Raw genomic sequence first — 72,089 nt, forward strand, 5'->3', positions numbered from 1 at the left:
AATTGGTCTATGGTTTAAAATATGCTGTTTCTACTCTTTTGGAAAATAGGAAAATATATTCCCTTTAGTTCTAGGGCACCTTCCATAACTTTTCTAATTTCATCTAAAGCAGTTTCAACATTCATTTCAGCAGGGTCTTTAATAGTCTTGGGATGTATTTCACCTGTGACTGGTAACATGAATTCATCAAAGGCAGTTAGAAGCCTTATTACTTCTTCTCTACTTACCTAGGCTATGAAATAATGATAAACTACATTTGTTCTATCCTTTTCAGTTCAGCTCATTCTCCTAAAAGAGAAAAAACAAAAACAAAAACAAAAAAAAAAAAAAAAGGAGTTGAAGGGCTTAACCTTTTCCTTCAGGTGAATCATCACTATCATGGAGGCAATAATTACGATGAGTATGCTCTGCCTCCTCCTCAGATCAAAATATAAGTTAGAACTGTTTAACAAAGTACATCAAAATGGAATATAGAAAAGATGATGTTAATTTGGGATTTTATGAGTCAAAATGTGACCTGCAGGGTTCTTTATGTAGGTAGAGTTTAGCAACCAATTTTTTTTTTCTATTTGAATTTGATCCCACTTATCTAAGTTAAAGCATCTTAAATTGTGGTTCAAACTGAAGGGATGCCCATCAGTTGGAGAATGGCTGAATAAATTGTGGTATATGAATGTTATGGAATATTACTGTTCTGTAAGAAATGACCAACAGGATGATTTCAGAAAGGCCTGGAGAGACTTACACGAACTGATGCTGAGTGAAATGAGCAGGACCAGGAGATCATTATATACTTCAACAACAATACTATATGATTGTTCTGATGGACCTGGCCGTCCTCAGCAATGAGATCAACCAAATCAATTCCAATGGAGCAGTAATGAACTGAACCAGCTACGCCCAGAAAAAGAACTCTGGGAGATGACTAAAAACCATTACATTGAATTCCCAATCCCTATATTTATGCCCACCTGCATTTTTGATTTCCTTCACAAGCTAATTGTACAATATTTCAGAGTCTGATTCTTTTTGTACAGCAAAATAACGTTTTGGTCATGTAGACTTATTGTGTATCTAATTTATATTTTAATATATTTAACATCTACTGGTCATCCTGCCATCTGGGGGAGGGGGTGGGGGTGGGGTTTAAGAGGTGAAAAATTGGAACAAGAGGTTTGGCAATTGTTAATGCTGTAAGTTACCCACGCATATAACCTGTAAATAAAAAGCTATTAAATTAAAAAAAAAATTGTGGTTCAAGACCCCATAAAGATCACATAACTGAATGTGGGGGTCACAAAAAAACGTGACAACAATAAAAGATATCAAATATTCCACCAAGATCTAATTCTTTATGTAAAACAAACCCTAACCCTGACGCTGACGCTTCTATAAAGAAAGTCAGATCTCTCTTAATTGCAGTGCCTTTCCTTTGCTGATTCTTTCCTAGTATATAGCTTTTTGATACCTAATTGGTGGCATGTTGCCTCCGCCACTACACTCTAAGCTCCTTGGAAAGAGACCCGTATTTTGTTATTAATGATTCTAAAAGGCCTTAGCACAATGTCTAGCACACTGTCATTGTTCAGTAGGTCTAACTCTTCCTGATGCCATTTCCTTCTGTAAATGGATTAAGGCCGACAAGGGAACTCGGGCCAAATAGTCTGTGCCTTAAGCACATAGTAGCCATGTTTTAAATGTTTTTTAATTGACCGATTGATTGATGTTTGTACAAACAACAGCAAAAGAGCCACTGCCATAAAATTGCAGACTGAAAAAAGCCACACGGACGTTTGTATTTGCTCCTGGAGTAAGTAAGTAAGTAAGTAAGAAGGAGTGACGTGACGGAAGCTGGACTCGGGAAAATCATTCTGGGGGCTGAAGGGGAAATAGGGAAGAGCCGGGGCCGGCAGACCCAGCCGCAGGCTATCGCAGTAGTGCAGATAGGAAGCGGTGGGGGCCCGCCTTAGGGCGGTGGCGGTGTCAGAGAGGAGGCGCACCCTGGAGACACACAGGACATTAAGTTAGTATAGGCCCGAGCTCAATCTCCAGCACTGCGAGCTGTGTGACTTTGGAAACGTCCCTCAGTCTCCTCTGTAAGGTACTGAAGTATTGCTCACGGTTCTCCCTAAGGACGGTGGGGGAAAGTACAAGATTCAAAGGCCCCACGGTGTCTAGCGCCTCCACGCAGAGTCTGGAGGAAAGAGTATTTATTTTCTTTCTTGAGACCGACTACGGGAGCCCGCGAGATCCAGAATCTACTCGCGCGGAAGACCAGACGGGATACAAGATACGCGATTGGAGCGATCTGAGGAACGTCACTTCCGGAAGTACTAATGGGGCCGCAAACATGGATCCGTCAGTCCGCAAGGATCCGGGTCGAGTGCGGCGGCGGCCCGGGGTTGGGGTCGGGGTGGTGATCACGAGCTCCAGGCACCCACAGTGCGTTCTGCTGGGGAAAAGGAAAGGGTCCCTTGGAGCCGGCACTTTTCAGCTTCCCGGGGGTCATTTGGAATTCGGGTGAGTTGCTTCCGGTGAGCCACTTCCGCTACGCAATTTCCTGTGCGCGTGTCCCCTTGCTCTGACGTCACCTCGCGCTCCTCGGAGTAGGGGCTGGACGGGGATTGGCTGACAACTCAGGAGATTTAAGTTCTGAGAGTTTGAGTGGTTTCGGTTCTCTAACCAACCACCGCTAAATCCCAGTTAAAGAGGGATTTCCCCCATTATCGGAATAATGCAGGTTCCCATTGGGGACGAGTCGTTTCGTATTTCGTTGTTCGGTCGTTTCTGCCGTGACCCTATTGGAGGTTTTCCTGGCAGAAATACTCGCGGAGTTTTCCATTCCCTTCTCCGCCTCACTTTATCCTTGTGACTTACCTAGGGCCTCGTAGTTCGTATGGAAGGACTGATTTGAACTCGGGCCGATTCTGTACTGCGCCCCCTAGCCGCCCCGCGCGTGTGGTGCAAGCTATTTAAACGTTAGAGATTGTCATTATTAACTGTAAAGGGTTCGCACGTTCCTGGCACACGATAAGCACTATTCCGGAGGGTACCAAGCGGTGATTGGCCAGCGTGCCTGCTGGCCTACATGCCTGCCGACGCTTTCTGCCTTTGCTCCCCACCTGTCCCTTAAACGTCCTTTGGATGTCTTCGGATGAGGAAGGACCATTACAGAGTGTTATTTTTCATTGAAACACAAGGAGCACGGGGCTTAGCACACATTAGGTGCTGTATAACTGTTACTAATGATTTAAATGCTGGCGTCTAGTTAGGCCGACTTTCCCCCGTGCCGTTTCCATCTCCAGGGGATTAAGGCAAACAGATGACATGATTTAGCGCAGGTCTCACAGCTAAATCTGGTAATTCAGGTTTCCCCAACTCCAGTCCCACTGTTCTGTCCGCTGAGCCATCTACTTACTGCTAGGGGTGGTACTCTATTCATTTGAATATTACTTATTTAACTGCTTCCCAAGGTTGAAGAAACGGATGGAATAAAGCATTTAAGCCTTAAAACTCACACTTTTAATTGAAAGAGGTAACATGAAAGAAAGGACAGTTGCAGGGTAGATAAACAGGCCTGGAAGTCTCAAGAGCCAAAAGCTCCAAGGTCCTGAGGATTCACGTGGTTAGCTAGCTTTTGCTTGAAAATTTCCAGAGGCAGGCAGGAACCCACCTCCTCCTGAGGCAGCCCATCTCACTCTGGGACAACTGTCATTATTGAGAAGCTTTTCCTTTAGTTAAGCTTACTGTTTCTCGATAGCCTCTGGTAATTGCTTTAATTCTGCTCTCTGAATCCAAACTAGAAGGTTTAAATCACTTCATAATCTGGTCCCCTCCTACCTTTCCATTCTTCTTACACCTTCCTCCCCCACATAATCTTTGATCCAATGATACTGGCCTTCTGACTGTTTCACAAATCAGATATTCTTATTTCTTAGCTCCAGCTGTTCCACATGCCTAGCATGGTCTCCCTCTTGCATTCTAATTACTGACCTGACTGGCATCCTTTAAGTCCCACTTAAAATCCCATTTTCTACAAGAAGCCTTACTCAACAGCTCTCAGGATCTTTCCACCTATCTTGTATATGGCTTGCTTTGCATCTATTTGTATTTATTTGTTTGTATGTTGGCTTCCCCATTAGACTGTTAGTTCCTTAAAGGCCAGGACTGTGATTTGCCTCTTTTTGTATCCCCAGCATTTAGCACAGGACTGGGCATATTATAGGTTCTTATTAAATGTTGATGGAGTGATTACTGAATTTTGGGTTATAGTTTTTTATCAGTAAAATGGAAGGTTTTAATTGGATGTCTTTCAATTTTTTTTCCAATTCTAATGTTCATCTCTGACTAATGAACTAAAATGATTTAATCACACTTAAAAAGAATTACGCCTAATTCAGTATAGGCAATTGAGAATCACTAAATTTAGCTGTCTGGTGGGCAGTTGTAACATTAGAAAGATGAAAAGTGACTTGCTGAATAAATTGTTTCTGAATGTGGACTTCAATGAACATCATAAGATAGATGAGTTAAAAATTTCTTAATTGGACTATTTAAACCAGTTTTAATATGGAAAGCTGTAATAATTTATCATTTCTTCCCCAGAGATTGCTCTAGAAAGTAGAGGAGCTTTAAAGATCTATAACATTAATAGTGAAGATATACCAATATAGACTTTTTTCCCAGAAGCAATATCTTCTTTAATTGTTAGAGACTAGAAAAAAAGATGAATTGTCCTCAAAATTCAAGACATATATATACATATATATGCATGCATTTATGTGTATACACATATATGTATATATACGTATGTACATATGTGTATTGTGGATTTATTCTTGCATATACCAATGTTTAGATACAAACACTTGTATCTAAACATTTACATATAAATATATACATGTACATATGCATACCCACACACATGCTAACATAATGGCCTTTAATCATTTAATGGTCTTTTGAAATTACTACTTGCCTCATCAGATTAATAATGTTTTTGTTTTACCTCATAGTAAAGTCCATTTTAAAAATAGTTATAGGAACAAAAATAAATATAACAGTGTGCCTGTAGATCAAAAAGTGAAGTGAAAAAGATCCTTCCCTAAAAGAGTATATGATCTAGTTAGTTGAGACAATATGTGTGGGTATAGGGATACGTTAAAAAAAAGATAATTTCCAGTAAGAGCTGGTAGGGGCAGGGAGATTAGCAAAGGCTTCATGTGGAAAGGCCTTTTGAGTATCATTTTAAAGGGATGAGAGAATACATTCCAGGCATGGGTGAGAGCTACTGGAGGGTCATTTGTCTGACAAAGGAATAAGCCCAATTTGCCTGGATTGTAGTGTGTGTTAAAGGAAGAAATTTTATTTTAATCCTAGAGGTAATTTGGTAGTCACTGGGGTTTACCGAGTAGAGGTACAACTTTATGAAAGTCACTTTTGGCAGATGGAATGGGAATGGAGAGAGACTTGAGGCAGGGACATCAATTGAATGGAGCAAATGGATGAAAAGTCAATTATTAAGCACTTATATTATATTACTTATTATATACTTATACTTATATTACTTATTATATTATATTATATATAGCTAAGCATTATAGTAAGTGCTAGGTGTACAGAGGGGGGAGAAATGAGATCATTCCTGCTTTCAAAGATTTCACATTAATTGGATGAGACATCAAATTGAAAAAAATTCAGCTACAGGATGAATGGTAATGCCTAAATAGCCCAAGTAGGTGGAGATGATATAGATGGTAGGGCATTAGTTTACAGATAGGAAATTGAAACTCAGAGAAGGATAATAATTGCCCAAGAGAAATACAATTAGTGTCAGGGCTAGCTTTTGAAGCCTGATTTCTGCTTTGTTTGTTTGTTTGTTTTATTACACTTTAGAAAGCTTCTTAAACTGGGGGTCAGGACTCCATATTGGGGTCATGGAATGACTGTAGTGGGTCCTCAAAAATTTATCAACAGTAAAAAGTACTAAATATTGTGCCAAGATTTAATTCTTTATGTAAAAATAAACAAACATCCATCTTATTAGTATGCAAATTTGCTTTTGTTTTTAATAAATGGTAAAATTACATACATACCAAAGAATCATTTTAAAACAAATTTGTCATTTATTATCAGTAAATGTTTGATTTGTATACCTATTTTACATAGCTATATAGCTAGGGTTGTGTAAAAAGTTCTTGGGTGAAAAGGGGCGTGAGTGGAAAAAGTTTAGCAAGCCCTGTTCTAGAATGGCAGGGGAGTGGTAAGTTTCCTGGTGAATGTAACGTTTTAAGACTTTTTTTAACCAATTATAATGATTCTCACTATGCTTTCAAGTTTCTGTTAAAAATTGCTAGTAAAGTATTCTTTAAATTAAAGTGAACACCCTAATGTATTTCCATTGTCTTTCCAGTGAAAGTTGGGAAGAATGTGCTGAGAGGGAAACCTTGGAAGAAACTGCTCTTCACCTGACCAATGTTCGCTTTGCTTCTGTTGTCAATTCTGTCAGTGAGAAAGACGATTACCATTATGTCACTATATTGATGAAAGGAGAGGTAGATATAACTTATGATTCAGAACCAAAGAATGTAGAACCTGAAAAAAATGAAGGTAAGTTGGAATTGTAGTGATCTTTATTCTTTGGGAAAGAATGTGAATCTGTGGGCAGAGTATGGTCCTACTCATTGGATATATTGGGTTATTTTGCTAGATGTTGCCACTGTTTTAGACACTTTGTATAAGCCAGTTATTTAAATCCTGTCTCAGTTACTCCCCTATAAAATAAAAATAATAGTAGCTTCCTCTTGACAGCCGGTTTTGACTAAAATAAGGAGAGCCTCTGCTTATTTGGCACTTTATTGTTCACACAAAGCTGTAATCAGGGCAATAGGTCAGGAATTATGTATCCTCTTCCTCCTCCTAAATAGAACATTGGCCATGTTCTGAACTCTTTTCCACCTTCCTCCTCCTTTTTTAGGAGACAATTGAAGTTAAATGGCTTGCTCAGGAGCACAGCTAATATGTGTAAAGTGTCTGAGATCAAATTTGAACTCGGATCCTCCTAACTTCAGGACTAGTGTTCTATCCACTGTACCATCTAGTTGCTCGCCTGAACTCTTTAAGGAAGACCCTTATGTATAGGTGTTTAACAGACAAGCATCAGCTCCAGCACTGGCTTAGGCAGAATTGTGATTTATTTAAAGTACGAAAGTATACTTTCTAATGCTGCTAAACCATAGTTTAATAATTTTAATTCAAGTATATTTAAATATATTTTTCAATAAAGTTGTATACTTTATTTCAATTCCTTTATTAATCTTAAAGTCAAAGGGGCAGAGAGAATAAAGTTCTAGAGTCCCTCCAATTCTAAGAATGCAAATCCCATTCTTAGAATTAGCAGGATAGTAAACTCTTTATTTCTAATATCTGTGGGAGTAAATGGAAGCTATCAAATAGACCTTTACTCCTAGCCAGTCTCAATTATTGTCATAGCCTTTTAACTAGTCCCGAAGCCTCTAGTCCCTTCCCACTCCCATTCATTCTCCACTCAACTGCCAGGATACTTTTTCTAAATTGAGAATCTAACCATGTTACCCAACACACACACACACTCTTCATGAATTTCCAGTAGTTCTCTATTACTGTCAGGAGAAAATATAAGGTACTCCGTCTCTCATTTAAAGTCCATCACAGCTTGGCCCCTTGCTACCTTCCCAGCCTTTTTTCACTTAAATCTCTTCCACATACTGTACAGTCTGATTTCAGTGTCTCAAGCATTTGCCTTCCCTGTGCCTTTGTCTCATGTCTTAGAATACTCTGCCCCCTCACTGATGCCTCTTAGTCTTCCTGGCTTCTTTAGGGCTCAGCTCAAAACTCACCTTCTACAGGAGGCTTTTCCTAATCTTTATCTGCTATAAATCTTGATATTTACAAGTTATCTCCCCCATTTGAATGTATTCATCTTGAGAGGACAGGGATGGGATTTTTTTTTTTTTTGTATTTCTTTGAATTTCAGTATTTAGCACAGTTTTGGCACATATTAAGAGATTAATAAATTCTTGTTGACTACCTATCAGATGACCAGAGGATACCTTGAATCTTCTCTTTTGTAAAAATGACAGTGCCATCTGGAGGAAGAAAAGCTGTTAGCTCTTGAATTTGACAATTATACTGTAGTGCTTATTCTTACCATATAGGAATGAAAATAAGTTGATGTGATAGTTTTATATAAAAACCTTCCTGTTGCGTGTTTTAAAAAAAGTAATTTGTTAAGCATGAAAGCCATTTTTATATTATTAAACATATATAGTATCTTAAATATTCATATTATTCACAAAATAATCTTCAAAACATAAGTTTTTTCTAATTTTGGAAGAAAGGAACAAAAAGTCTTCAGAAACAGAGCTTCTCTATCCTCTGGAACAACAAAGTCCTTATAGGTAAGCTAACAAGAACTCTAGATCATCCAGAAGTTTAAGTTATATCTTCTAGCAATCAGGTTAGAGGTTGCCAGTAGGTATAAAGTGAGATATTAAATCATTATTCTGGACATCATTACCTTGCCTTTTAACCTCTTTCTCCTAATCTTCTGCCTCCAAAAAAAGAAAAGAAAAAAGTCAAGACGGGAACAATGAAAAAGATTGTATTTGCTAGCCCTGAATTTAAGAATCAACTAAAAATGAGGTTAGTTTTAAGCAGTCACTTCCCTTCATTTAATAGAATTTATAGAACTAAAAGGGAATTCGGTCATTTGCAAAGTTCATAGGATAACCAAAAATCTTTTCTACAATATCTTTCAATAGTAAAAATTTTGAGTAAGGAAGAACTCATAGTTTCCTAAGGTAGTCCCAAAATAAGACAAATACCCTTTACCATTTGACAACCCTTCAGATATTTGAGCAGCTATGATTGTCTCTTTTAAACTTCTCCACTTTAAATATCTCCAGGTCTTCAGCTGGGCACATTCTTCAGTTTTCTTACCAGCCCAATTGCCTTTTCCTAGAAACCCTTCAGATTTTTTGAAAATGTGAAACCTAGACCTGAACATAGTTTTCCAAGTGTAGTTTAATCAGGTCAGAGAGAGTAAAACTATCTTCCCCTTCATTTGGAGACTATGTCCCTTTTAATAAGGCTTAGTGTAGCATTATACATTTTGGCTGCCATTTCAGGTTATTGAAGCATCTTGAGATTTATAGGCTACTACTCCACCTCCCTCAATTCTGCTCCTCCAAATCTTCTCATAGGAATTGTAGTATGGCAACATCTTCCTTATCCTTTATTTGTGAAGTTGATGTTTAGACTCTCAGTACATAACTTTGTCCTATGGCATTCATTTAATTCAATTCACTGCATTGTATAGTCTGTTAACATCCTGGATCCTGTCTTTATCATTTATATTTGACATCCTTGCAAGTTTGTCTCATCTCCATTTTGGCTAATGTGGCATAGGTTTTAATCCAAATCATTGATTTAAAAAAAGTTGAATATTTTGAAACCAACGACAGATCCACTGGATCACTCCACAAAAGTGATTGACCCTATTAATGACTATTCTCAAGTCTGGTCAATTTACTAGTTCTAAATGCTATCTAAATGTACCATCTATGTTCTGTATATTAAAAATGTATGGACATGTATACATATATTGTATTTAACTTATACTTAACATATTTAACATGTATTGGTCAACCTGGCATCTGGGGGGAGGGGGAGGGGAAAAATTGGAACAAAAGGTTTTGTAATTGTCAATGCTGAAAAATTACCCATGCATATATCTTGTAAATAAAAAGCTATAATAAATAAATAAAAATGAAACAGCAGTTCCTACCCTGAAAAAAAAAATGTACCATCATTTAGCTTTCATCCTCCCATCTTGAATATAAGCATAGCTTGAAAGATCATTACATGTTTTCTTGTAACTATGTATACTATTGCCTATGGTTTCCCCCTAATGTACTTGGATTCTATCTCACTAATTGATAGTTTTCATATTTCACCATCTTTTTGAAAATTGAGACAATTTTTAGTCCTTTCTTTAGCCCTTTGGAACCTCTTTCATTCTCTAAGATCTTCTAGAGATTGTCGACAGTCACTCTGCAGATGCCAATTCTCTCAGTATTTTGGTGTGTAATTTGTCTAGATCTGGTGACTTGAAATCGAGATCAGTTGTCATCATGTCATTTACCCTAAGCAGAAGTCCTCCCACTTCTTTGATTTTTACCTTGCCTAGAGCACAGCGTGGAGGGTTGCAGACACAGAAAGCTTTGTTGATGCTTAGCATTCATTGCCAGTGTAAGCCATTTTCACAGTAGAATTCTTAGTAATTTATGCTATCTTTTTGTATTCATTCTCATTAATTTATTCTTAGATACATCTTCTGTTCTTCTCTTTCTAAAAAAATCTGACATTGGCCTCTTTAGACAGCTCTTTTTTTCTTCCTCCTTATCATAATGTCTTCTTGGGTTTCCACAACCTCAATCTTAAAAATGTTCCACCAATCTTGGACTGATTTCTACCTGTACAATAATGAGCTATTAAGCTTTACCTTTCTATGAACCCTTTTATATCTACTCTCTCAAAATATAGATTATACTTGGATTTCCAATTTACTTTTCTCAGAAACTCTGGGAAGTCATTTGTAACTAGGATCCTACTGTTTGTACTCTGGCAGACCAGTTCCAAATTGGACAGAATCAGAGCAGTACAAAAGTTCCCCTTAACACTTCTTCCACCTTTGAAAGAATAAAATGTTAAGACAAGTTACAAATGTTTTAACTGAACTGCTTTTGGCAGAGCTCTAGAAAAAGGGGAGTTTCACCTATTGAAATATCACTTACAGGACACCTCCGTGCTAAGTTTGTGATGGTTTTCTAAACTTGTCATCTCATTTCTTCTATCCTGGTGATCTGTATTATCATTGTAACTCTACTACCATATTACTGTCTCTCCTCTTGATTTTCAACTACCATTTTCCTCCATTTGCTTAAATTTCCTCACAGGAGTACATATATTGTTAGTACACAATATCACTCTATCTCTTCCTTTTTAAAATTATTTTCTGCTTTATTAGTATATGCCATTTAGAGTCAAATTCTAATCATGATTCCCATTCGACCAAATCTTGCCTGAACTAAGTTTTAAAAATGTTTTCTTATATACAAAATGATGTTGTACTATTCGTACTATTCATTTGTGATGGATCATTTAGTTGTTTTCAAGAAATCATTTCAGCTCAATAGGGAAATGAATCATCAGATTATATTGAGAACAATAGATTAAAACCACAAAAATAATAAAAATTGTTTTCTATAATTATAGAATTTTAGATCTGGAAAGAACTTTTAAGATCATTCACTTCAATTCCCTAAATTAATTTATGAGGAAAGAAATTGAGGCTTTAATGAAAGTGAAGATCTAGATCCTAAAAATAAAAACCAAAACTTTCTGAATTTTGCATGGTCATTATCTGAATATTGTAAAATATTAAGTAATCGCATTCTACTTTTTATAATAAGATGGCCCCAGTAAACTAAAAGAAATCACATTGTTCCAACCAATTTGTTTTTAAAATTATTTAAGATATTCATGTAAATCAGACATTTTCTTTGTTCCTTGAAATTAAATTATGATTGTTACCATTTCATTTTATTTAGGCATTTTTGAGTTTTCCTTCTAAAAATATATAAACTTACTCCTAAAAACATATTTTTTCTCCCAACTAATTTTATTTTTTTTTTTTGTTTTCCAGGTTGGGAATGGGTTCCATGGGATGATTTCCCTCCACTAGACCAGCTTTTCTGGGCTTTGCGCTGTTTAAAGGAACAAGGCTACAATCCTTTTAAGGAAGAATTGAATCATCTAGTAGGCTACAGAGGAAAGCATCAATAGAATGCTTGCACATCAATTAAGTTGTTGTAGGTTGTACAAAAAACTTCCCATGTTCTAGAAAACAGTAGAGCTTCCACAATAAAAGTTAAGGTTATTTATTCTGGTAGCAAAGTAAGCAAGGGAGGCTATATGAAAGTAAACTTGGCCTCAGAGCAGGGAAGACTTGGGCTCAACCATTTTCAAGGTAGTAGCTATTTGCTACTTTGTGAGTATAAACCTTACTTTAGAAATAGAGAATCAAACTCCTATGAGGGAGCTATTCCACATCCTTTTCCCACAGCTATGCAGTCAGGATCTTCTCTGTTACTGTAGTTTTAGAGAACTGCCTAAAGCTATGAGAAATCAGGAACTATTTGTTAGAAATTGTACTTGAATCCAGGTCTCAATCTGTAAAATGAGAGGATTCAATTAAATAAACGTATCATCCATTCCTGCTTTGGGTCTATGGTTCTGTGATCTTATTCTTGGAAAACAGCTACTCCACTAAGTAGTATACAGAGAACTCCTTTCTGTGGATATTGCTTCTGCAGTTTTAAAACAGCAACAGGGTTTTGTGATTGTGAGAATAGCAGTTCCTACATGAGACAGGTTATGAACCATAGATAAAAATGGACCTTGTTTTCCAAATGAGCTTTGAGTCTTTAACTAGAGATGAACCAGCAAAAAACCAATGATCTTGGATTTTTCTGTTCTTTTTAGTTTATGAAAAAATAGCATTTTAAAAAATGATTGCACATGAAACTGAAAACCTGTTTTATGCAATTTGCCATTCCTTTTAAATATGTAATATAAAATTACTATGTAAATTTCTTTTCCTTCCCAACCTAGAGTATATAAAATCATTCCACACAAACTTCTTATCAGTTCTTTGGATGCAAATAGCATCTTCCTTTATATGTCCTCTGCAGGATTATAAAGAAGGGAAAGGGACCTGTATGTGCACGAATGTTTGTGGCAGCCCTTTTTGTAGTGGCTAGAAACTGGAAACTGAATGGATGCCCATCAGTTGGAGAATGGCTGAATAAATTGTGGTATATGAATATTATGGAATATTACTGTTCTATAAGAAATGACCAACAGGATGATTTCAGAAAGGCCTGGAGAGACTTACACGAACTGATGCTGAGTGAAATGAGCAGGACCAGGAGATCATTATATACTTCAACAACAATACTATATGATGACCAGTTCTGATGGACCTGGCCATCCTCAGCAACGAGATCAACCAAATCATTTCCAATGGAGCAGTAATGAACTGAACCAGCTATGCCCAGAGAAAGAACTCTGGGAGATGACTAAAAACCATTACATTGAATTCCCAATCCCTCTATTTATGCCCACCTGCATTTTGGATTTCCTTCACAAGCTAATTGTACAATATTTCAAAGTCTGATTCTTTTTGTACAGCAAAATAACGTTTTGGTCATGTATACTTATTATCTAATTTATATTTTAATGTATTTAGCATCTACTAGTCATCCTGCCATCTAAGGGAGGGGGTGGGAGGGTAAGAGGTGAAAAATTGGAACAAGAGGTTTAGCAATTGTTAATGCTGTAAAGTTACCCATGCATATAACCTGTAAATAAAAGGCTATTAAATAAAAATACATATATATGTCCTCTGCAGTTGAGGTATTTATAATAGTCAAAATTACTTAAACTTCTTAAAACAATATTACTATACAGTGTTCTCTTAGTCCTGCTCACTTCTCTTCATTACTTCATTTAAGTATCTATATTTTTCTATCATTAAGCTCATTGCTTCTTATAGCATAGTAGTATTTAATTATGATTATATGCCATAGTTTATTCATCCATTTCCCAACTGACAGGCATCCCTGAAATTTCCAGTTCTTTGCTATCACAAAGAGAGCTACTGTAAATACTTTGGGATAGGCTCTTTTCCTTTAATTCTAATAAACTTTGGAAATCGACTCAGTAGTTATATTGCTGGGTCAAAGGATATATGCAGTTTAATAACACACTGAGCATAATTCCAGGTAGCTTGCTTTCTAAAGTGGTTGGGTCAGTTAACAGTTCCACCATCAATGAATTAGTGTTCCAATTTTTCCACATTCCCTTCAATATTTTCTGCTTTCCCCTTGATCATGTGTTTTTTAAATTATGTTACATGAAACCTTGGGGTTTTGTAAAGAAGTCCAGAGTTCCACCAGGACAAACAAAATATGATCAACAAATAGGCCCAGCCAATCCATCTACTTTATTGTGTCAATTACTCAAAAAATGTGCATTTAGTCATTGTGTGCAATTTGGTTGAAATAAATTCTGGTATTAAACTATTAGTTTATTGGAATAGAACCAATCCTTGAGTCTTAAAAGTACATGAAAAATTGTTGATGCCTGGAAAAGTATTAAACTTGAAGTCAGAAGAAATTACTTCAGTGGCCCTAGCCTTGTCATATCATCATCTCTGGGTCTAAGGTTCTTGAACCTTGTAAACATCGTAAACAAGAAATGGTTTGGATAGAGTACTAGGCCTGGAATAAGGAAGATTCATCTTGCTGAGTTCAAATCTGGCCTCAGACACTTACTGTGTGACCCTGGGCAAGTCACTTAGCCCTGCTGCCAAAGTTTCTTCATCTGTAAAATGAACAGGAGAAGGAAATGGCAAACTGCCCCAGTATCTTTCCCAAGAAAACCCCATATGGAGTCATGAAGAGTCAGACACAACTAAATCAATACACCAAGTGATGCTTAGACTCATTTAATTAATATTTTTGACTGATGTGTGCCAAACAATGAGTTGTTTTATTTTTTTACATATAAGTGCTTCCCCTAGAGTCTTATACATCAAAGAGTTCCAACAAAGTTTATATGGCACAATTCCAGATTGTCCCTCCCCCCCACCTAAGTACCAAAGGGGAAAAAAAATCACAAGCAATTCACTTAGTAGTTTTTAGACAATCCCAAAATTCAAATCATAGTAGTAAATAAACCTAACTACTGAAGCCAGTGGGCTAGGAGATCACTATTACTCACGTACAAAAACTGAAAATTATACAAATGAGTTTACAACATTCACTGGGATATCATTCTTAAAGGTACTGGGCACATTCACATCTGTCTAATTGCTAAATATCCACAAAATGATCAAGTCTCCTGGTGAGTCAATTAGGGTTACCTCACAGTGTGCAGCACTGCCAGTATCCTGGAAGCTGCCTGAGGAATCACACTTCCACTACAAGCTCATCCAATCCAACCCTATGACTCCAGCAACTATTTGTTTTGAAAGTTTCACAAATAGGTAAACTGAGGCAGTTTTCCAAGCAAGCTATCAATAGGGCCTGATAATAAAGAAGTCCATGGCCTGCCTCCATCTTTGCCAGATGTGAAGGCCAACAGGCCTTCTGACTGACCTGGCAGTCCATCATTGTGATGTCCCCAGCAAAGGCCAGACTGGCACACCTTGTAAAGAGTTAACTGAGTTCTCAATTCCTCCCTATCACTTCATTGGAGGGCAGGACTAATCTTGGGTTGACAGGATCAATCTGCTGATAGGGAAAGTGGGCTAGCCTTCAGGTGAGGCTCTTTGTGCCCCTCTCAGACACTTAAGGAGTGCTAGTTGTTTCCAGACCCCAGTTGGCTCCAGAAATCTTGGCCAGAAAAACAAAAACCATCTCTATCAGGTTCATTCCCTGGTTTGTTCTCACTCATGTAGACCACACTACCTCTAACTTCGATTAGAAAGCAAGGACAAGCGACTTGACCTCTGGAGAGCTCAAGCTGGTTTCTCCAGAGTAAACTGAAGAAAGGATACCTTGTCCAGCCCAGGCTGGGTAACAAGCCTTGGGGGCTGGGAGTGAGCACATTACTCATTCACTGACTGCTTTCAGAAGTGGGGAGTGACAAAATGAGAAAAAGGATGGATTAGAGTAATATTAAATAAGCATAATATTCGTTTTTCTCATAGGACAAGACAAGCTAATTTATTGGTTCAGGTTTGGGATTGGGACAAAATGAGGCATTCTAGATTCTCCAAAGGAAGTTTAGTTAGCCACAGCATGGTTAGGAAATTCAATAAGGATATGGCATTAACTCAGTTGAGTGCGGACTCCCCATTCTGGATTGGTCATGGTGGCCCACAAGTCAGAAACCTGAGAAAAATGCTTCTGGCTCCCCATATGCTAACTTTTGTATTTATACTACACTAGGTATCTTGTCTATGTGTTGACATTTCAAGTGGGGCTTCAATACTTAAGGAAAATCAGCCTTATTTGCATGAATCAGAGCTCTAGGAGACATTGCTCCTACATTTGATCTCCAGTTTCTATAGTTTTGCAGAAGTTATTTATTCCTCCTCCTAACCTGTCCTTGTCTAGAGTGCACCAATACTCCCTTCTTGGTACAAAATTATGATCAATAATCAGAATAAGATATATTCCACAGAAATAATTTCACATCTTCCATTAAAAGTACTGTTTATACTTTTAAATGTACACTGGTGAGTTTATTTACAAAAACAATTTACGGTGATTACACATGAAACTCACTTCATTACTGTACCCTTGAGATAGTAATGAAATACAACTTTCAAGCAAAAGACAGTAAGTAAACTTTGCTTTCAAATGAGAAGTTTGGTTATATCTTTAAAACACATAACACATTCACAGATCTATGGGATAGTAGAGCTGTTAGCAAAACACTGTCATTCATTTTTCTATAACCTCCCATCCAGTTACATTTAGTCCAATATAACTGGAATAGGCCTGGAAAAGACAGCTCTTTAAATTATATCCTCGAGAAAAGTTATATCCTCGAGAAAATGGAAACATTTACTATAATAATAAAAGTCACACCAACCACTTTAATAATTTATTAAATTCAGTTCTGGTGGGCTGGATCTGAAGTCATGATTTTGATTATGAAAACAAAGTCCACGGAGGTACTGAACAGGCTGAACATTTACACAATAGACAACTGTTACAGGTTTTTGGTTCTGCATGCTTGTTTCAGTATTTCTATGATCAGATGTAATACATTTTCCTCTGGCATGGCTCTTAATCAGAGTCACTGCTACTACTTGAGGAGTCTGTTGACATAACTTCCACATCATCTTCATTCTCCTTATTATGCCCAGGTGGCTCCAACATAAAGTCATTGCTGTGATTTGGTGGTAACATGTTAACTGACATATCACTTGACTGCCATGGGTATTGTGGAGCTAGAACATCTGGGGGGAAAAAAAGGATCATTTTAATTCAATTTGTCTATTTTCTTTGTATTTGTAATTAAAAAACAAAAAACCCAAACAGAAAAACCTGAAAATAATAAAAAAAAATCTAAAGTTTATAAGACAACAAAGTTCTATTTTATCAGTCAAGGAGTACGTTGCTCAAAAAGCTAGGTGGTACAATGAATAGAGTGCTAAGACCTGAAGTCAGAAAGACTCATCTTCATAAGTTCAAGTCCAGACTCAGATACCTACTTGCTGTGTAACCTTCTCTCTCAGTTTTCTGCTATGTGATTTATTTATTTTTTAAATAGCTTTTTATTTTTTCCAAATACAAGCAAAGATAATTTTCAACACTTACCTTTGCAAAACTTTGTGTTCCAAATTTTTTCTCCCTTCATCCCCCACCCTTCCCCTAGACAGCAAGCAATCCAATATAAGTTAAACATGTGCAATTCTTCTAAATATATTTCCATATTAAAATCAGAATATTCATATTCAATCAGAAAATTCATATTCAAAAGGGAAGATAGGAAAATAAATGTCTACTACTTGAAAAATAAATTGAATTAAAAGAATTTTTAAAAGAGTATTTGATGTAGAGTAAAGTATAAGTAAGATGTAAGAAGACTGGAAAGATAGGGGGAGGCTGGCTTATTATGAAGGGTTTTGTGTGCCAAGCAAAACATTTTGTATTTGATCCAGAAGCCAAGAGGGAACCACTGGAGTTATGTTGTGCAAAAGATGGAAGGTATGAGGAGTGGGGAAGTTACATGAATAGGCATAGAATTTAGGATCAAATTTTATAAGGGAAAAAAACCTTATCAAAAATCAGATCAAAAGAGAAAAAACCATGAGGAAAAAAAACAAGCAAATAAACAACAAAAAAAGGTAAAATACTATGTTTTGATTCACAGTCAGTCTCCATAGTTCTCTCTTTGGATATAGATAGCTCTTTCCATCACAAGTCTATTGGAACTGCTTTGAATCACCTCATTGCTGAAAAGAGCGACATCACAGTAGATCATACAATTCCGACTGTTAACTTACTCAATGAGGCACAAAAGGAAGAGATGCAAGAAATCAAATGCAGTTGAGTTGGAGAGCTATAGGCTCTCCAAACAGATTAAAAACAGGAAGTGTTGAGATGACTTGAAAATAACTGAGGTTTAATAGACTGAGGTGAAATAATGGTGTCAGGAAGATTAGAGCCCTGAAAGAACAAAGAAATATCCTCCAAAACAAAAATAAATCCAAACTATTAAAGACAAAACAATTTTTAAGACTGTTCACATTCCATTCATAGTATGTGACTGATAAATGTAGAATCACCCATCATCCAAAAAGGAAAATGAGTCTTTTAAACTGAAAAGAGAAGTAAAAAAAAACAAAAACAAAAAAAAAAACCTGCTCTTAATGAAGGACAAATCTTAAAAGCCATATTGTGGTGTTCTTTTCTTCTTTAAAATAAAATATAATGATGGTTCTCTCTGGGAGCAGGTTTCTTGGGGAGGTTTTCTGGAGGCAGCCTTAGTTTCAGTTACAAGTAAAATGCAGTCAGCTGATAAAATGCAAACATTTATTTTCTCCTTCCAAGTCTTGTCTCTTTCCTTGGGCCCGGTTAGCTCAGAGGCCTATCTCTCTGCTTGGTTCCAAGACCTCTTGCAGATTGTCCCTTGCTTCTACCTCTGCTCTCTCTCCTTGGTTCCAAGAGCTCTTGCAGCTTTGTCCTTTGCCTCTGCTTTCTTCAACCTCCAGATGGAATAAATTTCTCTTGCCTCTGAGAGAGGGCTTCTGGCTCTCAATCTCCCAGAGTGCTGAATCTGGTTGTGCCTCCGAGAGAGTGCTTCTCCTCAACTGAACTGACACTCCTTTTTCCAATCTAATTAAGCTGAAGTCTTCTCTCAGTGTTTTCAGCTCAACTCCCCGAGAGAGCCTCTGTCTGTTTCTTAAATAAGATCTCTTCTGAGAGGGAGGGATTATGGGTTTCTCCCAGAGTGCTCTCTGACCCTGAGAGTTTCAAGGGAGGTGTGAATTCGGATATCTCATACTAAACTCTGAAATCTCCCAAATTCCCTTATATCTTATATCTAAAATGTTCCCTTATATCTAAAATGTTTGGGACAATACTGGGACATGAACTCCAGTGAGTACAGGTGTGAACACAAGCATTGTTTCTCAGTTCCACTTAGTACCTTGTTTCAAGTTGAGTTAACACTAGGATTCCAACACCATATAAAGTACAACCGAAGTTGCTGAAGACATGCAGAAGACACTAATCTTTAATTCCCTTTTGATAGACTTACTAGATGGGTATATCTTCCAATCATATCTTCTGCACTTAAGTTTACATATTATATGAGAAATTTAGTTTAGAGAAGTAAAGTCTAAGGTAAGAGATTACAGCTAACTTCAAATACTACTCAAGACTGTCCAAAAGAAATCTTAAACTAACCACATCCAAAACAGAACTTTTTCTCTTTCCGCCTAACCCCTCCCACCTTCCTACTTTTCAGTTAGGACAGAGAATAGCACCATCTTCCTAGTACCTCAGGTTCACAACCCAGGAGTCATTTGGGATTCTCACTAACTTTTACCCATCACATTCAAGCCACTGTCAAGGCCTGCAGAATTCACTTTAGCAAAATCTCATGAATCTGCCCTCTCTGATTTAACAGTGTGCAAGCCCTCATCACTTCACACCTGGATTACTACAATAGCTTGTAAGTGAAACTGCTGTTTTTCTCCAATCCCTCCCCAATCCAAACCACCCTTCATTCAGCCACTAATATTTTCCTAAATTGTAGGTCCAATCATGTCACTTCCCCCATCATCCCTTCCATCTCTTGCCCAACATAACTCCAATGGTTCCCTCTTAGCTCCTGGATCAAATACAAAATGTTTTGCTTGGCACTCAAAGCCCTTCATAACCTCGCCTTCCCCTACCTTTCCAATCTTCTTACATCTTACTTACACTTTACTTCTCCATCAAATACTCTTTTAAAAATTCTTTTAATTCAACTTATTTTTCAATTAGTAGACATTTATTTTTCTATCTATCTCAATCTTTACTCTTTGACTAAAAACAAAAACAAAAACAAAACATCAAATACTCTGAGTCAATGATTCTGCCTCTTTGCTATTCCTAGAACAAAATATTCTGTATCTTGAATTCTGGGTATTTTCTCCTGCTGTCCCCTCTCATGCTCTCAAATCTTCCTGATTTCCTGGAATGCCAACTAAAATCTCACCTTTAACGGGAAGGCTTTTCTATTCCATCTTAATTCCAATGCCTTGCTCCTGTTAATTATTTCCCATTTAACTTGTATCTAGTTTGTACAAATAGTTTGCACGTTGTTCACATTAGACTGTGAACTCCTTGAGGACAGGGACTGTATTTTTTCCTCTTTTTGTATCCTCACAGTGCTTAGGCTCAGTGCTTGGCACACAGTCAGCACTGTGTTAACAATAAAATGTTACACAATAAAAATGTTTATTGATTGACATGATCCTGGGCAAGTTATCTACATTCTCTAAGCTTCAGTTCCCTTATATCTAAAATGAAGAGATTGGACCCAGTTAGCCTCTGAAGTACCTAAAACCAATGAGTACAACTGACAGAAAGAATTGGGTAACTAGGCTTGTCTAATAATTAATCAAGCTACCTCAAAAAATAGATTTTTCCATCACCAGAAATGTTTAAGTAGAAGATAAAATTCAATGCCATAAGAAAGATTTGCATAATTGAAATTTGGATTAGATGGCTTCAGAGGTCTGTTAAGATTCTATGATTTTTGATGATTGCTATTCTCTCCCCAGCATATACAATAATTTCATGCTACTAATGAATCACTAATAATAACTGAAATAAGATATACTTCAAAAGTACTATGAGACATCTGAAAGGAATAAAATCTTTGCAGAGGCTATGATGGTACAGATAAAGAATACTACAGGATTAACTAAAAACCTACTTGAAAAAATTAACAATTTTAGCAAAGTTTCAAGATGTAAATCCACATAAATCATCAACATTTCTATATATTACCCACAAAGTTCTGCAGCAAGAGATAAATAAAAAAGAGACATTCCATTTAAAATAATTGTAAACAATATAAAATACTTTATAGTATATACACCAAGAAAAACCCAGGAATTAGAAGAACATTTCACATAAATAAGTCAGATCTAAACAATTAGAAAAATATTAATTGTTCACACATAGACTAAGCCAATATGAAATGATGACAATTCTATGTAAATTAATCTATTTATTCAGTGCCATACCAATCAAATTATCAAAAATTAAGTTATAGAGCTAGGAAACATAAGATTCATGTGGAAGAACAAAAAACTCAAGGATATCAATGAAATTAATGAAAAAAATGCAAAAGAATGTGGTCTAGCCATGCCAGATCTTAAACTGTATCATAAAGCTATAATTATCAAAACACTCTGGTACTGGCTAAGAAATAAAGTGGTTGATCAGTAGAATAGATTAGATACAAATATTACAGTACACGGACCATAGCAATCTAGTATATATTAAACACAAAGATCCAAGCCTTTAGAACAAAAACTGTAGAGAAAACTAGAAGTGTGGTAGAAATTAGGCATAAACCAACATCTTACACCATATACCAAAATAAGGACAAAATGGGTCCATGATTTATACATAAAGGGTGATATCACAAACAAATTAAGAAAGCATGGAATAGTTTTTCTATCAGATTTATGGATAAGGGAAGAATTTAGGACCAAAGAAGCTACAAAAAGCACTATAGAGTGTAAAAGAGATTGATTATATACAATTAAAAAGATTTTACACAAACAAAATCTATGCAACCAAAATTATAAAGAAAGTAGAATGGGGAGTGAGGGGGTGAGGAAATTTTCCAACAAGTATCTCTGATAAAATTCTTATTTCTTAAATGTATACAGAGCTGAATCAAGTTTACAAAAATACAAATCATTCCTCAACTGATAATTGGTAAAAGGATAAGAATAGGAAATTTTCAGCCAAAGAAATCAAAACTATCTATGGTCATATGAAAAAATTCTCTGTTATCAGTATTGACCAGAGACACGCAAATTAAAACAACCCTGAAGAACTACCTCATACTTATCAGAGTGGCTAATGTGACAAAAAAGGAAAATGTTGGATATTGGAGGGGATGTGAGAAAACTGGGACAATAATGTACTGTTGATGGGAGTTGTGAACTGATCTCCAACCATTTTGGAGAGCAATTTGGAATTATCAGGGCTATCAACCTGTGCGTGCCCTTTAATCCAAAATACCACTGCTGGTCTATATCCCAAAGACATTTTTAAAAAAATGAGAAAGGACCTATTTGTAAAAAAAATATTTAAAGCATCTCTTTTAGTGGTGGCTAAGAATTGGAAATCAAAATGATTCCCATTAATTGGGCAATAGCTAAAGATACTGTGGAACAAGATTTTAACAGAATATTATTGTGTTATAAGAAATGACAAGCATGATGATTTCAGCAAAACCTGTAAAGATTAGTAAATGAACAGAACCAGGATAACATTGTACACAATAAATGCAATATTTGATGAAAAATTGTGAATGATTTAGCTATTCTTAGCAAAACAACGATCCAAGACTACCCCAAAGAAGCAATAAGGAAGCATCAACAGAGAAAAAACTAATATTGATTGAAAATAAACTTGAAGCAATGCTATTCTTCACTTCCTTTTGTTTTTTTCTTTTATTCATCTTCTTGTACAAAATGATTAATATGGAAATGTTATATATAATTGCACATGCATAATTACTGTCTTGGGGTGAGATGGGAGAGGAGGGAGAGAAGGATAGAATTTGAAACTCAAAACTTTTAAAAAATTAGGAGAAAAAATATCAGCAATGAATATTACCTGGCAATCTGCCTGCTGCAAGTGCATCCCCTGGTAAATGGCCATTCACACCGTTAGTGGATGGATTATTCATCTGACCCAACAATCCACTTCTCATTTCTAAATCAGTTGGGTAGGGTCTCCGCGGGTCCCCTTAAAATGAAAGATAGTTTTTAATCTTAATAATATTAGCATTCATGCTACCTTGAATTCTGTGATATGAAATTCATCTTGTTCAATGGCATACAAATATCATTATTTTGAGATTATTTAATAAATTAAATCTAACTCTAAGCAGTCATTTTCATGCTTCCTATATCTATTTTTTCTCTAAAGAAGTCTGGCATGTAGCATTAGATAGTCACTCCCCCCTCCCCCCCAAAAAATAAAGCCCATTATTTTAGGAGATAACTCCTAAGGGAAATTTATAAACAATGGAGGGAAACAGGTCCCTCCACAAAAAATAAAGCCCATTATTTTAGGAGATACTCCTAAGAGGAATTTATAAACAATGGAGGGAAATAATTTTTGAACTTATATTGCCTAATATGAGGCTGGAAAATGATATAATTTTATTCAATTAAAAACAGAATGCAGAAATTTTGAAAGTGCCATATAAATCCTCCTGGTTTAGTCTTGCTTTTCAAAGGATATTACCATGTAAATACGTCATTACTATCCTTTTAATTTAATCCCAAGAGCCAGCAATGATTCTGTTCTTAATCATTGCCCTCCCAGGTCAGGAATAATGGGAAATATGCTCATAATGAATTATATTCAACCAAATTGTAGTCTTAGCACTGTCACCAATTCTAAATCACTCAAGTAATCCCCAACAGGTTCTTTTAAAATAGAGAATGCTTCCATAATGACATATTAAAGGAACATGAATATATCTACAGGCCCACAATTAAACAAATAGAGGAAAAAAGGCCAGTTAAACCATTTTGAAAAGAACCTGGATGTAGAACATGAGCTTAATTTTTATTTTAGAGTCTGGCAAACATAATCAAAATTGATTTAAAAATTTATTTTCAGCAACTTGCTTGAAATAGTATTTACTTATTAAAAGACATCACACACACACACCCAGAGAGAGGTTTAAACTACCTAGACTCTTCGAGAATAAATAACTTCGAATTGCTTGTGTTTTTCAGAGGCCTAAAGCTTTAAATTCCAGAACTTTTGTATTTTACAATATTATCCAAGGCCAAAGAGATACTAAGCCCAGGAGTGGCACTGACACTTTCTCTCTTGAAAGATAATAGCTTGCTTTTTGATAACTTCCCTACTTTTCCTTAAGATAGAGCAAAGTATATATAGCTTATATGATCACTTAAGAGGCATAACATTATTTCTCTACAAAATTTGATTTACTGAATCAAAATCTAAGGCAATTTTCTCCTAAATTGCTTTCTTGCCCTGCAGAAAACTGTTATCTCATTACAACTGCCATTATTCTTTGTCTGGAAAGAGCCACTAAACACTGATGACTGCTGCATTGCTAACCTAGTAGATCATAATCATAATCTTCCAAAAGTGTATTCAGGCTTCTATTTCTCTCCCTTGCATTACAGATATAGTTGAGAGGGCAAGGAAAGATAAAATTTGCTCCAAATCTCAGAATTTACTTCATACAAGGTGATAATACTTCTATATCCATAATACTAGGGCAAATTTTAGCAAACTATCTTTAATGCAAAACTTTAAACAGTATTAAAAAGCAACACTACTTTCCCCCCACTCTCCCACAAAATTTAAATATTGGAGAACATGTAGCAGTAAAAAAAGAAACTTTAAAGTTATGTGATCTAAAGTTTTATAAAATGTTTTTATGATGGATCAACTTTCTCATAAAATCTCCTTTGTAGTAACACTTCATTATTTAAATCACCCAATTTCACTGGTTGAATCAAAAAGATGACATTTGTGCCTAGGAAAATGATATTCAGAAAAATAGATCCCAACCTTGCTTCTTTATCTAGGAACAATTACTAATGAATGAATAGCTATCCTTGGCAGATTATGATCAACAATCCCTTAAGCTTTTGGCCATTAATTCTCACGTTTGCTGCTCACACTCTGGAGCCCTACTGCTAGATGTCTGCCTCGCTCTTTATTGGCATTTTTCTGTACTGGATTCCTTAGTGAGTGATATAAAGAAGTTCTCTTTCCTAGAAAAGGGGGTGGTTTTCCTATTACTTCCAGTTGTTTTTTATTTTATTTTATTTTTTTTTACTTCCACTTCTGAAACTACTCTAAGAGTGTTGAATTCTAGAAAGAAGGTTCACAGATAACTCGGTTTTCACTATAGTAAAATCAGTTTCCCATATGGGCCAAATGAATTTGCAAACCATACCTTTCTATGTGATTGTTATATAAGAGGCTTAGCATGAGAAACTGTTGTTGAAAATAAATTATTTCCTGAGATAGATTTTACAATGTTTTATACATACGTCTTGCTGTTCAAACACATGAATATCTGATATAGGATTTTTTTTTTTTACCTGGGACCCATGTTAGTGGGGCACACACAGCATTACTTGCACTGATCCTATGTGCATACTTAATTATTTCTTCAGAAGAGATGGCACCTGAAAGAGAAAAACTTTTAACCTAATTGCATATAAGAAGGAAATATTCAATCTTACCATTTTATCAAAAGCAAGTAATCCATAATGCTTGATTTTCTCGATACTTTAATATTCCCAACATCTGCCAAGTGTTTTGTATTAATTTGATCCAAAATGAGCAAATGTTCTTACAAGTGCCCAATAAAACACAATATAAAATATTAGCACAATGAAACTTTTGTGCAGGTCTGGGATGGTTTTCCTTGTATTCCCCAAGGTCTAATGCAGGACTTTACATATAGTTGATACTGACACAACAATTAGAAGCATTATGAGAAGCAGAAACAATTTAAGAAAAAGGTACATAGATCTAATGCCAATTCTAAATTATGAACCACTGTTACAAAACCAAGATATACTCATGTGGGTCCAATGCTTTTTTTTTTTTTTTTTTTTTTTTTTTTGCTGAGGCAATTAGGCTTAAGTGACTTGCCCAGGGTCACACAGGGTCACACAGCTAGGAAGTGTTAAGTGTCTGATGCCAAATTTGAAGTCAGGTCCTCCTGACTTTAGGGCCAGTGCTCTATCCATTGAGCTACCTAGCTGCCCCTCTCCAATGCCTTTTTCATATTATTCTCCTGCCTGGAAAACCCTCTTAACTTCCTCCTGCTGTTTATTCAAGGTCTCATCCAGTCATTTTTCTCTTAAAGCCTTCAAGACCAAATTAATCTTCCCCTCTCCATATAGTTTTCTTATCATTTGTATCATTCATTTTTGCAGTTAGTCACATACTATCACTTGACTGCTTCTTGAGTGTTAATCTCTGTAACTCAACTGTAATGTCCTTGTAAAAGATGTTGAAACAATGTCTTATGCAACCTCTGTATCTTTCACAGGGACAAGTGTAGGACCAACTACATATAAAGACACTCAAAAGATTATATTAAACTGATAGTAGAGTGAGCTGAACTCAATATTGTCAAGAGAGATCAAAGTATTAACTGAAAAGAAATCAAGTCAATAAAGGATTTAGAATATTTACATCATTTTATAAATCCAGAAAAACATTCTCAGAATCTACCATACATTTTAACAATATCAAACTATAACCATTATCCTAGTATTTCCTTGTCAATCAATCAACAATTATATCTATTAAGTACTTACCATGTGCCGGGCACAGTGCTAGGTTCTAAGGATACAAATATAAAGATTGAAACAATTCCTGCTCCTGATGATCTGACATTCTAATGAGGGAGACAAGTATATATAAAAATATATACACAGCTAGGTTAGTTTTCTCATTCAACAAACCTTTTCTTGCTTTATCTATGGATTTGAGCTTTTCTTTTGCTTGATAAACAGCTGTTGCCTAATTTAAATAAAGAAAAAAGAAAAATATCTTATTTACAGACATTATTAATTTTACTTCCTGGCTCAACACAAAATAAAAAAGTCTATTATCTTTAATCACATGACATAACTATAGAGAACATTTAGAAACATTCATAACTTTCTATAAAATATCAGCTAGCAAACTAAGTATCAGAATCAACCTGTAAGAAACTAAAAATATAAATAAATAATCAGTGTTCTGTTTACACTTCTATTATGAAAAATAATAAGTTTTCAATTTAGGCAATCTGTTTCTAGATTTTAATTCTTCCTGTAAATAACTAATGCCTGAGAAAAAATGGACTCACTTTGAAATTCAAGAACTAACACTAACTCTATGGCATGCAAAAGGTTAAAACAAATAGATAGCATCAGTATGTCTACCCAAATATATGCTTCAAAATTACATTCATGTAGTCCATATGAGAAAAGTATTTCTCCAAAACATACTATATATATAAAGCTAATGAAATCAGCTTTTTAAAATTTTAAAAGTTAGAAGTCACCTTTTGAGATTATACATATATCATGTTAATAGAACTCCTCTATGATATTGTGATGAGTCAATGTTAAATGTCCAGAAAACTTAACAAGCAAAAGAAATTATGGAGTTGATGTAAATAGTGGGAAAGGGATGAAGTCTGTAGACTGAAATATCAATGAGGGAAAAAGAGTCAGAGAGGGCAGAAAGGAATCTAGGATTAAGTTAGCTAACAGATGCAGGAGGAATGATGAAAATTTAGAAAGTTAAGATAAACACATTTCAATTCAGGAAGATTTTGAATTTGGGGAGAAAGAAAAGAATACAAGACATCAAGAAATCACTTGAAGGGAAGTTTTGCTTTAAAATAAGGAGCTGTGTCAACCAAGAAGGATCTTCCTTCTTCAAGGGCTAAGAAAGCTAGGACAAAGTGTTTTAGCCTGGACACAAAGAAAGCAATAAAAGGTAATAGAGCTGGTCTTCGGGCCAAAGAGACTTAAAGCAGGGGCTAACATGCTTACCCTACTCTTCCTTTTGGAGAACCAGAAAATCAGAAAGAAAAGACTGAAGTTAAAGTTTGAAGGCTCAAGTCACAGATCAGGGACTCTCCCATACTTCCTCTAGCAAAGCTTTCTTTCCTTCTTTAGCTTAGCCAGGTGGCAAGCTCATTAGTTCCTTATCTGTTGCTTTCAGATCTCATTTACCTAAAACAAAAACCCCATTAGCTTGAAAAATTGCTAATCAGTATATTTAAGGCTTACAAATAGAAGATAAGATGAAAATGTTCTATATTCCAAAAAGAGAAAGGAACTGGAGGTTATTTGGAGGCTAAAGTCTATTGGGCAAAAAGAGAAGACAGCTAGCTCGATTAAATTTATAAGATTGCCCTGTATCATCAAGACTGAGATGTTCCTAGAAGGAAACCATACTATGGCCCTTATACCTCTGGCTTTCAGAATTGTCTCTCAATGAACAAAACTTTTCTCTCTCTAGAATAAAAAGTGTTCCTTTCCTTATTTGTTCTCTTTAAGAACAGAATTGGGTACTTCCACAAACCAATAGGATTTTTTCTGTAAGTAAATGAGATCTTAATTGTGTAACAAAATGGCAAGCTTGCCCATAGCTCTAGTAGAGAAAGTAGGAGATTCTGCTCTATCTCTTGGGCCAATTCTCATCAGCCTAGAATTGTGGGTCCCTGGCATGGAGGCTCTTGCTTTTGTCATAGGGCAGGATCAATCCAGCTCTTTGACTAATCTGTCATAGTTTATGTCTGTGTGCCATCCAGTTTCATGTTCTACTCACCAATCCCTTCTTCCTGCTTTTCCAGCTCTCCAAAAGAAAAGGAAAGGGGAACCTGGGAGTCGTCTTCTTCAAGTCTCTTTGCCCCAAAGGTAGGTTTTACAGTAGCTAAAGAGATTGAGACTAGAGAAAATAACCTAAAGCAGAGACATCTTCTATAATGGAAAAGACTGGACCTTGTACCTGTAGTGTATTACCTTATGTATCTTAAATCACGAAGAAATTACGTGTTTGTATATTAAAGGGATTTTTCTTATAAATGAAGCCTAAATTTAAATGTCAATTAAAATTTTAACCACTTTTTAATAGAAATTTCTAAAACATATTACATTTCTTTGCCTTCTTTGAGAATGTTAAATTTAACTTTTTCTTGATGAATCCGGATCATGATTATTAACATTAATTATTGCACTGTGCTGTAATTTAACAATATCATCAAATATTATTGAGGTATTTTAATCCAACATTATGTAGCCCCAAGATAATATGCTTTTCTAAACTTAAATCGTTTTAGTTTGCTTTTGCAACCCTTAATGGCTATTATCTGTCACTAGTTACTCACTTTAGCATTTCTAATAGCAGAAATGTCTCATTTCCCTTCTACTTTAGTACTTCCAAGCTGATGTGGGATAAGAAACCATGTATTTTTTAAGGAATATAAAGCAAAGCAGCTTTAATGATAGCTATTTCTGCTCCTTAGAGGTTTTTTTTATAGAGTTCATGGTGTCTCCCCCCAAGGCAAATAATCTGGAAGTCTGACCTTTGGGGTATTATTGGAGGAAGTAAGTTTATCTTGGAAATTTTTCCTAATTAAAATTCTATCCTTTGTTTTATCCCTTGTCCAGTCTAGTATTTTTTCTCAGCTAAAAGTCTGTTCTTTCAAGATTTAGAAAGCTAATTATTTCAGTCTATTCTATTCTATTCATTAACTGGAATTGTTAGGCGAAGCTTCATGGGTCATACAATTTTACATACTACTATGAAGATTCTTCATCTAGCACTTACCAATATCTGCTCTGCTTCCTTCAGCTGTTTCTGTAATTGTTGAATGTCACTATCTCTCTTCTCTACTTCTTTTTCTAGTAGTTGCATTTCATGATGGACTTTTCCTTGTTCAAGTGCCAATTTCATTAGTTCTTGAAATTCCCCATCTCTATGAATTAACAACTCTATAATCTGTCAGAAAATATTTAATTTAATCAAGTATCATATTATCAAGAGGCATATCCCAAACAAATATCTTAATGTTACTGATTTTGCCATATTTTAATTTCTGCACTTTAAAGTAGATACTAAAGTTATAATATTGGTATAGCCAATAGGCTACACCAAATAACTCTAAAATGAAATTTCTATTTAAGAAAACCAAAACTTAAATATCTTTAAAGATAACAATATAATATTAATACATATTTATGTATGTGTATATATGTATGTATGTATATATATAGTGAAGCTCTTTAATTTAAATTCAAATAATCTTTTATTTATTTTAATTCTAACTATTCTTCCTTAGCCACTTCCTTGATGTTGCCATACTTCATTAGTTTTGAAAGATAGCACTTTTAAAACCAGAGGCATGAGATTCAAGAGATTATATCTTATAACTACATTAAAATCCAGTAAATAGATGTGTTCTGAGATAGCTTCCTTCCTTTTACTGTTTAGGGCAACTACCATTTGGGGAAAAAATTTGAATTCTGCATTTTAAGTTCATTCTTGAAGCATTATTATTTAAAGATTAGTGAAGAGATTTTTTAAAAAACAAATACATATTGTATTAACCAAAAAATAACACATTTTTAAATCTCAATATAGTAACCCACATTTATTTTAACAAACTAAGTGATTTGCCATTTCTAAGTCTCTCTCAAAATTAATAGTCCACAAGATAGTTACAGCCATTTGATGAAAAGAAGAGGTGACCCTTACAAAAGCTACAAAAGCATACTGAAATCTCAAAGAAATCTAAGGAAAAGAAAAAGGACCTATTTGTTCAAAATTATTTATAGCAGGTATTTTTGTAGCAGCAAAGAACTGGAAACAGAAAGGATGCCGCCCATCAATTGGGGAATGACTAAACAAGTTGTGGTATATCTATAAGAAATAAAGAAGATGATTTCAGAAAAACCTGGGAAGACTTAGGTGAACTGGTACAAAGTGAATTAAGCAATGCTGGGAGAGAACACTGTCACAATAACAGCAATATTGTAACAATGCTAAACTATGAAAGACAGCTACTTTGGGCAATATAATGATCTGCAACAACTCCAAAGAATTCATGATGAAAAATGCTGTCCACCTCCAAAGAAACATGATGAACAGTGCAGAGTAAAGCACTTATTTTCATTTTCTTTATTTTTCTTGTTCAATATGACTAATATGGAAATGTTTTGCATGACTTCCATACATATAGTGAAGGTCATATTGCTTGCCATCTCAATGAATGCGGGGGGGGGGGGGGGGAGTAAGGGAAGAAGAGAATTTGGAACTTAAAATAAAAAAATGAATGTTAAAAAGATGCACTGAAGTTCTTAATTCCTAAGATCTCATCTAAACCATAGTTTTTTTTACCTCTCTTGTAAGTATATGATTATAGGTTGTTCTTAGGTTTTATGCGAATTAAAATGAGAGGTAGCAAGGTGGAATGGGAATTATAAGCTAAATATGTTCTACTGTGATCTTTTATTTTTTCTCTACTTTTCTCATTTTCCAAAGCAACTTGGGGTTTAAAGGCATGATATTTTTAACCATGCAATGATAAACTTCTTCCTGGTAAAGTCTACACTCCAAAATATTTCAAAAGTACATCTTTGCAATTTACTTTCCAAGCAGGAGAGATCTGGGCTTCAATTACTGGAAGCATTATATTAATCAAAACAATGAAACACTGTGCTCACTATGTGAAAAATAATTGTGCTAATTATATCATGAATATTATCTCGTTTGATCTTCATAACAACTTAAAGAGATTTTGCTATTCCTTATTATCTCCATTTAACAGTTGCAGATAATTAGGTTTAAGTGTTATTTGTCTAAGGTCAACAGCTAGTAAGTTGCTGAGACAGGATTTGAACTTGGGATTTCTTGATCCCTAGTCCAGTACTCTATTTAACTGTCCAGCCATTAGTTTCTATTTAAAATGGACAGCACTTCATGCCTGTTCCCTAACTTTTACAATGTTAATTTTACTGGATTTGGTACACTTTTAAAGAAAATTAAGTCAGACTAAATTAAGCTTGTGTGTCGGTAAAGAATACTGATTTACCAAGATTTGTTTATCCTGTTGTCATACATTTCAAAAGATTTGACTTCTTAGTGGGAGGATAATACAAGGTATTGGATTGTCGGTTTGTAAGTTAACCTTTTCTCATCACTGACAAAGCCTTAATTACCCTGAGAACAGTCAATATCTTTCAATTTCTATTTTTTCTCTTAGGTTCTAGAATTATTCGGATAATTTTCCTTTGTAATTTCTTGAAAGATGATGGGCAGGCTCTTTTTTTGATTATAATTCTCAAGTAGACTAATAATTTTAAAATTCTCTCTCCTAGATCTATTTTCCAAAGAAATATTTTAAATCTCCCCCCCCCATTTTTTGTTTTTTTGTATCTTGATTTCTCATAAAGTTATTAGCTTCTATTTGCTCAAATGTAATTTTTTAAGGAACTGTTTTTTTTTCCCCCCAGTGAGCTTTTGTACTTCCTTTCCTATTTGGTCAATTTTGCTTTTTAAGGCATTCTTCTCATTGCTTTTTCTATATCCTTTTGCACCACTCTCAATTATCTTCCTATTTTTTCCTCCCTCTCTTAATGGATTTTCAAAGTCCTTTTTGAGTTCTTCCGTAGCCTGAGACCAATTCTTATTTTTCTTGGAGGTTTTGACTCTGTTATCTTTTTTCTGTTATCTTTTTCTTTTTCAGTTTTTCTGATTTTGATGATCTTGTACCCATAGTAACTTTCCATGGTTAGCAACTTTATCTGTCGTCTGCTCATTTCCCTAGACTAATTTTAAGTCTTTGTTAAAGTAGGGCTCTGTTTTAAGTGTTTTGTATAGCTGTTCAGAGATCCTTCTAGGGTCCTGACCACAAGCCCCCTTTTCTGACCTGCAGCTGTTAGGAGTGTCCCTGCCCCACTGGAGTTGTAAGATCTAGTGTACTAAAGCAACAGTCCTTCCTTAGTGCTAATAGAGACCTGGAGCACAGATAATATCCATCTCTTCTTGATGCCAGGGCGATAACTTTGTTCCTCATTTAGAGGTTCAATTGGCTCCAGCATATGCTCCAGCATATAGTGTCTTGAAATCAGTATTTTGAAAACTGTCTACTAGATAAACGTGCTGTTTTTTTTTTTTTTTTGTCATAGGTGCTGTCATTTTTAAACTGTTAATAAAGAATCTGTCAAACAATTAAAAAAAAACCTTTTCCTTTAAAAACATAATATTCTCAGTTTTTGTTTTAACCAGTCTTACTGAATATCTCTGGAGAAAGTTTAGCAAATGATGAGGAAGTTGAAATTTTAGTCTGTAATCTAACCAACTGAACAACTTGTTTCATGTTTCCATGTTCAAGTTTGTAACAAAATTAGTTCCAAATAAAATAAAAATTGAGAATAATAATAATAAAAAAAACACTGGATTGTTCTAATACTTAAACTCTTAACTAGCCTTCTGTACAACTGCAGTCATTTTTTTTTTTTTACATCTTAGCTTACTCATTTGTAATAGAAAGTGGTTTAAATAATCCTCTTTTTCATTCTTCTAGGTACATTGAAATGTTTGCATTTGTTGGTAATTAAGTTCATAATAAGAAAGAAAATAATAACCAAAAAAGAAAATAAGAGAATAAAAGCACATGTTATCTAAGATCTTTCTAGCTTTAAGTGAGGGGAAAGGGGTGTGTAATCAATAAGCTTTCCAAAAGTCTTATCTTCTATAATTTTATAATGTATTTCCTTTAAAAAGTACATATAAGTAAAGGGTATATAAAAATATGCAACTATCCAGGGGTGTAAAGGGTACTGTTTCCTAGTAGATGGCATATTGGATTTGGGAATCACAACTGGGCTCCAAAGACAAGATATTTAACTTCTCTGTGCCTTAACTCCTTAAAAGATTGTGGTTTGTGTTCTGCCAAGGTGAGAAAATTGCCAAGGATCACAAAATTAGCAAGTGTATATGGATATGAACTCAGACCTTCTTGACTATAGGCCTAGTGCTCTCTATCTACTCAGAGCTGGTCGCAGAACAATGAATTTTTTTTGGTTACATTTCAAACTCTAGAAAGTTATGAAGGGGTTATATTCTAGATGAAGTATATATTGAAAAAAAATCAAAAGTCCTTGTATTTTAGTATTCTTAAAATATTACACATCATCTGTTCTCAAAAAATGATGCAACTAGAAGTTATGGTTCCATGATGATTTTTTAATCCAAAATTATTTTTTTAAATTGTTCTAAGATTATATGATGATCAATTCCGATGGACGTGGCTCTTTTCAACAATGAGATGATCCAGGCCAGTTCCAATGATCTTGTGATAAAGAGAGCCATCTACACCCAGAGAGAGGACTGTAGGAACTGAGTGTGGCTCACAACATAGCATTTTCATTTTCTGTTGTTGTTCACTTGCATTTTGTTTTTTCTCATTTTTTTTTATTTTTCTTGTGCAGCAAGATAATTGTGTAAATATATATTTTACCATGTTTAACATATATTGCCATCTAGGGGAGGAGGTGGAAGGAAGAAGGGGAAAAAACTTGAACACAAGGGTTAATGTTTAAAAATTATTCATGCACATGTTTTGAAAATTTAAAAAGCTTTAACAAACCAAATAAATAAATAATAGAAAATGAAAACTAATGGTTTGAGAAGTGTGTGTGTATGACAGGGTAGGCATTTTTCTTCCCATAATGATATATTTTATCTTGAGCATATCTTAAAATGCTACTATTGTTATAAATTTTAGGAGGTTCTTTCAAAATAATTTTTTGTATAAAATTTTAACATTTTAATGTAAACATTCAATTATAATTTATGTCTAATGCTATCTAGTTATATCAGTAGCCAGGAATCAAGAAACACAACTTTCCAGGTCAGCTACCTACTGAGATTAAAGTCATGAGAAAAAATAAGAATTATATGTATTTTAAAATACTTTATCATCAGAGGAGAAAAGAAGTACCATGTAAGATTGAAGTGATTATTGTTATGAAAATTCTTCAAAAATCTTCCTATAACAATGTTAATACTTTAAATAAAGTTTATAGCAAAGATGGAGAATCCTTCACAAGCAGTTTAATTTCATCCTGCCTATGAGCAAAGATGGAGAATCTTTCACAAGCAATTTAATTTCATCCTGCCTATGGCAAGCTTTTCAGATTTCATCATCTTGCCATAAAGTAGAGCAAATGCAACTGTTCAGCTAACTAAAAGTTTCAACACTCTCTAATAAGTATCCTCATCTCACTGACGACAGGGAAAAAAAGAGGTGAGCTGACAAGAAATAGTGAGCCCTATATTCTCTGCTCTCCTCCTCATTTTCTGGGATAATTTTTTTTTTTTTTACTCATTTTTAACATAACAAATACAAAATGAGAAAAGAAAAACATTTCCTAGTATACAAAAGAATATAAAAGAGGATTCAATATAAACAAATTTTTAGTTCAAGAAATCTATATAAGTAAATACTACATATTGTTTTCAAAGTTATCCAGCTTTTCTTTGCCTCTTCGTGGGTTTTGGGTTTTCTTTTGTTCTCAGCTCTTTTTTTTCTTTCCCCTTCATTTTATTTTATTTTATTTTTTTTGCTGAGGCAATTGGGATTAAGTGACTTGATCACACAGCCAGGACATATTAAGTGTCTGAGGCCACATTTGAACTCAGATCCTCCTGACTTCAGGGCTGGTGCTCTATCCAACTCCCTCATTCTTAAACTTAATTTTTACTTCATAATTATAAACTTAACTCTAGACTCTAACTTGTGGGAAAAAAAGGGAAATAAAATTATAATCAGAGTAGTACAAAGGTTGCATGATAGGACAAAAGTTACAGAATGAACAACTTGGTGACTAAAAATACTTTTCTAAGTTGTCCACCAGGAGCAATGGTGGATGAATTCTGTAATTTTTACTATGTTCATTCCCTCTTTCAACTGGTCACAACCCACATGACTGCCAAACATGCAATTTTAGTAGCACATATAAAAAAAAAGTATTTTCCTCATCTTTACCTGTTGAATTTCTGTTGTAGTTATTCAGTCTTTTCAGTGCTGTCCAAATCTTCATTTGCCATTTCCTTCTTCAGCTCATTTTACAGATGAGGAAACTGAGGCTAACATTTTTATCTGTTGTCTGCTCATTTCCCTAGCCTAATTTTAAATCTTTGTTAATGTAGGGCTCTGTTTCAAGTGTTTTGTATAGCCCAAGGTCACTCAGCTAGGACGTGTCTGAGGCCAGATTTGAACTCAGGAAGATGAGTCTTCCTCACTCCAGACCTGGCACTCTGTCTACTGTGCCACGTAGCTGTCCACTGAATTTCTACCCATCATTTAAAGACAAACTCAAATATTTATTACTTCAGGAAGGCTTCCTCAAGACCCTGCAAAGAATCAAGGGACTTTTGGCTTGTCTAATGATAGAAATCTCTCTGTATCTCATCTGTATTTTTCGGCATTGTAGTTATTTTATATCAAACTCCTAGTAGACTACATACTCTATGAAAGAAGAGATTATCTCATCTACATCTCCCCTAATACAACATTCTGAAAAGAAGGCCTTTGGTAAAAGTGAGAGAATCTATGATCTTTGGTACATGGAACTCTTTTATGAGCAAAGTCATACTGATGTAGATCAACAATCTAGAGCAGGGGTTCTCAAACTACGGCCGCGGGCCAGATGCAGCAGTTGAGGACGTTTATCCCCCTCACCCAGGGCTATGAAGTTTCTTTATTTAAAGGCCCACAAAACAAAGTTTTTGTTTTTACTATAGTCCAGCCCTCCAACAGTCTGAGGGACAGTGAACTGGCCCCCTATTTAAAAAAGTTTGAGGACCCCTGATCTAGAGCATTAAGAAAACAGCTTCTATGTACCAGAGGCAGGACTAAAATCCAGGTCTCCTTGGCTTTGAGGTCATTCAGTATGTCACAATACCTTTCAGTAAATATTACTGTTAAATGGAAAACCATAGTTTTATATTCCCTGTTTTTAATTTTAAAAGCAAGTTAAATATTTCAATTTTTCTCAAAATTAAATTACATATAGGCAATGTTTAAAATTGGTATGCAGTTCTTGGCTACTTTTTTCCCCTCAGAATAAATAATGCTGGGAGGAGATGGGAAAAAGATTGCTCAATCTTATTTTTATAGTCAAAACTACAGCCCCTCTGTTCCTTAAATGAATTATGGAAGAAAGCAGAAAAAAGGCCAGGGCATGGGGAATGGCAAAAACAGTGAATTTATCAACTACTGTCATCTCTTATCACTTGGTATTTTCTCAAAATGTGTATTCTTTCTTATTTTGCAATTATATATGATCACATATGATTACAGTCAAAATAAAACTAGAGCTAGTCCTAGAAATGGCATTAAAAATAAAACTGGAGCAGAGACAGTAGCAAAACTCATGAGGAACTGGCTGATATGCTATTAAACACTACCATAAAGCAGACTTATGTTGGAAAGTCTAAAGATAAATGAGCAAAACTGTTAACAGGTAACAGAAGTAAAAGATTGGAAAATCAGAGCAATAATTTAACAACAATCTTTTAAATCTTTAGACAAATACTTACACTTAATTGTTACATGTTTAAAGAGAACTTTAAAGTTTACAAAGTATTTTTATGACAATGACCTTTGAGGACATTATCATCTCCACTTTACAGATGAGTAAACTAAAGCTCAGGGTAGTAAAATGACTATTCAAGATTACAAACATTGGTCTAAACCAGGGTCCTCAAACTACGGTCCGCGGAACAGATTCAGCAGCTGAGGACGTTTATCCCCCTCCCCCCAGGGCTATGAAGTGTCTTTATTTAAAGGCCCACAAAACAAAGTTTTTGTTTTTACTATAGTCCGGCCCTCCAACAGTCTGAGGGACAGTGAACTGACCCCCTATTTAAAAAGTTTGAGGACCCCTGGCTAAACTGTACTGTTCTTTTCAATGCTGTCTATCTCATTAAGTATGTGTTTATTTTGCGTGTATCTTTTTCAATCTTAAGTCTGTACTAAAACATGTACAAACACATGTATGTATATGTATACATATCTATATAATTATAAATACTAGAATTATCTAAGATTTCTCAATTGAAAGAGATGCTACACTGGGCAAACCACAGATAGATGATGCATGTATACACAATACAAATGGGAAACTAAAAATTAAGGGTGGTTGTTTTTTTTTTACTTTTTTAAAATTTCAAATAGAAATCACTTACCTGGTTTTCCTCTCCAGGTTGAAGCAACTTTTGGCTTCTTGAAATTGCCAGATTCTCTATAAGTTCCCTAAAAACAAAAGTAATTATGACATCAGTAAGTTTGAAAGCCAGAATCATGCTCAAAACTGAAATATCAAAAATTATTTGTAGCACTTCTTTAAGCAAGCAAGTATTCGAAACTCATTTCTTCACAAAGTAAAACCTCTTTCTAGAACAGACAACAATACGGAGGTCACATTTTTCCTAGATGAACAATTTTTTCCTAAAGAATATTAAATCTCATTCACATATTACCAATAGTTTCAAAACTGACCCAAATTAAGGCACTAAAGTCACTTTCTTTGAGATTAATATATTCACAACCTCTGCCATTGTGTATCATCTTTCAAGAAATTATCAAGAGAAATTTCCTGATATTCTAGAACCAGAGGATAAAATAGAAATTGAAAGAATCTACCTATCACTTCCTGAAAGAGATCCCAAGATAAAAACTCCTAGGAATATTACAACCAAATTTCATAACTTCCAAGTCAAGGAGAAAATATTACAAGTACCTAGAAAGAAGCAATTCAAGTATAATGAAGCCACACTCAGGATAACACAACATTTAGCAGCTTCTACATGAAAGGACCAGAGGGCTTGGAATATATTCCAGAGAGCAATGGAACTAGGATTACAACCAAGAATCACCTACCCAGCAAAATAGTATAATCCTTCAGGGGAAAAGATGGTCATTCAATAAAAAAGAGAGCTTTAAAGCATTCTTGATGAAAAGACCAGACCTAAATAAAAAATCAGATGTTCAAATACAAGAATCAGGAGAAGCATAGGAGGTAAGTAGAAAAGGGAAATCATAAGGTTCTTGATAAGGTTTACCTGTTTACCTTTCTACATGGGAGGATACTTGTAACTCTTAAAAACTCTCTCGTTATTATGGCAATTAGGAGTATATATAGATAGAGGACACAGGTGTGAATTGAATATGAAGGAATAATTAAAAAAATAATAAAATCAAGAAGTGAGACATATACTGGGAAAGAGGAAAAGGGACAGATGGAATGGCATAAATTATCTGCCATAAGAGAAACAAGGAAAAACTTTTATAGTGGAGAAGAGGAATGGGTAAACCTTATTCTCATAAGAATTGGCTCAGAGAGAAAATAACGTACATGCCCAAAGAAATCTATCTTATTCTGCAGGAAAGTAGGAGAGGAAGGTAAGACAAGAAAGGGGGAGGGTAGTATAAGGAGGGTGATAAAATTGGGAAAGGGAGTGGTCAGAAACAAAACATTTTTGAGGAGAGACAAGGAGGAGAGAGAAAATAGAATAAATGGGGAAAACAATTAGCAATAACAATTGTGAAGCAAATTTCTCTGATGAATCATTTCTCAAATGTATACAGAACTGAATTAAATTTATAAGCCATTCCCCAAATCATAAATGATCAAAAGATAGGAACTATGCCCATAGGGCTATAAAATTATGCATATGTTTTAACCTAACAATAACACTATTAGGCATGAATCCCCAAAAAATATTTTTTTTAAAAAAGTAAAAGGATCTATGTGTATAAAAATATATTTATAGGAGCTCTTTTCTCGGGGCAACGAATTGGAAAATCGAAGGGATGCCTATCAATTGGGGAATGGCTGCATAAATTGTGGTACACAATTATGAGGAATATTACTGTTCTATAAAAAATGATGAGCAAAATGCTCTCAAAAAACTTGGAAAGTCCTCCCTGAGGTGAAGCAAACTAAAATCCAAGGCTACTCTGAAAGACTTGAAAAATACTATCTGTAACCTGAGAATAAACTGATTGTATCTGAATCCAGATTGAAGCATACTTTTAAAAACAATTTTCTTGAGAGTTTTTTTTTGGGGGGGGGTGGGAGATGTTTTCTTTCACAATATAACTTTTATGGAAATGTATTACATAACCTTACATGTGCTTTCTCAACGGGGAAGAGAAGAAGGGAGAAAATCTGAAACCCAAAGCTTTAAAAAACATGTAAAAAATTGTTTTACATGTAACTGGGGAAGATAAAAATATTAAATAAAAAAAGAAAGTGTAGATTAAAGAAGGCAGTAGTTATATGCAAAAACAGACTTTTGAGGAGGAACAGGATAAAGAGAGAGCATAGACTGAGAAATAGTTAGTAATCATAAATGAATGTGAATGGGATGAACTTACCCATAAATTGGAAGCAGAGAGCAAAATGGACTAGAAACCAACAATTTGTAATGTAACAAGAGACAACTTGAAACAAAGTTTCACACAGAGTTAAAGAGTCAGAGCAAAATCTATGCTTCAGGTGAAATGAAAAAAAAAAAAAAGGCAGTGGTAAGCAATCATGATCTCAGACAAAGCAAAAGCAAAAATAAAGATTAATTAAAATTAAATTAAAAGATAATCAAAGAAACCACATTTTGCTAAAAGGTACTATAGACAATGAATTAGTACAAAAAGGTCTTCTTTCTCAAATATATTGAGAAATGAATTAAATGCTGGTCCAACCATTCTGGAGAACACTGCATACCTTTAAACCAAGACTACTACTACTAAACCTATATTGCAAAGAAATGAAAAGAAAAAAAAGGGGAAAGGATTAATATGTACAAAAATACATATAGCAGCTCTTTTTTATGGTGCCAAAGAACTGGAAATTATGCAGATGCACATCAATTAGAAAATAAGTGAACAAGTTTGGGTATATAATTATGATGGAATACTATTGTGCTAAAAGAGATGAGAAGATTGCTAGTATCAGAAAAACATGGCAAGGCGTGTATGAACTGAGGCAAAGTAAAGTGAAAAGAACCAAGAGTTCATTATGCATAGTAATAGTAATGTTATAAGGGTGACCAACTACAAAAGACTTGGCTACTCTGATCAATACAATTCCAAAAAGCCCATGCTTAAAAAAAATTTTTAAATACTATCCATCTCCAGAGAGAGAACTGATAAACTCTGAGTACAAATTGAGACAAAATTTTCTAATTTTTTTTTGCTTTTTAAAAATTAAAATACAGCTAATATGGAAATATATATATATATATGCAAGATTTCACATGCTTGATTGATATCATTTTGCTTGCCTTCACAGTGAGTGGGTGAATGGTAAAAAAAAAAAAAGTAAAACAATTTGCAATTCAAAATTTAAAAAGAAAAAATGTTAAAATAAATAAAAAATTTGGGGAAGAATACATACACATACCCATTCACTCAAAAAATACACATTCACAGCAAAACAATCTATTGCTAGTACAATTTTAAAGTGTGGCACTCTTAAGAAATCAGTAGAAAAATGAATGTTTTTACCTATGTCTTGCCCATTTTCTCATCTTAATAATCTGTACCCTATAATTTTAAAAAGCACAAGGATGTTTCCTGCTTCAGAAATTTTACAATGCCTGTTTTGACCTGTTTTATGCTGAAAGAAGTAATGGTTCTCTCAGATACCCAAAGTTACTAACCAAGACACTAAAAGATCATCCTCGGGTTTCTAAAGATGCTGCCTTTTAAGAAATGTAATTCTTATCTTCCAGATATGAATAGCTTTGTCCCCCTAATTTCCTCAGGCTTACAGTTGTCTATTTTTCACTTGGGAAGTTTATATAATTTTGTCTTAAATCTCTCTTTTCCTCAAATTCCTGAGGCTTTGTACCTTAGCATGAGTGTAAAATACATTATTCAGACTCTTCCCCACTTCCTAATTCTGATTTCATGAAAGTCCACCTGCAACATACACACGGTGTGTGTAACACCATGGTTTACTTATAGCATACACATAACCAGAGTCCATTACTGCTTAGCAATTCTACTCCAATTTCCCAAATGTGCACCTGTGAGAAAAGGAATATTAATTATTTACCTGCTAATCATGGTATAGTCTTGTTTGTTCCACAACCAAATCTATTAACATAGATAATTTTTTTAGTTTTTGTTGGTCATTTTCTAAGAGGAAATGGTGGCTGTATACAAATTTCAATGAAAACTGAAAGTTTACAGATCAGGGCTAGGTAACTGGTCTTCCTGGATGAGCACACAATAGGTTTTTTTAAAAAGCCAATCATACTACAGCAATGTAATACTGGTAAAGGGCATAAAAATCCAAAGAAGTTTGAATGGGAAGCCAGAAAGTTTTATCACCAGAATCATCACCACCAAGACTTTACATGAGCAACAATTTTAAAATCTGTTTTTCACTCAGTCTACTAGCAAAGCATAATTCAGAGTTTTGACAGTTCTGTCAGATGTAAGATTTCTGAAGATGTTGAACATATGAAATGACATATAAATCATGAAAACAAAGAAAAAGAAAAAAAATCTCACAAAACAATGGATCATGGTACAGGCAGCAGAACGTCTCAAGAAGGAAGAGGCCTATCATCAATTTGTTAGTGGACTCAGTGAAGATGACTACAGATTAATAAGAAACAAAAATCTTCTTGGCACTCCTGGAGAAAAGACAATGGAGGAACTACAGCTTCTCTTAGATCAAGCAAAGGAAAACTTAGCAGCCCAATCAAATGTATGCAATTTAGGAACTGAAGAAGAAAGCAGCTGCACTGAAATTGAGGAAAATTTAAGTGAAGAATCAATACTTCAATGGATAAATACATTTTGTCGCACAGGAATTGCCATACTCAACGGCCAAAATAGAAATCAAATTTGGAGAGCTTTAAGTCAAAGAAGTTCAGATACAAGAGAATTCCAATTTAGACTTAAAATTAACACGTATGATGAATTCCAGAATTTTGGTATCCCAAGGGAAGTATACACAAATATGCCATATTTGAATGCCAACATATGCCAAAACCAACAAATAAATAGGTCTCAACTATCCAATAGCTCAGTAGCCAGACGAAATAGAATCAAGATCTCAAATATGAATGCTGAAATGTTGGGAGTCATGAGAGGTTCTATAAGGGAGCACCCAATAGAAGAGCCTTCTTCCTGGATGATGGCTAGGCTCAGAAATGGAGCTCGGGAATTTAGAGAAAGATTCATAAATTGTCATTCTAGTGCTAGATCTATTCAGTTCACTACTCATGTCAATGCTGTTATACTAAGAGAAGCTCATGAAAAAAATGAATCTACAAGATTCCAGAGGCATAGAATAAGAAACAACAGTCCATTGAGTAATCTAAGAGAAAAAATTGAAATGTTAAGATTAAGACCTACTCAGAATAACAGTAGTCATTTAAGATTGCAAAGACCAATTGATATCATCTCAAGAAGAAAACAAATCAACAAAAAACTTAAGCAGTGCCATCAGCACCATATAATTCCAAATGAACAAGAAATAAAGGGCACTCCACAATTTTCATATTCATCAGCACTTTCAAGAATTCTTTCCACAACTACAAGAAGTCATCCAATTTTAAGGCTAAATCTTAGGGTAAAAGTTCTCCCAGAAGAAGAAATGGCACAAGGGAATATTTCAAGCAGAACTCGATCTAGTTTTCAAAGACTCAGTGGAGCAAATCGGAGTAACAGAGGTATATTTCAGTTAGTCATTTCCCGTTCTGAAAATAACGGATCACAAATCTGTTTCAGAACAACATGGCTACCCCTTCATGGTATTTCAGAGCCTGAGTTTCGTCAGCCAAGGGTTCTACAGCTGCTTCTCCAGCAGGTTCTATCTGGGCTGAGCACACTAAATTTTTCAAATGAAACTCGAACCTATTTAGAAAGACAGAGAGACAATCAGCACTTATGGGACATCAATTCTGAAGTGAATCACTTAAACAGAATAAGAGCTCAAAGAGCACTAAATGAAACTCTAACTTGGTACACCAGAGAAAATCATGCCAGGCACAATGATGATGTGAGTAATTTGATTGAAAATATCATAATACCAACTCTCCGTCTTGCTCGTACTTTTTTATTAAGTGATGATAGCTGGTATTGTTCTGGGGGACTAACCAATGAAGAAATTGATAAATTTTCTACCAAAAGCTACGAAAGCAGCATCAATGGAGAGACAAATAAGGCCTGCAGTATTTGTGTAAACACCTACACACAGGGGAACAAACTAAGACAACTGCCTTGCACACATGAGTTTCATGTCCATTGTATTGACCGCTGGCTGGCTGAAAATAATACTTGTCCCATTTGTCGCCAACCTGTATTAGACACAAATACAGTCTAACCAGTGGATTAAACATATGCAAATCTATTTAATTTTTGTGTCTTTTTTAGCTTTTTAATTATTTTTATTAATATATATTATTATTAATCAAATATTGTACATTATTAATGTAGATAGCTCCCAATTTATGGGAAGAGGGAAACGAAACAAGCATTTATATAGCTCCTAATATGTGCCAGGCAACACACTAAGTGCTTTACAAATGTTATTTCATTTGATACAACAGTTCTGGGAAATTGGTACTATTATTATTGTCATTTTATAGTTGAAACTATGGCAAAACTAAATGCTTTGTCCAGTGTCACACAGCTAGTAAATTTTCTGAAGCTGGATTTGAACTCTGGATCTAGCACTCTATTCATATTTTGTGTCACCTAGCTTCCATGAGACTCTCTTCTATAAAAATTACTGCTGTCTTAGCGTTAATTCAATTTGCTTATGCTTGAAGATCCACTTTTTAATCCACATACAGGGAGACATCAGGATGGAATTGGTGGCAAAGGTCAGTAACAAAGGAAAAGAAAGGAGAATAAATCCTTTTCTTCATCACCTCAAGAAAATGTTTCTCTCTGAAACATCTCTCCTTCCTGCCCTCTACTCTGCTCCAACACTGCCAGCACTCTGGTTCAGGTTCTCATTATTCCTCACCTGAATTACTGCAATAGACTCATAATTGTTCTCCCAGTCTCAAGTAACTTCCTACTGTAGCCTATCCTCCAATCAGCTATCAAACTGATTTCTGCATTACTTAAGGGAAAATATATGAAAATGCTTATATCAATAAAATAGAAAAAATGGCAAATCAATGAATTAGACATGTAACTACAAAAACTAGAAAAAGAAACTAAAAATCCCCCAATTAAATACCAAATTTCAAATCCTGAAAATCAAAAGGAAATAAAGAAAATGGAAAGTAAGAAAAACAGTGAATTAATAAATATAACTAGGAGCTGATTTTATGAAAAAACAAAATAAAATGGATAAAATACTGAGTAATTTAACAAATGAAAGAAGCTAAATTACTAGTATCAAAAATAAAAAGGGTGAATTCATAACCAATGAAGAAAAAATAAAAACAATTATTAGGAGCTATTCTGTTCAATTATATGTCAATAAATAAGAATGTAAATTGTCCAGATTAAAAAAGAAGAAATAGAATATGTAACTAACACCATCTTAGAAAAAGAAATTTAGCAAGCTATTAATTAGCTCCCAAAGAAAGTCCCCCAAACTAGATAGATTCATACCAAATATTTAAAGAACAATTAATCCAAATATCATATAAACTATTTGAAAAAACAGACACAAAAGTTCTACCAAATTCATTTTACAATACAAAAACACTTCAAATCACTATTTCCAACTTTGTGAATTTGATGGGTGTGATATGAAACTTCAGTTGCCTTAATTTACATTTATTTTATTATTAATTATTTGGAATATCTTTCCATATAGCTACTGATAGTTTTAATTTCTTTCTATACAAAAAAAAAAAAAAAATACATGGGGACCAACAAGATGACCAAATAATTGCTTTCTACAAAATTTTCCTACTGTCAAAACCTCAAACGAAAGGAATTGGAAAGCTACATTGAGTAATTACATGGAATTCATAAAACCATATACCTTTTCCCAAAAAGTAAAAACTGTAGAAATAATACCAGATGACTTTAATACCTTTATTCTATACTTCTGTCCATATTCTCAAATTAGCTAGGGACCTCTGAGTCCAACTTCATGAATTTTCCATAACAATAATTCTGCCCAAGTTCCCTTCTCTGCAAAAAGGAGTAGACACCAATTCTGCTCTAGCTTGAAGAAATGAAGTGGAGGAGGAGGGAGAGAATCCAGGAAGGCAGAAGAAAGTATACAAACTCCTCTGATAGAAAGGGGACTAAAAAGCCATCTGGGGAGAGGTCCTCTCCCCTCTATTCAGAAGTCCTCAAGCCAGAGTTGGCCTGCCTCCCATAAACTCCAAAATAGGAAGGAAGGCCAGCAGCTCAGCCTACAGGTCTGCAATGCAAGGGGAGGAGCTCAGGAGTCAATGGTGACTGATGAGGAACACAAGACAAACGGAAAGGCCAAAAAAAAAAAAAAAAAAAAAAAAAAAAAATCAAGAAGGAAAGCCTAAAACAAAAAACCAGCACACAATTGGAAGGAAATAACAATGTGAGGATTTACAAACAGAAAACTGAGAGAACTATATGTATTCTTTGCCTACTGATTCAAAGTAAAATGGTTATTGGGTTTACAAGTCTCTTTTATTTCATCTTTTAACTCAGAGTTTAAACACAGATATGTATGAGGCAAAGATTTTCCTCACTCTGAAACACATTTTATGACAGTTTTATTCATGTAACATTTTAAATTTGATATCACCAGAAAATTTTCATTTTATTTTACATTTTATGATTTCTATGCAGTGTTTGATTAAGATTACATTGCCTTAATATCTTGCAATCTGATTTCCAATTCCCCCATTTTACTAAAAACTGCTTTCTCCAAGTTTATCAAGGATCTATCTCAATTCCTAAATTCAATGGCTTTTGCTCAGATGCCGCCTCAAATTCTCTGCAGCTTTTGACACTGGTCATTATTCCTTTTTCCCTGGAGACTCTCCCCTCCTGGGTTTTTCAGACATATATTTCCTATCTGTCTGATCCCTCCATTGAAAGCCCATCTTCTATTTTTTAATCCCTGCATCCATCCTAGGGTTTTGTCCTGGACCCTCTTATGTTATCTTTCATTCTTTAACTGTCTCTCATCAATTTAGATTTCAATTATCATCTTAAGGCAGATGATTACTAAATCTAAGCAATGGCTCTCATATCCCTCCGAAGCGCTAATACAATTTCACCACCTGTAGGCTAGACTGCTCCATCTAAAGACGTCACAGGCACCTTCACTGTGATAAATCCAAGAGGCCTCATTGCGTTTTTCCTTAAACCCACAAACCCTCCTTTTTTTTTTTTTAATTTGTCAAGTATTCCACCATCCTCCCAATCATTTCAGTTCGCAATCTAGGAGAGTGTTTAACTCTTTACTTTCCCTGAACCTCCCCCTCCCCCACCAAATCATCCAATCAGATATTAATTCTTGTTAATTCCATCCCCACCAACTTTCCTGTTCTTCCCTTCTCTTTATTTATAAAACTACCGAGCTGGGATGAGGGCTTCATCATCTGCAGCCTGGGCTATTAACTCATTTGATTAATAATGAGAGACAGGGGTTATTATGATCCTCATTTCACAGAAGAGGAAACTGAAGCAGAGTAAACGCTGTTTTATTATTTCAATTATAAAAATAAGTACAGCACTGTTTTCGAGGGGCACCGCAGCGCCCACAGAACGAGTTTTATTTAAATAAACTGACAAGCATGTCAATTACCAAAAAAGAAAACGCGTCGGCTATTACGGGCCCGCCGGGATATAACCAGCGCCGGGACAAAACATCAGACGTCATCTAGTGCGATGCCCTCCTCTTACAGAGGAGGAAACTGAGGCTCAAGCAGGGCTCCCGCTTCAGGGGGCGGCTGGGCGGCCCTTCTCCCCTAACCGTCCCGAGGGAGGGAGCCGCCGCAGCGCCCAGGGCCCCGCGCCGCGCCCGCCGTCCCCGCAGGCGGCCCCCTAGCCGGCGGCAGGAGGAGGCACCCGCAGGGGGCTTCTCCCGCCAGCCCCCAGCGTCCCCCCGCAGCCTCCAGAGCGCCTCACTTCCTCCCCACCCCCACCCCCGCAGCCCTACCTCGACAGCACCTCCAGGTCCTCCAGCACAGACAACAGCTTCTCCCGCGTGCTGTTGCCGGGTACATTGGCGATGCTGACGGATCCGGGCCTCTCCTTCTCCTTCTCCGCAGCCGAGGACGCAGCCATCGTAGAGGACGAGAGAGCAGGACGGAGATCGCCTTCCCGCAGACTGCAGTTAGACGAATGCGGCAACCGCAGCAGTGCGACAAGATCTAGTGCGCAGATAGGGGAGAGGGAAGCGCACGCTGCTTGGACAGCGGCCGCTAGCGGCCTGGAGGAGTAACTGCAGGCGCGGGCGCCGACTCCTCTGCCCTCTCCTGGGGGAAGGGGTGACTTGCACTTACTTCTGCGGGAGCCTTATCTCAAATCCAAAAAGGGAAATGCGTCTGAGGAAAACGGGCGAAAACAGAGGCATCTGGCGTGCTTTCTCGGTGCATCACAAGTCTCTACTGCCCAACTCAACCTTTTTATTTTTAAAATGTGGGCCTGGGGTTTCATGGGGCTGGAAACTACTCCCGGTGTGGAAACTCCCTCCGCGGATGCAAATCACAGCATCCTAGGTCGCATGAGCGATCCTGCAACCCTGGCCTTTCCTTCTGCAGATGAAGAAGGCGAGCGCCAGTATCCCCTCCGAGCTGACACAGCTACTATAGGACAGAGTTAGAACTTGAGCCCAACAGACAATCCTGCCGCTCAAATCACTTTTATTATTAGAATTATATTCTGGTCTTGGTTATTAAGTAGTGATTTTGATTTGATCCTGCATAATAAGATAATAGAATAGGACCCAGATTTTCCTAATAAATACTGGGCGGCAAATTGTGAATTTTAAAATTTTAAAAATTTTCTCCCCAGCCTGACCCTTTGCAGTTTATAATCTTCATCCTAGAGCACTTTAAGAGAAAGTAACTTGCCCAGACGGGCAAGAGATAGATCAGGATAAGGAGATGACCTAGTCAAAAGGGGGGATGGTCATAGGGAAAATATACTGTGTGTCACCAAGGTTATTTAATTTTATTTTAGACCATTTAAAATGACTGTATACAATATAAAATTCTGGGCCTCCAAAAGAGACCCAGAAACTTTATATAAAACGTTTTATATGAAGTGAGATTTAAATGAGTGTAGAAATAGTAATTGTTCATTGGTAGGTAAAGCTAATATGAATATTAAAAAAAGACAATTTTATATCATCTATTCAATACCATCCCGATTAATTTACAAAAAAAATTTAGTTAGAAAAATAATAAAATTTATTTCAAAGGACTAAAGATCAACAATTTCAAAAAAATTAATAAAAAATTTTAGAGTTAGAAAAAATAATAAAATTTATTTCAAAGGACTAAAGATCAACAATTAAAAAAAAAACTAATGGGAAAGATATAGGAAGGAAATTCAGCAGTACTAGCTCTAAAACTATATTATAAAGCAGTAAATATCAAGACTATCTGGTACTGGCTAAGAAGTAGAGTGGTAGATCAGTGGAGCAGAATAGACACACAATTCAAAAAAGTAAAAAAAAACATAGTAACTTCGTGTTTGACCAATGTAAAGAGTTACATTTGGGGGATAAGAAATTCATTAATAAAAATTATTGGGAAAGCTGGAAAGCTGTCTGGCAGAAATTGAGCATAGACCAATCTTTTATTTTTTTATTTTTATTTTTTAATAACTTTTTATTGCCAGAACCCATGCCAGGGTAATTTTTTACAACATTATCCCTTGCACTCACTTCTGTTCCGATTTTTCCCTTCCCTCCCTCCACCCCCTCCCCCAGATGGCAAGCAGTCCTATACATGTTAAAGAGGTTACAGTAGATCTTAGATACAATATATGTGTGCAGAACCGAACAGATCTCTTGTTGCTCAGGGAGAATTGTATTCAGAAGGTATAAATTACCCGGGAGGAAAAACAAAAATGCAAGCAGTTTACATTCATTTCCCAGTGTTCTTTCTTTGGGTGTAGCTGTTTCTGTCCATCCTTGATCAATAGAAACTGAGTTAAATCTTCTCTTTGTCAAAGAAATCCACTTTCATCAGAATACATCCTCATACAGTATCGTTGTTGAGGTATATAATGATCTCCTGGTTCTGCTCATTTCACTCAGCATCAGTTCATGTAAGTCTCTCCACACTTCTCTGTATTCATCCTGCTGGTCATTTCTTACAGAACAATAATATTCCGTAACATTCATATACCACAATTTACCCAACCATTCTCCAATTGATGGACATCCATTCATTTTCCAGCTCATAGACCAATCTTTTAAACTAGGTACCAAGATTGTTATTGTTTTGTCCTTCATTCTTGAAAAGATCATGACATCAGGGGCTGATGCCATGACGTCCAAGTGAAATGGATTTCAGGGAGGAGGCTGGGCAAACTCACTTACCTCACTTCCCCCTCCAGAGCCATCTGGGTCATGTGGCAAAATAGACACCAGGATGGCTGTAAATGGTCTTGGATGCAGTGGGAGACTTTGGCCTTTTTAAGCTAAGGTATTTTAACAGGTCTCAGTTTGTACCAATATAAGGTCAAAATGGATATATGATCCAGATATAAAGAAGATATCACAAGAAAATTAGCACATGGAACATATTACGTCAGACTTATGGTCTGGCAAATAATAGATGAAAAAACGAGATAGAGAGCATTTGAGGTATACAATGGATAATTTTAATGATATTAAATTAAAACATTCTTGTACAAATGAAACCAATGTAACCAAGATTAGATGAAAAGCAGAAAATTGGGGGGAAACTTTCATAGACAGTCTCCCAGTTAAAGATCTCCTATCTCAAATATATAAAGAACTTTGTCAAAGTTTTAAGAATACAAATCATTCCCCCTTGATAAATAGTCAAAAGATATGAACACACAATTTTTCAATGACGAAATCAAAACTGTAGTTATATGGAAAAAAGCTCTGAATCCATTAAATAATTAGAGAAATGCAAATTAAAACAATTTTGAGATATAATCTTACATCTATCAGATTGACTAAAATGATAGATGCCCTAAAGACTATTGAGGAATGGCTAAACAAGTTGAGGTATATGATTGTAATGGAATACCACTGCAATATAAGAAACAATGAGCTTGTTGATTTTAGAAAAACATGACTTTGACCCATAAAGAAGGATATTATTCGCCTCCAGAGAAAGAACTGACAAATAGAAATATATATGTACATATATAGAATAATAGAACAGTCTTACATTTATTGTATTGTGTGCATATATATTAGATGTAGGTATATATACATATATATGTGTGGGAGTATATATTAATATTTAATTATAGCCTTCTCTAAGGTAGGGTGAGGAGACAGGGAGTGGAAAAAATTAAAATTGCAAGTAAAGAACAAAAGAAAACTTAGAAGGAAGCACAGAAAAGCTGTATCTTTGAAAACAATGTTTAGTATTTATTACATAAGTTTTAAAAATAATGTAAACGGTTTGAATTGTAAATTTATTGTTTTGTATTTTTCAAAATTATGCAAACAATTTGAATTATAAATTTATTGTTTTATATTGAATCCTGTATGTTCTGCTGTGTGAATGGAAAAGTTCTTTTTTTCTTTTCTCATTTTGTATTTAAGTTTTAAATGAATTTTTAAAAATAGAATAAAAGCAAGATGAAATTTTAAAGGAAACCACGGAAAACAGTAGGTGGAGGTAAGGAAAAAGAGCATTCCAGATATTAGAACCACCAGAGAAAAGCCCTGGAGCTGAAAGATGAACTATCTTGTTTGAGGAGCAGCCAGGGAGGGCAATGTCACAAGTACCTCTCAGGGAGGAAAGAGTATGAAAATTGGAAAAGTAGGAAGGGCCTAGGTTATGAAGGATTTGATCTTGGAGTGGAAAGGCAACAACTGGAATTTATTGAGGTGGAGGAAGGAGGAAGGGGGAAGGGAAGACTAAATGGTCTAAGAGGCAAAGGTAAAAACAAAGTATATTCAAGACATGAAGAGGGACTGTAAGGACAAAAAGAACAGGGCAGGAGATGGGGTGTTGTGTGAAAAAAGCATTAAGACCAGTTTGGCTGAATCATAGAGTGCAAGAAGGGGAATAATATATAATAAAGTTAGAAAAGTATTTGGAGATCAGATTATGAAGGCCTTTAAAAGCCAAACAGGTGGCTAAGTGGATAGAATATTGAGCCTGCATTCAGGTGGACTTATATATTCCCATGTTCAAGTCCAGTTGTGTGACCCTTGGCAAGTCACTTAACCCTGTTTGCCTCAGTTCCTCATTAAAAATAGGCTAGAGAAGGAAATAGCAGTATTTTTGCCAAGTATGTCTTTGCCAAGAAAACTCCAAAACAGGGTCACAGAGAATCAGACAATGAAACAAACTCAATAACAAAAACTAAAAGAGGAGTTTCTGATTTATCCTGGAGATTCCTGGGGGCTGCTGGAATTTATGGAGTAGGAATATTGTATGTTTAGATATGTATGTTAATAGGTCACATTGGCATCTATATTCAGATAGATTGAAGAGAGAAAATAATTGAGGAAAAGAAATCAATGTGGAAGCTATATATGTAATAGTTAAGGGTTTGTTTTTTTTTTTTTAAGAGAAGGAAAAAAATGTTTGGCAAAACCACCCAACATATCAACTGATATATTTCATTTTCATAGTTTTCCTTTCTCTGCAAGAAAGGAGGAAAATCCATTTTTCTAGTTTGTATGATAGACTATTTCTATATAGCAAACTATATAGAAATAGATTATTATAACAGATTATTTAAAATTATTTGCCAACAGATTATTACTAACATACTTTATAAATGAGTCGTCATTAAGAGTCAGCGTAACTGATCATTTTCATGGTTCAGTGGAAAAGATGATATTTTTGTAGTCAGAGATATTATGCATTTGGAATCCCTGCTCTGCTAGTTAGCAGCATGACCTTTGGCAAGTAATTAAATGTCTCCGTGTCTTTTTTTTTTAATCTGTAAAATGAGTTGAATTAAATGATTTCTAAGGCTCTTTCTACCTCTAAATCTAGTGTCTTATGATCTTAAACATAAACCATTTTTCATTTTGATTTCAGTGCCTTAATAAATTGTATAAGAACAAAGCTGTATGAGTTTTGGCCTGTGAGTTTGGGGAAGAAAAATTGGAGAAAGTTATTTTTTTTAAATTAAAGTTTTTTATTGACAAAACATATGCATGGGTTAATTTTTCAACATTGACCCTTGCAAAACCTTCCGTTCCAAATTTTCCCCTCCTTCCCCCACCCCCTCCCCTAGATGGCAGGTAGTCCAATACATGTTAAATATTTAAGATATATGTTAAATCCAACATATGTATATATCTTTAGACAGTTATCTTGTTGCACAAGAAAAATCAAATCAAGAAGGAAGAAAAATAAAAACTGAGAAAGAAAACAAAATGCAAGCAAACATCAACAAAAAGAGTAAAAATGCTATGTAGTGGTCCACACTCAGTTCCCACAGTCCTCTCTTGATGTAAATGATTCTCTTCATCACTGAATAATTGAAACTGATTTGGTTCATCTCATTGTTGAAGAGAGCCACAAACATCAAAATTGATCTTCATATAATCTTGTTGCCAAGTACAATGATCTCCTGGTTCTGCTCATTTCATTCAGCATCAGTTCATGTAAGTCTCTCCAGGCCTCTCTGAAATCATCCTGCTGGTCATTTCTTAAAGAATAATAATATTCCATAACATTCATATACTACAACTTATTCAACCATTCTCCAATTGATGGGCATCTATTCACTTTCCAGTTTCTGGCCATTACAAAAAGGGCTGCCACAAACATTTTTGCACATATGGGTCCCCTTCCCTCTTTTAAGATCTCTTTGGGATATAAGCTCAGTAGAAACATTGCTGAATCAAAGGTTATGCACAGTTTAATAACTTTGTGAGCATAGTTCTAAATTGCTCTCCAGAATGCATGGATCCATTCACAACTCCACCAACAATATATCAGTGTCCCAGTTTTCCCATATCCTTTCCAACATTCATCATCTTTTCCTGTCTTCTTAGCCAATCTGAGTAATAATATTTCAGAGTTGTCTTAATTTGCATTTCTCTGATCAATAGTGATTTGGAGCACCTTTTCATATGACTAGAAATAGTTTTAATTTCTTCATCTGAAAATTGTCTGTACCCTTTGACCATTTATCAATTGGAGAATGGCTTGATTTCTTATTAATTTAAGTGAGTTCTCTATATATCTTAGAAATTAAACCTTTATCACAACCTTTGAATGTAAAAATGTTTTCCCACTTTATTTCTTCCCTTCTAATCTTGTCTGGATTAGTTTGTGTGTACAGAAATTTTTTAACTTAATATAATCAAAGTTATCTATTTTGTGATCAATAATGACCTGTAGTTCTTTGATCACAAATTCCTTCCTCCTCCACAGATTTGAGAGGTAAACTATCCGATTTTCTTCTGATTTGTTTATAATATCATTCTTTATGTCTAGATCATGAATCCATTTTGACCTTATCTTGGTGTAGGTATTAGGTCAATGCCTTGTAGGTCAATGCCTAGTTTTTGCCATACTAGTTTCCAATTTTCCAGCAGTTTTTCTCAAATAGTGAATTCTTATCCCGAAAACTGGGGTCTTTGGGTTTGTCAAGCACTAGATTACTATAGTCAATGATTATTTTGTTCTGTGAACCTAATCTATTCCACTGACCAACTACTATGTTTCTTAGCCAGTACCAAATGGTTTTGATGACCGCTGCTTTATAATATAATGTTACATCAACACTATATTTGCTTTTTTTTTTTTTCATTAAATCCCTTGAAATTCTTGACCTTTTGTTCTTCCAGACAAATTTTGTTGTTATTTTTTCTAAGTCAGTCAAATCGTTTCTTGGTAGTCTGATTTAGTTTAAAGGTAGTATTATCATCATTATTATAATCGCTCGACCTATCCAAGAGCACTTGATATTTTTCCAGTTGTTTAGATCTGACTTTATTTGTGTGGAAAGTATTTTGTAGTTTTGCTCATATAGTTCCTGACTTTCCCTTGGCAAATAGATTCCCAAATATCTTATACTATCTGCAGTTATTTTAAATGGAATTTCTCTTTGTATCTCTTGCTGTCAGATTTTGTTAGTGATGTATAAAAATGCTGAAGATTTATGTGGACTTATTTTGTATTCTGCAATTTTGCTAAAGTTGTAGATTATTTCTAATAGCTTTTTAGTAGAATCTCTGAGGTTCTCTAAGTATACCATCATATCATCTACAAAGAGAGATAATTTGGTTTCCTCATTACCTATGCTAATTACCTACTCTAATTCCTTTAATTTCTTTTTCTTCTTTGATTGCCAAAACTAGCATTTCTAATACAATATTGAATAGTAATGGTGATAGTGAGCAACCTTGTTTCACCCCTGATCTTATTGGGAATGGTTCGTTTATCCCCATTATATATGATGGTTGCTGATGGTTTTAAATAGATACTACTGACTATTTTAAGGAAAAGTCCATTTATTCCTATACTCCCTAGTAAAACTGGGGAAAGAAAAATTTGAAGGGAAGCACTTTCTAGGTTCATGTGAGAATGTTGAAGGAAAGGGAGTAGGATTAAGGAGGATCAATAGGAAATTAATAAGTAAAGACTTGAAACCACAGAATAAAAAGAAAAACTCAAAAAGGAAAAAAAGGATTTTCCCCCCTTAGGCAATTGGGGGTTAAGTGACTTGCCCAGGGTCACACAGCTAGGAATTATTAAGTGTCCAAGGCCAGATTTGAATTTAAGTCCTCCTAACTTCAGGGCTGGTACTCTATCCACGACACCAACTAACTGCCCCAAGAAAGAAATTCTGAAAGCAAGATAAGGAAAGAAAAGTGATATCAAGCAAGTTAAACAAATTGATAAAATAACTTAAAGGAGGAAAATAGTGAAATAAAAGGTTAATCTGGAAAAGGTCTGAGTTTGACCCTAAAATTGCTCTTGAAACAAAGGAAAGCAAGACAAACCCAGGGGCTATATGAACATACTTAAAAAATTCTTTTCACACAATTAAGTCAGATCTAAACAACTGGAGAAATTTGATTTGCTAATTTGTAGCCAGCATAATAAAAATGAAAATTCTACTTAAATTTGTTTACTTATTCAGTATCATTCAGTACCAATTACCAATAAAATTATTTTATAGAACTGGAAAAGCCATAATAAAATTTATCTGAAAGAGCAAAAGGTCAAGAATATCAAGGAAATCAATGAAAAATATATGGAGGTAGCTCAGCAGTACCAGATGTCAAACTATATTACAAAGCAGCAATCATCAAAATGATTTGGTAGTGGCTAAAAAATTACAGTGATGGATCAGTGTAATAGATTAAGTACACAATGCACAATATAGTAATTTAGCATTTAATAAATTCAAAGACCTCAGCTTTTGGGATAAGAAAACACTATTTGAGAAAAACTATGGAAAAAACTGGAAAACAGTGTGGCAAAAACTAGGTATAGACCACCCTCTCATACCATATACCAAGACAAAGTCAAAATGGGTACGTGATTTAAACATAAAGAATAATACCATAAGTAAATTAAGGGTGCTTGTAATAGTTTACCTCAGATCAATTGATAAGGGAAGAATTTATGATTAAATAAGAGATAGAGAGCATTATGGAATATAAAATGGACAATTTTTATTACATCAAGTTGTTGTTATTGTTGTTTGTCCTTCGTTCTAGAAGAGAAGTAATGCCATGTCATGCAAGTGAATTGGATTTAAGTGAGGGATGGTTGTTCAAGGTCACCTGTCTCACTTTCCCCTCTACAGCTATCTGGGTCCAGTGGCAGGATACAGATCAAGATGACTGAAGATGGCCCTAGACCACAACAAGTTAATAAAAAGGTTTTTGCACAAACAAAAGCAATACAGACAAAATTAAAGGGAAGCAGGAAATTGAGGGAAATTCTATTTACAACCCTAAATCTCCAGGACTCTATCATAATTATTATTAAATATTATACTAGAAATATCATATTTTATAACATTTTACTAAAAATATCAGCTATAATGTTTAATATAAGAAAAAGAAAAGTTGAAGGAATTAGAATAGAAAATCAGGAAAAAATTAACTATTTCTCTGCAGATAATATGATGGTAAGAGTTAGATAATTAACTAAAAGAAACCAGCTGACAAATGAATAATTTTAGCAAAGTTGTTAGATAAAATAAACCAATATAAATCATAAGCATTTCTATATATTACCATCAAAGTCCAGCAACAAGAGATAAAAAGAGAAATTCCATTTAAAATAACTATAGATAATAAAAAATATTTTGTAATCTACCTGCTAAGACAAACCCAGGAACTATATAAACATAATGGCAAAACACTTTTCACACACAAAAAAATCAGAGTTAAACAACTGAAGAAATTCGATTTGTTCATGGGGATGCTAAACCAATATAACAGAAATGACAATTCTATTTAAATTAATTTACTTATTCAATGCCATATCAATCAAACTACCAAAAATTATTTTATGGAGCTAGAAAAAATAAACAAAATTTGCTAGAAGGGCAAAAGATCAAGATTGTCAAGGGAATTAATGGGGGGAAATGTGAAAGAAGGTATCCTATCTATGTCCGATGTCAAACTCTATTATACAGCAGTAATCAAAATGATCAGGAACTGGCTAAGAAACAGAGTAATGGATCAGTGGACTAAGATACTCAACACACAGCCAATAACGCCACAGTAATTTAATATTTAATAAATCCAAAGATCCCTGCTGTTGAAACAAGAAATCACTATTTGACTAAAGTCTGCTGGAAAAACCAGAAAGTAGTTTGGTGGAAATTAGATACAGATCATCATCTCACTGGGTACATGATTTAGATATAAAGAATGATACGGGATTAGATCCAAGATGGCAGAGAAAAGCAGCAACATGCTTGAGGTCTCCCCCAACTTCTTCAAATTTATGGAATTAAACAATTCCATAAAACAATTCCTGGAGCAGCAGAACTCACAAAAGGATGGGGCAAAGTAATTTTTCCATTAAAAAAAAACTTGGAAAGTTGGCAGGGAAGGTCTATGATATCTGGTGAGAGAGAAGTGCATTTACGTGCAGGAGATGCCAGTGTAGACCAGGCAAACCAGGAGTAGGTTGGAACCACTGAAGCTGCAGAAGCTGCTTTCAGAGTCCTCAGCCCCAAAACAGTAAGGGAGGTGAAGAACTGGTCAGGAGGAGATATCGGGGTCTCTTTGCTGACACTGTGGCCAGAGCTCTGTCACTTTGCCTGTACTTGGATCTGGACCCCAGTTCTGGGAGGCAATCCCCAGGCAAGGAGAAGCACTAGCACATCAGACTTTGTGCTCACAGCGGAGCAAGACTTGGTCACAGTTCCAGGGCAGAACAGAGTACTCATGGTCATTCACAGACCAGAGCATGGGCTAGGAGAGTAGTTAATATACCTCTCCTTAGATCTTATCACCTTGACAGAATGAAACATTTATAGATCTCTACAAATATTTCTGAAAAAAGGTGTAAAAACCTTTGAAGCCTGGGACAATGCACCCTTCACACTGGAAACCAGACTTTAACAAAGAGTACTAGGGTGGGAAGGAAGATCAAAATACACATTTGGAAGACAACAAAGTCAAAGCTTCAACAAACAAAGTCTCCAAGAAAAATATGAATTGCTTTCAGGCCATGGAAGAGTTCAAAAAGAATATTGAAAATCAAGTAAGAGAGACAGAAGAAAAATTGGGGAAAGAAATGAGAGTAATGTAAGAAAATCATGAAAAACAATTCAACAGTTTGGGAAAGAAGACACAAAAAATACTGAAGAAAGCAACACATTAAAAAAGAACAGAATAGCCAAATGGTAAAAGAGATACAAAAAGCCAGTGAGGGAGAATGCTTTGAAAGGCAGAATTAGCCAAATGGAAAAAGAAACACAAAAATTCATTGACAAAAAACAAAAACAACAACAAAAACAACAACAACAAACTCCTGGAAAAAGTAGAATTGACTAAGTGGAAGAAGATACAAAAGCTCACTGAAGAAAATAATTGCTTAAAAATTAGAATTGATCAAACAGAAGTTAATAATTAAGAAGATCCTATAAAATCCTTTACTGGAAAAAATGAGTGACCTGGAAAACAGATCCAGGAGAGATCATTTTGAAATTATTAGACTACCTGAAAGCTATATTCCAGATATCATCTTTTAAGAAATTATCAAGGAAAACTATCCTGACATTCTGGAAACAGAGGGTAAAATAGAAATGGGAAAAATCCCATTGATCAACTCCTGAAAGAGATCCCAAAATGAAAACTCCCAGGAATATTATATTCCAAGCACTCAGAAAGAAAAAAAAATAAAAGTATTGTGGAGCACAGTTAGGATAACACAAGATTTACCAGCTCCTACATTAAAAAATTAAAGAGGTTGGAATATACAATTCTGGAGGGCAAAAGAGCTAAAATTACAACCAAGAATCACCTATCTAGCAAAAGTGAGTTCTTTAGGAAAAAATGAATATTCAGTGAAATAGAGAACTTTCAAGCATTCTTGATGAAATGATCAGGGCTGAATAGAAAATTTGACTTTCAAATATAAAACTCAAGAGTAGCATAAAAAGATAAATAGGAAAGGGAAATCATAAGGGACTTAATAAGGTTAAATTATTCATATTATTCTTATGTGGAAAGATGATACTTGTAACTCATAAAAACATTCTCATTAATAGGGCAATTAGAAGAAGTGTGTATATAGATAGATAGATAGAAGGCACAGGCATTAGATAAATATGAAGAGATAACATCTAAAAAATAAAATAAATTTAAGGAGTGAGAAAAAAAAATAACTGGGAGAAAGGGAAAGGGAGGAATAGAATGGGATAAATTATCTCACATAAAAAGGCAATAAAAAGTTTATTTAGTAGAGGAAAAAGGGGGCTGGGCAAGAGGAATGAGTGAAATTTACTCAACAGAGTTAGCTCAAAGAAGAAATAACATACATAGTCAATTGGGTTTATATATCTATATTATCCTACAGAAAAGCAGGAAGGGAAGAAGATCAGAGAAAGGGAAGGAACTGATAGAAGGGAGGACAGATTGGGGATGGGATAGTCAGAAACTAAGCATTTTTGAGGAGAGACAGGGTTAAAGGAGAGAGAAAATAGAATAAATGGTAGGATGAGGGTGGAATAGAATTGACAAAAACACATTTAGCAATCATAACTGTTGAAGCAAGTTTCTCTGATGAAGGCCTTACTTTTTAAATTTATAGAGAACTAAATCAAATTAATAAAAATAAGAGCTATTGTCCAACTGATAAATTATCAAAAGACATAAAGTTTAAGATAAATTAATCAAAGCTATCTATAGCCATGAAAAAATTGCTCTGAATCACTATTGATTGAAGAAATGCAAATTAAAATTGTTCTGAGATACTACCTCATAACTATTAAATTAACTAATAGGACAGAAAAGGAAAATGACAAATGCGAGAGGGGATGTGAGAAAAATGATATATTAATGAATTGTTGGTGTTGTGTACTGATTCAACCATTCTTTAGAACAATTAGAAACTATATCAAAAAGGTTATAAAACCATGCATGACTCTGACCTAGTAATACCACTAGTAAGTCTGTATCTAAAAAGATACAGAAAACAAAAAGGGAAAGAACCTATATGTACAAAAATATTTATATCAGCTCTTTTCTAGTGGCAAAGAATTAGAAATTGAGGGGATTGTCATCAATTAGGAAATGGTTGAATAAGTTGTGGTATATGATTGTTTTTTTTTTATTTAATAGCCTTTTATTTACAGGTTATATGTATGGGTAACTTTACAGCATTAACAATTGCCAAACCTCTTGTTCCAATTTTTTACCTCTTACCCCCCAGCCCCTCCCCCAGATGGCAGGATGACCAATAGATGTTAAATATATTAAAATATAAATTAGATACACAATAAGTATACATGACCAAACCGTTATTTTGCTGTACAAAAAGAATCAGACTCTGAAATATTGTACAATTAGCTTGTGAAGGAAATCAAAAATGCAGGTGGGCATAAATAGAGGGATTGGGAATTCAATGTAATGGTTTTTAGTCATCTCCCAGAGTTCTTTTTCTGGGCATAGCTGGTTCAGTTCATTACTGCTCCATTGGAAATGATTTGGTTGATCTCATTGCTGAGGATGGCCAGGTCCATCAGAACTGGTCATCATATAGTATTGTTGTTGAAGTATATAATGATCTCCTGGTCCTGCTCATTTCACTCAGCATCAGTTCGTGTAAGTCTCTCCAGGCCTTTCTGAAATCATCCTGTTGGTCATTTCTTACAGAACAATAATATTCCATAATATTCATATACCACAATTTATTCAACCATTCTCCAACTGATGGGCATCCATTCAGTTTCCAGTTTCTAGCCACTACAAAGAGGGCTGTGTGGTATATGATTGTGATGGAATACTCCTGGTTTCTAAGGAATGATGAGCAGGATGTTTTTAGAAAAAACCTGGAAAGACTTATATGAACTGATATAAAGGGAAGGGAGAAGAACCAGGAGAACGTTGTACACAGTAACAGCTATATTATATGATTAAAAATCTGTGAATGAATTAGCTATTCTCAGCAAGACAGACGTCTGAGACTATTCTTAAGGACTTATGATGAAAAATGCTATTTACCTCCAGAGAAAGAACTGATGGAGGCTATATTTGCCATTTGTACATCAAAGCATACTATTCTTTTATTTTATTTTTCTATGCGTTTTTTCCTTTCACAGCATGGAATATAGAAATATGTTTTGCAAGATTGTACATGTATAACCTGTATTAAATTGCTTGCCTTCTTGATGGAGAAGAAAATTGGAAGGGAAGGAGAAAATTTGAAACTCAAATTTTTTTTTAATGAATGCTAAAATTTTTTTTTACATGTAATTGAAAAAAGTAAAATGTAAAAAAATATTGTGAAAGACTTTATTAACTACCTATTGTGTGCCAGGCACTAAGCAACATACTGGGAATGCAAGTGCACACAAAATGAAAGACAGTCTCCATGCTCCAGTTTACATTCTAACAGAAAAAGACATTTAATAAAGAAGAGAGAGAAGAGAATGAAAGCATCAGACTCAGGGATGTGGTTGAGAAGAGCAAAGTACAGCTCGTTGAGAAATAAAGCATATGGTTAGTCAAGCTGTCTAAGGAGATGATATCCTTCTTAAATATTCTGAGAACTATCCAAACAGGGAAATCTTTTAGATGTCTAGAGGCAGCAGTGTGCTACAGCCAACTCTTCACAACTGAGTCAATGGTTAAATTTTCATTGTAAGCATTTACATCTTGAAAACTAGCAAATGCTACAAATCAGCCTTGATTTATTTTTTTTTTTGATTGTCTAGTCTTAAGAAAGTGATGGAGAATGTTAATAATGCAAATTAAATGTAAAAGAGTGTCTTTGGTATTTTTGGTTTTGAAAGGGAATGTTAAATATTTACCAGTATATTCTTATGTGGAGGACACTTTGGAAATGTACGTTTCAGGGCTGGAATAATCTTCTGGGATGAAGAGGTTTCTGGAATATTGTGAGAAATGAATTACCAGAGTTTAAAAAAAAAAAAACTTCACAAGTACAGAAGGAAAAAAAAATGGTTAAATAGCATTAGAGGGAAAGCATGGGGTTTAGCAGATTGCACTTACCATGAGTTAAAGATATATATATATATATATATATATATATATATATATATATATGTCAGAGATAATAGAGACACAAAGAGCAGACAAATTAACAACAAATTTTAAAGTAGGCATTAGTTTCCTGAAATAAAGAAGTGGTTGTTATGATGTAATAAAACTGTGTTCCTTGATCTCTGTGGACCACAAGGATGGCCACCTGGCCTGGAGAAAATCCTAAAAATGATCCCCACCTTCCTACCTGGTTCCCAGGGAATTGCCCACCTCCAATTAACCTGTGAATCACTTTGGTCTGGAAAACAATCACTGTTGTGCTACAGTTCCCGTTTATGGTCCTGCCTCAGTTTCCCTAAATTGTTCTGCCTGTTTCCCTAAATTGTCCTGCCTCCATTTCCCTGAATTTCTCTGCCTCATTTTCCCTGAATTTCTCTGCCTCAGTTTCCCTGAATTGTTCTGCCTCAGTTTCTTGAATTGTTCTGCCTCAATCCCCCTGGTTACAACCTCCCTTTTCTGCTCATTAGAACTGAGATAATTAGGGCTGTGGAGATCTGGCAATCCAAAAGATAAAACTCCAGATGTCCTATCTCAGATACCTAATTGGTATCTCTAAGTCCCAGACTTCCTGGCTCTAGTTGGACACCTCCTAAGTCCTCCCAATTTGTAAGAATTTATGGTCCTACCCCCTACCCTGTCAGAACTGCATTAATAGTCCTTCCGGATCTCAGGGCTCAGACTCTGCCCTTGCCTTGGTCTACCCCAGTAGCTTGGAGCCACGTGTATATATATATTTCATGGGAACCTCACATTCCCTGCTGGATGCTTTGAGACATCAGCCCTGGGGACAACATACCCCCAGCACAATCTCTCCCCCTCAAATAAAATATTAAAAACTCTCTAATCTCTATCTTGCCTCAGTTTCTCCGGCATTACATCATCACTCTTTATTGATTTGAAAATTAGTCCTTAATCATTCCCTAGCTCCAAACCATAGAAGGCTAATAAAAAATGACTCTGTATCCCAAACCTTTGCTAATTCCTATAAGGGTTTGGCCCACTGAAGAAATAGTTTCTCAGTGAATAAACCCATTTTTTTGCCAAAAACCTCACCTGGAGTTTAGGACTGCTAATTCTTTCACAAAAACCTGCAACACCAGCCTGGGGATCCTATCACTGTTAGGGTATCTCTCACCCCTCATTTCTCACCCCTCAATAGTTATTCTGTAATGTAATTGGTAAAGCCTTATCTGGAATATTAGTTTCAGTTCTGGGTACCATAATTTAAACAGGAAAATACTAAGCTGTGGAATGTTTGGAAGTGGGCAATCAGGATGAAGAGGAGCCTAGACATTCTATTATTTGAGAATTCTTTGAAGGAATTGAGGATGTTCAGTATAAAGAAGAGCCGATGGTGGGAGGGGAGTGGGAAAATATATTAAGTATTTGAAAGTCAGTCATATGAAAGAGAGGGGAGGTTTGTTTTCTTTTGTCCCAGGAGGAAGAATAAGGAATAATTGGAGGAAGTTAAAACAAACAAACAGAATTAGGCTTGATATCAGGAAAAACTTTCCAATTCTTAATAATTCTACCCAAAGTGAAATGCGCTTCCTTGGGCTTACTGGATTCCTTGGAAGTCTTCAAGCAGAAGCCTGTTGGACATATTATGGTAGGGATTTCTTTTTAGTTTGGATTAAATAGCTTCTGGGGTCGATTCCAATTCCAACTCTAAAATTCTGTGATTCTTTCAGGGAAAGAAGCCAGTACTGATCCTATAAGTATGCAAAATAGGCACAAATGAAAATGGTATATCTTTGAGGGACTTCTGCCCAAATGTCTCTTTCACCTCCTTGCCCAATGCTTTAAATTTTCATTACTTCCTAACTTTGGTTTGACTTAGAAGCTAACAAAAATAATCTATTATTAGGGTTACTGAAACATTAAAGACCTTGTTAAAATGCAAACTCCATTCATTTATCTAATTTTAAAAATTCATCTGACATTTTTACTGAATACCTCTATGCAAGAATAAGCTAGATTCTATGGAACTATACACAGCTTAAAACTAAGTGCAAGAGTATACTTGTTCTATAAGAAATGTTAAGCAAGTTAGTTTCAGAAAAGTCTGGAAAGACATGAACTGATGCTGAGTGAAGTGAGCAGAACCAAAAGGACATTGTATACGGCAACAAGATTATATGATGATCAAATATCCTAGATTTAGCTCTTCTCAACACTATAGTGATCTAAGACAATAAATCCAGAGAAAAAACTATGGTGACTGAATGCCAATCAAAGCATCCTTTTTTCCTCTTTCTTATATTTTTTCCCTTTTGTTCTGATTTTTCTTTCACAACATGACTAATGTGGAAATATGTTTTAAATGATTGTATATGTATAACCTATATCAGATTGTTGTCTTAAGAGAGAGAGAGGTAAGGAAGAGGGAAAAGAATTTGGAACTCAAAATCTTACAAAAATGAATGTTGAAAACCATCTTTATATGTAATTGAGAAAATAAAATACTATTAATTTTTTTAAAAGGACATATATTGGAGAATGGCTGAATAAACTGTGGTATGAGCAGGATCAGAAAATCATTATATACTTCAACAACAATACTATATGATGACCAATTCTGATGGACCTGGCCATCCTCAGCAGTGAGATGAACCAAATCAGTTCCAATGTAACAGTAATTGAACTGAATCAGCTACACCCATCGAAAGAACTCTGGGAGATGACTATGAACCACTACATAGAATTCCCAATCCCTCTATTTAACTGATTTGGCTCATCTCATGGTTGAAGAGGACCACATCCACAATCCATCAGAGTTGATCAGTTGGAAAATGGTTGAGTAAATCGTGGTATATGAATGTTATGGAATATTATTGTTCTGTAAAAAATGACCAACAAGATGATTTCAGAAAGGCCTGGAGAGACTTACATGAACTGATGCTAAGTGAAATGAGCAGAACCAGGAGATCATTATATACTTCAACAACAATACTATATGATGATCAATTCTGATGGACCTGGCCATCTTCAACCATGAGATGAACAAAATCAGTTCCAATGGAGCAGTAATGAACTGAACCAGCTACACCCAGCGAAAGAAATTTGGGAGATGACTATGAGCCACTACATATAGAATTCCCAATCCCTCTATTTTTGCCCGCCTGCATTTTTTATTTCCTTCACAGGCTAATTGTACACTATTTCACAGTCCAACTCTTTTTATACAGCAAAATAACTGTTTGGACATGTATACATATATTTTATTTAATTTATACTTTAATATATTTAGCATGTATTGGTCAACCTGCCATCTGGGGGAAGGGGTGGGGGGAAGGAGGGAAAAAGTTCAAACAAAAGGATTTACAATTGTCAATGCTGAAAAATTACCTCTGCATATATCTTGTAAATAAAAATCTATTTAAAAAAAGGACATAAAATTTCAGAGACGGGAGAGACTACTGTGCTAGCATGCTCATAGAAGGCTTCATATAGGAAGTATGTTTAAGAATCTTATGATTCAAAGGGACTTTAGATGTCATTTAGTCCAACCCCTACTGAAGCATGATCAATAACATGTCTGACAATTGGCAGCTCAGGCTCCCATTATAGTCAGTTGAAGATCATCCAAAGACGTTGAAAATTTTCTCCTCCCCAGGGTAATTTATTCTAGTGTTAGGCCTTTCCCTAAGCACAGGAAGAGAGAAAGAAGTCCCAAGAACATGTCCTCACGATTTCATATTGACCCTTACTGCTGCCCCAGAACTTTCCTCACCTGGCAGCCTACAGCAGTTAGAGTCACCCCAATGTAGCCAGGAGTAAAGACAGAATTTGAGCTGTCCCTTTAAGATCATTTTGTTTTACTAGGAAATGAATGCAAACTGTTTGCATTTTTGTTTTTCTTCCCGGGTTATTTCTACCTTCTGAATCCAACTCTTCCTGTGTAACAAGAGAACTGTTAGGTTCTGCACACATATATTGTATCTAGGATATACTGTGACATATTTAACATGTATAGGACTGCTTGCCATCTGGGGGAAGGGGTGGAGGAAAGGAAGGGAAAAGTCAGAACAGAAGTGAGTGCAAGGGATAATGTTGTAAAAAATTACCCTGGTATTGGTTCTGTCAATAAAAAGTTATTAAAAAAAAAAAAAAAAAAAAAAAAAGATCATTTTGTTCTACTCTAAGTGGAGAGCCAGGCTTCTCCATTACATTTAAGGACAAACTTCCAAAGGAAAGCTTACTAAACTCCAATATTTCCACATGCTCCCAGAACCGGGCTTTCATTGGTCAATATCCAGGCACCCTCAGACTCAGCCAAAATCTCTCTTTTTCACCATTGCTCCAATTTCTGGTATTTAAAGTCAAGGAGAATAAACATCTTGTTGATGATGACCAGTAAAGTACCTTATAGAAGAGGGTCTAGGGGAGGTGGAGAAGAAGCAGGGAATTCCCTAGATTTTTAGTCAGAAGACCTGGGTTAAAATCCCATTCATTTTCTGTATGACTTTGGGTATGTTGCTTAATATCTTTTATTTATTTTTTTTCCTGAGGCAATTGGTGTTAAGTGACTTGTCTAGGGTCACACAGTTAGAAAGTGTTAAGTGTCTGAGACCAGGTCCTCCTGACTTCAGGGCTGGTGCTCTATCCACTGTGCCACCTAACTGCCCCTTACCTGAGGAAATTTTTACATGATTCTGGGTATATAGGTATATAAAATAGATATGCAAGTCAAAAATTTCCTGGTAATAAATTCCCCCACATTCAGTTACAACACCCCATATGGGCTTACAAACCACAATTTAAGAATCACTAGTTTTCTGATAAAGGCCTCATTTCCAAAATATATAGAGAATTAACTCTAATTTATAAGAAATCAAGCCATTCTCCAATTGATAAATGGTCAAAGGATATGAACAGACAATTTTCGGATAAAGAAATGGAAATTATTTCTAGCCACATGAAAAGATGTTTCAAATCACTATTAATCAGAGAAATACAAATTAAGACAACTCTGAGATACCCCTACACACCTGTCAGATTGGCTAGGATGACAGGAAAAAATAATGATGAATGTTAGAAGGGAATGCGGGAAAACTGGGACACTGATACATTGTTGGTGGAGCTGTGAACGAATCCAACCATTCTGGAGAGAAATTTGAAACTATGCTCAAAAAGTTATCAAACTGTGCATACCCTTTGATCCAGCAGTGCTACTAATGGGCTTATACGCCAAAGAGATACTAAAGAAGAGAAAGAGACCTGTATGTGTCAAAATGTTTGTGGCAGCCCTCTTTGTAGTGGCTAGAAACTGGAAATTGAATGGATACCCATCAATTGGAGAATGGTTGGGTAAATTGTGGTATATGAATGTTATGGAATATTATTGTTCTGTAAGAAATGACCAGCAGGAAGATTTCAGAAAGGCCTGGAGAGACTTATATGAACTGATGCTGAGCGAAATGAGCAGGACCAGGAGATCATTATATACTTCAGCCACAATACTATATGATGATCAATTCTGATGGACGTGGCCATCTTCAACAATGAGATCAACCAAATCATTTCCATTTGTTCAGCAATGAAGAGAACCAGCTACAACCAGTGAAAGTACTATGGGAAATGAGTGTGGACCACAACATAGCATTTCCACTCCTTCTGTTTTTATCCGCTTACATTTTTTCTTTCCTTCTCAGGTTATTTTTATCTTATTTCTAAGTCCTATTTTTCTTGTGTGGCAAAATAACTGTTTGAACATATATACATATATTGTTTTTAACATATATTTTAACATATTTAACATGTATTAGACTACCTACCATCTGGGGAGAAGGTAGGGGGAAGGAGGGGAAAAGTTGGAACAGAATGTTTTGCAAGGGTTAATGCTGAAAAATTACCCATGCTTATATCTTGTAAATAAAAAGCTATAATTAAAAAAAGAACCACTAGTTGACCTCTAAGATTCCTTCTGACCTTAGAGCCATGATCCTACAAATATTCAGAGATACCTTCTTCCTTAAGCCTTGTTATAAGCAGAGAGGAGGGAAGGAATAAGAGGAAGCAAAAATATGTCAGCAGTGAACTTATTGAATAGACAAGGCTGGAGGAAGCAGAAAAATTATGTTGGTAAGTGCTAGGAAATGAGATTAGAAATTTAGGTTGAGAACAGAGAGTCCTGGGTCTTGAATTTAGCCAGTAGGCAATCATGAGTCACTGAGGGTCTTTAAGCATATTATACAATAATAGATGATGTTATGCAAGTTTATATGCCTGAAGATGGGTTTCAAAGGGACTGAACTCCTTGGACATTAATAATCTGAAAAATTGCTGACTGCTTAAAGTGCCCATAAGGGAAGAAGGAGTTTGATATATTAAAGAATTTCTGCACTAGTGAATTTAAGAATAAATTGTTTCTTGACTTCCAAAAAGGCAGGAATCCTTTAAAAATGACAGTCCCAAATGCCGAATATGAAATGAAGCAGATTACATTAAAGAACATCAGACTTCAAGCAAATGTTTCCATTTTATATTTAAGAGGGTAGGGAAATTTGGGGCAAAGGATAAGGTTCAGATTAGTGTGGAATAAGTATCAGTATAGGGTGGAATAATTCTAAGTATAATAGAAGTCTTAATATATCATATTTACATACAAAAATTTATAAAGAGGAGGGAATGAAATCCAGTTGTATTTCCTTGCTTCCTTGTATCATACCATAGAAATTTGTCCATAAAGGATCTGTATTGCAATAGATGAATAAAGTTCTGATCTGTCCTCAGATATAATTCTTTGTAGACTTATTTACAAATCTGTCTTTAATTCACCGTTGTACTTTGAGTAAAGCATGAAAGTAAACAACAACAAAAAATAAAATAAAAAATATAAGTTTGACTTCCAGAGGCATTTAGGATAGAGAGACAACAACAGGAGAAGAAGGCTAACTTTTAGCCATCATACTTTTTAGCACCTTAGGACACCCTTTTATCAGGTAAGCTAGCCTCATTCTTCCAGGGCTCGCAAGGGAACATAGTCCTATGGGCTGATCATGTAGCCCAATCCCTCATCATACAGTTGAGAAAACTAAGGTCAGAGAGATTGAAATGGTCTGCTCTAAGCCATATGGGTAGGAAGTTTGGAGAAGGGGATTTGAACTGTAGTCCTCTAAAGCCAAATCTAGAACTATTTTCATTATATCAGATTTCATGAGCAAACTGTGAGAGATTAAAGAACTACTGAATAGCCACCAACCTCACCCACTCCCTGCAAGGAAACCAAGTCAGGATTGCCCTAAAGAAGGATAAAAGAGCCTTGAGAATGACCATTTGCACAGTTTTTCCTAGGGTTAGCTAGTATTTTGTTTCACTAATAGTGCTTCTGGAGCTCTGCAATTCCCTAACAAAAATAACAGCACTAGTTAAAAATAAGAGTATGGATGTAATAGAATGTAATTGTGCCATGAGAAAGAATGAATAGAATGACTTTGGAGAAACTGGGGATGACTTGTATGAAGTGAGGCAGAGTGTATGAGTGGAAGCAGAGCAACTGATATAATAACAACATTATAAAGGCAAACAAGGACTTTGAAAGGCTTAAGAATTTGATCATGATCATGGTCAACAACAATTTGGACTACTAATGAAATGCTACTGACCTCCAGATAAGTGAATCCCAGATTTAAAATGCAGAATGAGACATGCATTTTTGGACACAGCCATTAAAGGAACTTGTTTGGTTTGACTGGATATCTGTTATAAGGACTTTGGTTTTCTTTCTTCTGGGTGAGGGTAGGAGTGGGAAAAGAAGAGGGAGGGAGAAAGTCTAGGCAGAAGATTCCAACTTGCACCTCACCAAATGAGAAGAGAACAGAGGGAATGCCATAAGGAATCACAGGCAAGCAGAACAACTTTGAAAATCACATGTTGAATTATTTATACATGTAAAAATAAAAGCAAGCTATATGTAATAGTGATTTGTGTGCAGTCTTCTTCATTCCACATGGTACAGGGAAATGTTCAATTCATTTAGTGTTTGTTGAGTTCAGAATAAAAATAAATTTTAAAAATTTGCTTATATTTATATGGTGCATTTTTCAATGTGATCTTATTTGATTCTTAACAGTTCTGTGAGGTGAGCAGTAATTATTACAGAGAAAATTAAGGCCCTTAGAGATGAAATGAATCTGCTCACAGTATCACCTGACAAGTGACAGAACAGATTAGCCTCCAAACCCAAAGGAAGCTTGCTTTCTCCTACTCACAACTGCTTCTTTTCCACCAGAGCTCTTTAACATTCATTATGAATTAAAAAAAAAAAAAAAAACCACTAGTCCACACAAATACTTTTAAGACTTTCAGTCTGTATACATGTATGTATATTTGGTGAAGCAATTGGGATTAAGTGACTTGCCCAGGGTCGTACAGCTAATAAGAATTAAATGCCTGAGATGAGAGTTCAACTCAGATTCTCTTGATTTCAGGGCTGGTTCTCTATTCATTGTACTATCTAGCTGCCCCTCTTTTATTCTTTTTTTAAAAAATGAATCAAAGACAGGACTCAAATAGCAGAAATTAGTATTAGCCTTCCAATGGCAAGGTGATAGGAAGAAGCAGTCTCTTCTAATTCAATAGTTGATTTGATACTTTGGAAACCAGAAAATTTCTGACTTTCACTCCTTGCTCTTTTACCCCCTTCCCAAATTACCCAAATGGAAATTTTTATTCATTTCCTTTCTTCTTTAGAAAATACAGGCATTAGAATCAGGGGGCTTCAAACTTTTTAAATAGGGGCCAGTTCACTGTCCCTCAGACTGTTGGAGCGCTGGACTACAGTAAAAACAAAAACTTTGTTTTGTGGGCCTTTAAATAAAGAAACTTCATAGCCCTGGGGGAAGGGGTTAACCGTCCTCAGCTCCTGCATCTGGCCCGTGGGCAGTAGTTTGAGGACGCCTGCTAGATCTTCCAAAGCATATCTCTCATAAGACTTCACAAAATCCAAGGAAAGACAACATTGCATTTAGTTACCTTTTAGCATTAAGCCTAAAACCAGGGATTGTCCCCCATACCTTCAATTAACTGCTTGGTCCCTGTCAAATTGTTTACAGACCCTTAGGGAACCAGCCCCAACTTTCAAATTGATTACAAAGCCTCAGAACAAGTTAATTTTGGCAGTTTTTAATTTTTCAAATCCAATTATCTCATTTAAATCCAATTGAGGCTGTTTTATAGTGAAAGTTTCACAGACTAATGAGTTTTCTCATCTCATCCATCTGTCCTAATTAGATTGTGAGACCTTCCATCAGAGTCCTATCTTGCTGTGTGCAAAAAAAAAAAAACACCATACAGGATCACTTAATGTTAATTAAAG

At 35.2% G+C, this 72,089-nt stretch overlaps 2 protein-coding genes across 4 annotated transcripts; one reads left to right on the plus strand and one right to left on the minus strand.

Annotated features, from left to right (window-relative positions):
- The first annotated feature begins 2,078 nt into the window (after positions 1–2,078).
- NUDT15 (nudix hydrolase 15) lies at positions 2,079–12,834 on the plus strand. 2 transcript variants are annotated; one of them, XM_003764584.4, is made up of 3 exons: positions 2,079–2,520; positions 6,413–6,609; positions 11,747–12,834. In XM_003764584.4, exons 1-3 carry the CDS (start codon positions 2,351–2,353, stop codon positions 11,884–11,886), a joined length of 507 nt encoding a protein of 168 aa, XP_003764632.1. In that variant the 5' UTR covers positions 2,079–2,350; the 3' UTR covers positions 11,887–12,834. The 2 variants fall into 2 exon arrangements, with proteins under 2 accessions (XP_003764632.1, XP_031817784.1); XM_031961924.1 differs by lacking the exon at positions 2,079–2,520 and adding an exon at positions 3,000–3,225.
- A 1,748-nt stretch (positions 12,835–14,582) lies between these two features.
- MED4 (mediator complex subunit 4) lies at positions 14,583–48,481 on the minus strand. Of its 2 annotated transcripts, none has more exons than XM_003764582.4 (7): positions 48,035–48,481; positions 38,136–38,202; positions 29,709–29,879; positions 26,843–26,900; positions 25,463–25,549; positions 22,977–23,108; positions 14,583–17,077 (listed from the first exon to the last, which is right to left on the minus strand). In XM_003764582.4, the coding sequence occupies exons 1-7, from the start codon at positions 48,160–48,162 to the stop codon at positions 16,905–16,907; spliced, it is 816 nt and encodes a 271-aa protein (XP_003764630.1). In that variant the 5' UTR covers positions 48,163–48,481; the 3' UTR covers positions 14,583–16,904. The 2 variants fall into 2 exon arrangements, with proteins under 2 accessions (XP_003764630.1, XP_031817785.1); XM_031961925.1 differs by lacking the exon at positions 48,035–48,481 and adding an exon at positions 42,011–42,141.
- Positions 48,482–72,089: the final 23,608 nt, after the last annotated feature.

The sequence above is a fragment of the Sarcophilus harrisii genome, chromosome 3, assembly GCF_902635505.1.
Source record: "Sarcophilus harrisii chromosome 3, mSarHar1.11, whole genome shotgun sequence".
In the NCBI taxonomy this organism is placed as follows: domain Eukaryota; kingdom Metazoa; phylum Chordata; class Mammalia; order Dasyuromorphia; family Dasyuridae; genus Sarcophilus; species Sarcophilus harrisii.

Bases quoted from the DNA above. Each gene is read 5' to 3' on its own strand.
- NUDT15 (XM_003764584.4), top strand. From the start codon at position 2,351: ATGGATCCGTCAGTCCGCAAGGATCCGGGTCGAGTGCGGCGGCGGCCC. The intron at 2,521-6,412 runs GTGAGTTGCTTC...TTGTCTTTCCAG, and splicing joins GGGGGTCATTTGGAATTCGG to TGAAAGTTGGGAAGAATGTG. The intron at 6,610-11,746 runs GTAAGTTGGAAT...TTTGTTTTCCAG, and splicing joins AGAACCTGAAAAAAATGAAG to GTTGGGAATGGGTTCCATGG.
- MED4 (XM_003764582.4), bottom strand. From the start codon at position 48,162: ATGGCTGCGTCCTCGGCTGCGGAGAAGGAGAAGGAGAGGCCCGGATCC. The intron at 29,880-38,135 runs GTAAGTGATTTC...ATTTTCTGACAG, and splicing joins AACCTGGAGAGGAAAACCAG to ATTATAGAGTTGTTAATTCA. The intron at 25,550-26,842 runs GTTTGTTGAATG...TTTCTCTTTCAG, and splicing joins CATAGATAAAGCAAGAAAAG to GTGCCATCTCTTCTGAAGAA.